The sequence below is a fragment of the Mercenaria mercenaria genome, chromosome 5, assembly GCF_021730395.1.
Source record: "Mercenaria mercenaria strain notata chromosome 5, MADL_Memer_1, whole genome shotgun sequence".
Lineage (NCBI taxonomy): Eukaryota > Metazoa > Mollusca > Bivalvia > Venerida > Veneridae > Mercenaria > Mercenaria mercenaria.
Window position 1 is genome coordinate 24,668,793 of NC_069365.1, and position 72,089 is coordinate 24,740,881.

At 34.5% G+C, this 72,089-nt stretch overlaps 4 protein-coding genes across 4 annotated transcripts; all 4 read right to left on the minus strand.

Annotated features, from left to right (window-relative positions):
- Nucleotides 1–16,782: 16,782 nt before the first annotated feature.
- LOC128557273 (uncharacterized) lies at nt 16,783–18,288 on the minus strand. The gene has a single exon (XM_053544486.1). It carries the CDS (start codon nt 18,286–18,288, stop codon nt 16,783–16,785), a length of 1,506 nt encoding a protein of 501 aa, XP_053400461.1.
- A 523-nt stretch (nt 18,289–18,811) lies between these two features.
- Nucleotides 18,812–20,299, minus strand: LOC123558205 (uncharacterized). Its single transcript, XM_045350082.2, has one exon. It carries the CDS (start codon nt 20,297–20,299, stop codon nt 18,812–18,814), a length of 1,488 nt encoding a protein of 495 aa, XP_045206017.2.
- Nucleotides 20,300–20,381: 82 nt separating this feature from the next.
- On the minus strand, nt 20,382–21,107 carry LOC128557274 (uncharacterized). The gene has a single exon (XM_053544487.1). The coding sequence runs from the start codon at nt 21,105–21,107 to the stop codon at nt 20,382–20,384; it is 726 nt and encodes a 241-aa protein (XP_053400462.1).
- A 35,921-nt stretch (nt 21,108–57,028) lies between these two features.
- Nucleotides 57,029–60,259, minus strand: LOC123558832 (C-C chemokine receptor type 1-like). Its single transcript, XM_053544830.1, has 2 exons — nt 58,745–60,259; nt 57,029–57,894 (listed from the first exon to the last, which is right to left on the minus strand). Exons 1-2 carry the CDS (start codon nt 59,821–59,823, stop codon nt 57,771–57,773), a joined length of 1,203 nt encoding a protein of 400 aa, XP_053400805.1. The 5' UTR covers nt 59,824–60,259; the 3' UTR covers nt 57,029–57,770.
- Nucleotides 60,260–72,089: the final 11,830 nt, after the last annotated feature.

Consider the following 72,089-nt stretch of genomic DNA (forward strand, 5'->3'; position numbering starts at 1 on the left):
TACAGTTTTGCACACTGATCTTAATTCTAACTGACTTTCAGTGACTCTCTTGTTTTTAGCTCACCTGTCACAAAATTGACAAGGTGAGCTTTTGTGAGCGTGCAGTGTCTGTCGTGCGTGTGTGCGTCCGTAAACTTTAGCTTGTGACCACTCTAGAGGTCACATTTTTCATGGGATCTTTATGAAAGTTGGTCAGAATGTTCATCTTGATGATATCTAGGTCAAGTTCGAAACTGGGTCACGTGCCATCAAAAACTAGGTCAGTAGGTCTAAAAATAGAAAAACCTTGTGACCTCTCTAGAGGTAATATATTTCACAAGATCTTTATGAATTTTTTTTTTTTTTTTTTTTTTTTTTTGAGGCCCTAAATGGGTAACCCCGTTTATTTTCCCCGTCATTGGTATAACTAGGGTCGGAGAACCATCCCTAACTAACTTTACACACAACATATTACAACATATACATATTATAATATTGTACTTATTTTAAACATCAATACTTTCATATAACAATACTATCAATACTATTACAAGTATGGTATAAAAGGTCATAAACGGGTACCCAAGGAACATTCTTTTTAGCAAAACCATATCAAAAAGGTGAAAAAAGAAAAAGCGGTTATACATGTATGATATATAATGATGCTGAGCGAGCTTGCACAAACTAAGGATTAGTGTTAATTATGAAGTATAATTGTAATAATATCTAATTACAAAGTTAACATTTATCTGATGAATAATCTTACAATTGACCAGTTTTGTTTTTCTAAATCTGTAATGTTCAAATTCTTATAAATTTCCCATGCTAATGAAAGGCTCTTCTTAACTCCAGTAACAGTTGGTATAATTCCTTTTCTTTTGCACAAATATCGTTTTATCTCCAGAAACAAAATATCATATTCAACATTCCTTGGTTTACAACTGAAGGATCCAAGTAAAAAACATTCTTGTTTCATACATTCCATATTTATATTAACATTTGCACATATGTTTTTTATTCCGCTAAGTAATTCTTGAACAATATGACAATTCCAAAATAAATGTAATAAAGTTTCTTCTTCCATTCTGCAAAATGTACATAAATTATCGTTTCTCATATTCATTTTATATAACAAAGAGTTTGTACCTAGAGTTCTATGTACTATTCTAGTTTGAAACCACTGAATATATGAATCTCTTGTATATTTGAAAGGTAAACTATATATATATTCCCAATCTAAAAGACTAATATTAAACAAAGAGTTCCATTTTAGTTGACTTGTTGGTTTTTCATTATTTTTTATAAATACCGTATTTTCCCGAATAAACACCTCCGGGGGCGTTACATTTTCGAAAGAGTTCATTTGAGATAAAAAAAATAAAAAATAAAAATTTTTACAAAACTTAAAAACATCGTTCAAACCAACTGTAAAGTGTTTCTGTGTTGTTTAATTCCCCCAAAACGTAATTATTTGGCATCCAATTTAATGCAGTGTGTCTTAAAATTATGCATTTAAATACGGTACCTCATGTATTCCGTGACACGCTCGCGACATTACACATTACGTCATCATACCCAAACAGCTGTGTACTTCGATAATATTTTCCTTAGTACATGCGGGTAGCAATACACAATGTCAGTGGTTTGACACGCTGCTTATGTGCCGGCTTTTAAATTAAAAGTTATTAAAACTGCCGAAGAAAAGGTTAACACTTTGCCGCAAATTTGTTTAAAGTCGACAGGAAGCTTGTGCGCGGTTAGTGCAAAAACAAATCAAAAATGGATTTACCGTTTAATTTTCTATTTGATGATTGGATACGTACCGTACTTAGTATAAACGTTTTGGATTTACGGTACATGTACTGTTTAAAAGTGTGTTTAATTCTTAATACATTGGATACTTACTGTAAATTACTTATTATGTGGACTTATAAAAATGAGGTTGGTGATTTTTTTTCGTTCTTGTTGACTTTTTTTCCCCTCCAAAACGGGTGGGGGGCGTTATTAGAGGGGGGGGCCTTAATTCGGGAAAATACGGTATACTATAAATAGTTTTATTGTTTTTCAGAATTACAGGCATTAAATAGCTACTGATACAAGGATGTACCACATTGTAATCAATAACAAAGTTGTTATTTTTACTTAATATAAAACTTTTTACACTTCTTTTTAATATCTCATAATGTAAAAGGTTTATTTTACTTCCAGCAATTGTTTCCAAATACTGCAAACTAAGAAAAGACACAGAATCTGACATATCACTAACAAAGCGAATCCCTCTATCATAGAGTGGTTTTATAAATATATAGAGGATAATTGTTGGTTTCGGTGTTTACTGTAATATCACGTTATAATTTCACCGAGTGGGCACCAAAAGTGATATTTTCACGAGTGGCGCAGCCACGAGTGAAAATAACAACTTTTGGTGTTCACGAGTGAAATTACTGTGATATTACATCAATACCAACAATTTTTCTGTTTATTTTATGTCTAAAACTCTACTTTTGTTGTGTTTATTTCAATAAAATGTCGAAATTTGCGGGAAATTTTATCAGGAAGCATCGCAAAGATGACGTGATTTTAACGCTCGGTAAACTTTTTGACATTAATCCGGGTATCAGGTTTGATAATTTTCACTGAGTGGCCAGTGAGTTTATCAAGATATAATTCACCGTTATATTTCGATAAACCACCGAAAAACATAAAAATAAACCATTTCCACCAGTGAGAATTTCATGATTATAGAATAGTGGCATATTTAACAATTGTTCAGCTGTATCAATTGGTGTACACTCTATTAATTTAATAAAACATTTTAAAACATCAATCCAAAATTTATTTGTGAGTTTTCTTATAGTATATTCTGCATACAGTTTACCAGTATTAAATAATTTATCTATATCAAACAAGGTTCTAACTAATCGAAAGCAATTACTCTCACTTCCATTAACACATTTCTTGAACCATAATACTTCCAAGCTGTATGTATATGAAAATATGTCTATCATTTTCAGGCCTCCTTCTTTATAGTCTTTAATGATAACTGTTTTCTTGAGTTTTACTTTACCTTCCCATACAAAATCATAAAAAAATATTATTAATTTCCTGTAAGACTTGATCACTTGGGTTTGGTAACGATATCAGACAATGTGTCAACAAGGGAAGTAACAATGATTTAACAACTATAATTTTACCAATTGGAGTTAGTTTTCTTCTCTTCCAATATGATATACTTTCTACAATTTTACTGATTTTATCTTGAAAATTAAGATTTTGTTTAAATCAACATCAAATATAATACCCAGTAGTTTAAACCTAGTTGTACCCCCAAAAAGTTTCCATTTTGTTTTTATTGACCTTGTGCTATATTTAAGAGAGCCTATCCAAATAACATTAGTCTTATCAAAATTAACTTTTAATTCTGAGTGAAGAGAAAAATCATGCAATAAGTCAAGTGCTGAGTTCAAAGATTTATCTGAACCATCTAATAATAATGAGGTGTCATCTGCAAATTGAGAAATCTTATATTCTGTTCCGTCAATAACTATACCTTTAATATTTGAACATTTCTAATTTTTATAGCCAGTATTTCAGCACAGAGAATAAAAATATAAGGTGAGATTGGGTCACTCTGTCGGCAACAACGGCCGCAGCTGAAAAAATTTGATAAAAATCCATTTAACTTCATGAAAATTGGTCAGAATGTTCATCTTGATGATATCTAGGTCAAGTTCGAAACTGGGTCATGTGCCATCAAGAACTAGGTCAGTAGGTCTAAAAATAGAAAAACCTTGTGACCTCGCTAGAGGCCATATATTTAACAAGCTCTTCATGAAAATTGGTCAGAACGTTCACTTTGATGATATCTAGGTCAAGTTCGAAACTGGATTAGGTGCCATCAAAAACTAGGTCAGTAGGTCAAATAATAGAAAAACCTTGTGACTTCTCTAAAGGCCATATTTTTCATGGGATCTTCATGAAAGTTGGTCTGAATGTTCATCTTGATGATATCTAGGTCAAGTTCGAAACTGGATCACATGCGGTCAAAAACTAGGTCAGTAGGTCTAAAAATAGAAAAACCTTGTGACCTCTCTAGAGGCCAAATATTTCATGAGATCTTCATGAAAATTGGTCAGAATGTTAATCTTGATGATATCTAGGTCAAGTTCGAAAGTGGGTCACATGCCATAAAAAACTAGGTCAGTAGGTCAAATAATAGAAAAACCTTGTGACCTCTCTAGAGGCCATATTTTTCATGGGATCTGTATGAAAAGTGGTCTGAATGTTTATCTTGATGATATCTAGGTCAAGTTTGAAAGTGGGTCACGTGCTTTCAAAAACTAGGTCAGTAGGTCAAATAATAGAAAAGCCTTGTGACCTCTCTAAAGGCCATATTTTTCATGGGATCTGTATGAAAATTGGTCTGAATGTTCATCTTGATGATATCTAGGTCAGGTTCGAAACAGGGTCATGTGCGATCAAAAACTAGGTCAGTAGGTCTAAAAATAGAAAAACCTTGTGACCTCTCTAGAGGCAATACTTGTGAATGGATCTCCATAAAAATTGGTCAGAATGTTCACCTTGATGATATCTAGGTCAAATTGAAACTGGGTTACGTGCCTTAAAAAACTAGGTCAGTAGGGCAAATAATAAAAAAACCTTGTGACCTCTCTAGAGGCCATACTTTTCATGGGATCTGTATGAAAGTTTGTCTGAATGTTCATCTTGATGATATCTAGGTGAAGTTTGAAACTGGGTCAACGGCAGTCAAAAACTAGGTCAGTAGGTCTAAAATTATTAAAATCTTTTGACCTCTCTAGAGGCCACATTTTTCAATGGATCTTCATGAAAATTGATCTGAATGTTCACCTTGATGATATCTAGGTCAGTTTTGAAACTGGGTCACGTGCGGTCAAAAACTAGGCCAGTAGGTATAAAAATAGAAAAAACCTTGTGACCTCTCTAGAGGCCATATTTTTCACGAGATCTTCATGAAAATTAGTGAGAATGTTCATCTTGATGATATCTTGGTAAAGTTCAAAACAGGGTCACGTACCTTCGAAAACTAGGTCAATAGGTCAGATAATAGAAAAACCTTGTGACCTCTCTAGAGACCATATTTTTCAATGGATCTTCACAAAAATTGGTCAGAATTTTTATCTTGATAATATCTAGGTCAAATTCAAAACTGGGTCACATGAGCTCAAAAACTAGGTCACTTTGTCAGATAATAGAAAAAACGACGTCGTACTCAAAACTGGGTCATGTGGGAAGAGGAGAGCGATTCAGGGCCATCATGGTCCTCTTGTTTTAAGATACAGCCTTGAAATTTGGACGACATGTACAATTTTGCACAACAATCTTAAAACTGATTTTCAATGACCTTGAATGTGACCTACTGACCTACTTTCTTGTTTTTTTGTAAGATACAGCTTTGAAATTTGGATGACATGTATAGTTTTGCATGCCGATCTTTAAACAGACTTTCAGTGACTGTCAATATGACCTACTGACCTACGTTCTCGTTTTCTAAGCTACAGGAAAAGGATCACCTGTAAATTTTTTTTTACAGATTCAAAAATGATTAAACTTGCATAATCTTTATCTTAACCCACTCTCCTAAAAAATAATTAAACTTGCATAATCTTTATCTTGACCCACTATCCTAATTTTCTTGTTTTTAAAGCTTAAGCTAAGAAATTTGTTCAAGCAAACAACTTGATATACCCAGGTAAGCGATCCATCATGGCCCTCTTGTTTCAGTTATGACCCTGTTGAGAACTCCTATAAAGCATTTTCAAGGGGGCATGTGTCATACAATGTTAAGATCATTCATGTTTCTGTTATTCACATTACTATGTTTGGGTAGTTTATGACACCTCAGCCATTGTACAGAAAGGTTCATTGTATCCAACAAGATGTAGTTATTTTTTGTGGACCACTACCTTCGATTTATTTATTGTAATGTTTTAAATTAATATTGTATACATATAGTTTGTGCATTATTTTTAGCTCGACTATTCGAAGAGGAGCCTCCGTGGCCGAGTGGTTAAGGTCGCTGACTTCTAATCACTTGCCCCTCATCGATGTGGGTGCGAGCCTCACTCGGGGCGTTGAATTCTTCATGTGAGGAAGCCATCCAGCTGGCTTACGGAATGTCGGTGGTTCTACCCAGGTGCCCGCTCGTGATGAAATAATGCACGGAGGGGCACCTGGGGTCTTCCTCCACCATTAAAGCTTGACCGTCGCCATATGACCTATCATGTGTCGGTGCGACGTTAAATCAAAAAAAAAAAACAAAAAAAACAAACTATTCGAAGAATAAGAATAGCTATCCTACTCATCACGGCGTCGGCGTCGGCTTCACACCTTGGTTAGGTTTTTCGTACCAGTCCACATTTTGACAAAGTCTTTTGCGATAAAGCTTTGAAACTTTCAACACTTGTAAACCACCATGGCCAGTTATAGGCAAGAGCACATAACTCTATCAAGGATTTTGGCTAAATTATGGCCCCTATTGACTTAGAAATCATGGTTAAGTTTTTCGTACCAGTTCATATTTTGACAAAGTCTTTTAAGATAAAGCTTTGAAACTTTCAACACTTGTTTACCATCACCATGGCCAGTTATAGGCAAGAGAACATAACTCCATCAAGGATTTTGGCTGAATTATGGTCCTTTTTGACTTAGAAATCTGGGTTAATATTTCGTACCAGTTCATATTTTGTCAGTCTTTTGAGATAAAGCTTTGAAACTTCCAACTCCTGTTTACCATCACCATATCCAGTGATAGGCAAGAGTACATAACTCCATCAATGATTTTGGCTGAATTATGGCCCTTTTTGACTTAGAAATCTTGGTTAAGTTTTCTGTACCAGTTCATATTTTTTGTAAAGTGTTTGACATATGGCTTTGAAAGTTTAATCACTTGTTTAGTATAATAGTCTCTATCTGTGGGAAAGAGTACATAACTCTGTCATCTATTTTGGCTGAATTATGGCTGTTTTTGGACTTTGAAATTGGTTCTGTTTTCATACAAGTCCACGTTTTGTCAAAACTATTTGACATATGGCTTTTAAACTTTGAACACTTGTTTATCATTATGATTTCCATCTGTAGGCAAGAGTACATAACTGTTTTGACTGAATTATGGCTCTTTTTGGACTTTGAAATTGGTTATACATTGCCATTTAGTGCAAGACTTATTGAAATCAAAGAAATACAGGAACATTGATTGTCTAATCTATTTATTTTTTTTTTGTCCGAATACCTGTGGAAATATTTTGACCCCATTCTTCAATCAATTCTTCGAATAGTCGAGCGCGCTGTCATCAGACAGCTCTTGTTATATGTTTTAGAACAAACAATTGTACAAAGTTTGAAAGCTGTGTTTCTGTATTTGTCATCATTAGGCCAAGAACCATAACTCTGTTATGCATTTTGTCAAAATTATGGCCCTATTTATTCATAGAAGGTTAAAATGAGTGTTTAGGTCGACCTTTTCTCAAAAACTGTAAGAGCTTAAACAGCTTTGAATCTTTGCACACTTGTTTATCATTATTAGGTGACTATGTAGGCCAAGAACCAGTATTTTCTTGAATGTTGCCTTTTTAACATCATTATGCTAATATTTGTAAATAGTTACTGTCTTTTTCTGATTTTATGTTATCTTCTGAATAGGAATTTATATTAGGGTTGTCGCCTGTTTATTGGCCACAACCTGTGATTCATTTATAAAGATGTTAATTATTACATTATTATTCTGTGAACCTTATTTTATATGCACTTTTAGAAAGAGATCATTTTGTTTAATACTTTCGCATGTTTGTATTAGGTTTGTCATTTTTGGACCATAACCTTTGATTCATTCATTGTAATGATGTTATTTTATTTTGACATACCTTGTACCTTATTTTTATGCCCCCGAAGGGAGGCATATAGTTTTTGAACCGTCTGTCTGTCCGTCGGTCTGTCAGTCTGTCAGTCTGTCGGTCCGTCCGCAATTTTCGTGTCCGGTCCATATCTTTGTCATCGATGGATGGATTTTCAAATAACTTGGCATGAATGTGTACCACAGTAAGACGACGTGCAGTGCGCAAGACCCAGGTCCGTAGCTCAAAGGTCAAGGTCACACTTAGACGTTAAAGGATAGCGCATTGATGGGCGTGTCCGGTCCATATCTTTGTCATCGATGGATGGATTTTCAAATAACTTGGCATGAATGTGTACCACAGTAAGACGACGTGCAGTGCGCAAGACCCAGGTCCGTAGCTCAAAGGTCAAGGTCACACTTAGACGTTAAAGGATAGTGCATTGATGGGCGTGTCCGGTCCATATCTTTGTCATCGATGGATGGATTTTCAAATAACTTGGCATGAATGTGTACCACAGTAAGACGACGTGCAGTGCGCAAGACCCAGGTCCGTAGCTCAAAGGTCAAGGTCACACTTAGACGTTAAAGGATAGTGCATTGATGGGCGTGTCCGGTCCATATCTTTGTCATCGATGGATGGATTTTCAAATAACTATGCATGAATGTGTACCACAGTAAGACGACGTGCAGTGCGCATTACCCAGGTCCGTAGCTCAAAGGTCAAGGTCACACTTAGACGTTAAAGATCATTTTTCATGATAGTGCATTGATGGGCATGTCCGGTCCATATCTTTGTCATTCATGCATGGATTTTAAAATAACTATGCATGAATGTGTGACACAGTAAGACGATGTGTCGCGCGCAAGACCCAGCTCCGTAGGTCAAAGGTCCAAAACTCTTAACATCGGCCATAACTATTCATTCAAAGTGCCATCGGGGGCATGTGTCATCCTACGGAGACAGCTCTTGTTATATCTTTTATAGAATTCAAAAATTTAAAAAGTTGTATACTATATCATATGATTTCAACATTTATTGTTGAATTTATCAAAATTGCAAAAAATTAAAGAAACAGAACATTTTTAAATTTACTCTGCATAATTTTTAGCTAGACTATACGAAGTATAAGGAGAGCTATCCTACTCGCCCCGGCGTCTGCGTCAGCGTCTTTCCGCGTCCCCACCTTGGTTAAAGTTTTTTTACACTTTCTCTTTTTTCAACTTATCTCTGTAATTACTTGATGGATTTGATTCAAACTTAAAATACTTATTCCTCATCATCATTCGCATCATCTGACCTAACAGCCATAACTCTGGCACCAATATTTCATGAATTATCCCCCCCCCCCCCCCACTTTCACTTAGATTTTCAGGTTAAACTTTTGATGCGCTTTCACTCTATCTCTGTTATTACTGAATGGATTTGATTCAAACTTAAAATAGGTGTTCAACATCATTACCCACATCATATGACACAAGGCGCATAACTCTGGTACCATTTTTTCATGAATTATGCCCCTTTTTGCTAGGATATACTTATATAGTGTTTTGATACATTTTATCTTTACCCCTCTTATTACTTTAAGTTGATATTTTTGACATAGACTCAGGCTGTTGTGCAATATCTTCATCCACAATTGGAGTCATTAAACACTCCAGTGACAGCTCTAGTTTCCTCAGATGTGCCCAGTTTCACTATCCAGCATCGAAATAGTCAAGCGCGCTGTCTCCTGTGACAGCTCTTGTTAGATATATATTGACATATCAATATTACCACAATTGCAATTAATTATATTACATTTCAATATTTTGATTGAGTCATAGTTTTACAATATTGATATTAATGCATATTTGTGTTATTAAACTTCAATACTTATCCATTTTGACATTACAGTAATTGCAATTCTCATTTACCTATCAGTATTCTAATAGTTGCATAAACTATAATAATTATATCATTATATTATAAATATTATAAAAGTCATTATGTTGTTTACAATGAGGATCATTATTCAGATTATGAGCATTATAAAATGTCTTTTTTATATTCCGCATAATATTGTATATGAATAAATTTCTTGAAAAAGACTGTTGTAGATAATTGTTTGTCTAATCCCATAATTAGCTTACCTGAGGACGAAATGCCGGAAGTGAGCTATTGTGACTGGTCATCGTCCGATGTCCACCATCATGTGTCCACCATCATCATTATGCCCAGTTCAAAGAAGGAGGGTACATATTGTTTTGCAGATGTCAGTCTGCAGATGGTAACTCAAGAACACTTTGGCCTAGGATCATGAAAGTTGATAGGAAGGTTGGTCATGACCAGCAGATGGCCCCTAATAATTTTGAGATCAGTAGGTCAAAGGTCAAGGTCACAGTTGCCCAGAACAGTTAAATGGTTTCCGGATGACAACTCAATACTGCTTTGGCCTAGGATCATGAAAGTTGATAGGGAGGTTGGCCCTGACCAGCAGATGACTATTGATTTTGAGGTTAGCAGGTTAAAGCTCAAGGTCACACTGACCTGGAATAGTTAAATAGTTTCCGGATGATAACTCAAGAATGCTTGGCCCTAGGGTCATGAAAGTTTATAGGCAAGTTGGTCATGACCAGCAGATGAAGCCTTTGATTTTGAGGCCAGTAGGTCAAAGGTCAAGATCACAGTGACTTGGAATAGTAAAACTGTTTTCAGACGATAACTTATAAGTGCTTGAACCTAGGATCATGAAAGTTGATAGGGAGGTTGGTCATGGCCAACATTGATTTAGAGGTCAGTAGGTCAAAGGTCAAGGTCACATTGACCAAGAATAGTAGAACTTTTGCTACAGTGACCAAATAATTTCTGTTCCATGTGCAATTAATCAAGGGGGTGGGGGCATTTTGTGTTGTACGAGCTCTTGTTTGCCTTGTTAACACAGTTTTGACCCAGTCTTCATGAAACTTATTCAAAATGTTTGTCTCGATGATCTCTAGGTCAAATTTGAAACTGGGTCATGTGGTTTCCAAAACTAGGTATTTGGCCAGATCAAAGGAAAATCTTCTCTGGATATGAAGTGGATGACCCCTGTAGATTTTGGGTTCTGTAGGTCAAAGATCACAGGGGCCTCATGCTTGTAAAAGGTTTCTGCCCAATAACTTCAGCAAACTTCGAACTTGCATTAAGTAGAAGACCCTGTTATTTTGGGGGTAAGTTGATCAAAGGTCAAGGTAACATGTGCTTGGACTTTAAAAACGGTTTCAGCCAAATAACTTGAGATCCATTTGACCAAGAACCTTCAAATCTAGTATCATGATTGGGCGTATGAAGTAGATAAACCCTAAATATTCTTTTGGGGGTCAGCAGGTCAAAGATTGATGTCTTAGAAACCGGCAAATAGCTTTAGAACCGTTTGGCCGGGACCCTTTGAACTCGGTAGCATGATTGGGCTTACGAAGTGGATACACCCAAATGTTCTTGGGGCCAGTTGGTCAATGTCACAGGCGCCTGAATCCACCAGACGTCTTGAGAACTACTGGATCTGGAACCTTCTGACTTGGTAGCATGATTGGGCTTATGAAGAAGAAGACTCCTATTGTTTTTGGTGCCAGTAAGTCAAAGGTAAAGTTCACAGGGGCCTAAACCTTGAAGACGGTTTCTGCTCAATAACTTGAGAACTAATGGATCCAGAACCTTTTAACTTGATAACATAATTGGGCTTATGAAGTGGGTGACCCCTTTTATTCTTGGGGGTCAATAAATCAAAAGTCAATGTCAAAGGGCTAAATCTTGAAAACAGTTTCTGCTCAATACCTTGAGAAACACTCGACGCAGAACATTCAAACTTGAAAGCATGATGAATTTATTAAGTAGATGACCCCTATTATTTTGGAGGTGACGTCAAGGTCACAGGAACCTGAACTTTGAAACAGTTTTCTGGTTTTACTTTAAAACCACTCGGAAATACATTTGTTTTATAGCTCTTTGGTCACAGGGATTAGAACCTTAAAAATCACTTCTTGAGAACCACTTAACCCAGTACCTTACTTGACGGCAGTCGGTTTATGAAGTTGATGACCGCTACAGTTTTTGTGATCATAGTGATCACAGGACTTAAAATGGGACAACCATTAAGAAGAGTGCATACGTGATTTACATACAGCTCTTCTTGTTTCAGAAAAGTCTAACGATCAGGAATCTCGCGTCTTTGTGGATACGATTTCAATGCCTGCAGATTAAGTACTGTCCTGCAATTTGGTACACATGACAGTTGGTCAATGATGATTTGTTGTTGCTGTTTATTGTTTCATACATATTCGAAAAAAAAATCAAACTATACTGGGCACACTGAAGTTCTCAGATGTATAACTACGAGTAGAGTGAGGGTATTATTATTATTGATGTACTGTATACTTGTCTTGAAACGACGCCCAAAGGCTACAGGGGCCTGAACCTTGAAATAGTTTTCTGCAATAACTTGAAAACCACTCGACCAAGAACTTTCAAACTCGATGGCATAATTTGATACAGTAGATGACCCCTATTGGTTTTGGGCCAAAGGTCAAGGTCACAGGAACCTGAATATTAAAAAATAGTATCTGCACACCTTAGAACTAAACTCTTTTGGCTGACACCGTTGATAATGTCATGTATGGCCATATATAATATTGTCACGGATGGACAAAAATGCTCATTTCTAAGTAAAACATCATTCATGTCCAATTTAAGTGCATAACCCGCTCTAAACGGGACATAACACGTGTTTGTCATTTAACTTGGCTGATGCAATTAATTGTATAATACCATAGAGAAGTACGTATATGCGGTTCTGCTAGTATTACCCACCCGTTCTTAATTCGATAACTTGCTAATTGTGGCGGTCAGTGTTCCCGAATCTCGCCCGTGTAGGTTAAAACAGGTACAGACAAACTGTTAAGATATATATCCGAGTTACCTTGATATGGTGCACAAGACTTTGGTAAGTCTATAGGCTCTGGATGGGTCAGCATTAAATCCCCCGCTTTGAGTGTACGTACGCATTGAATGTACACTATTAAACCTACGTTAAACCTAACCCTAACCTAGGGCGTCTTCGGGCGGAATGTTCTTGACATGGTAACATGTTCCAGGTGTTTTGGCGCCTGTTCCGTTAGAAACAAAATCACGCTCGAACGCCGAGAACACTGTCCGCGGGTCAAAACTGTACACCATCTTTTACGGGGAGCACCAGGAATACGGTTCGAGAACACTAAACAAAATGGCGGAGAAAGTACTTTGTGCCCCAGTGAACTTGATTTATTTGTCTTTAAAATGTTAATTATATCTTATTTGTGCAATAACGCATTGCTAGATCTATGTTGTATGCTAATAATTCCTCGGGCCATTTGATGTATTGCTAGTGTTTCTTGCGGCAAAATGATGGGCGCAGCCGTCTTAAATGTTCTCGATTGCACGTTCTTGGCCTTTGTGTGGGTCAAATTAAGAACACGGTCCAATATCTCGCACCGTCACTCGAGTTACCAAGAACTTCCGCCCAAAGACGCCCCTTCAGTCAGTATATATTACACTCAATAAGTGCGTACATCCAACAGGGACGATTTAATGTTAAACAGTCACCAGTCGTTTTGTTACAAAGAGTATCATACACCTGCTTTTATATGATGAGCAAACGCCGGGTCGCTGTATCAAATGTTGTTTTAGAAAATGCATTAAGTGCCAGACCGCCAGTAGCACTATTGTGGGCCCGTAACTGCTTTAGTCTGTAGTATTAAACATGAGTTGTGAGTATCAGAACGAAATCCAAGCAATGAATTATTCATGTTGCTAACCGTACAATAACTGCTGAAAATTAACAGTAACCATGATTGCGTTCTTTGTCTATCACGATAATTATTCCTTTATTGTAAACTGTCGAAACTTATTAAATTCATCCAGCAAGAAATATAGTCGTGCAATACACGGGTAAATCAGTTTAAGTCATATTTTTCAACCTTTGGATGCTACCCTTGTCAGACAAAAGAGGCGGAGGACCCCATGGTAGGTAGTTTTTGAAGCCCACCGGGCCTGGGCTGTTTTGGTATATGGTCAGACACTGCTACTGATTTTCCCGTAGACGATTTTTTACAAATGACACCTTCCAAACTCTTCAAATCTCATGCGTTGGCAAATCAGTAGTCGTTTTCCCTTTCCGATTGGCAAACACAAAAATGCATTTTATATAGGCATAGCCTATCCAATTTATTTCTACTTCAATTAAAAAATACTACCCTCGTTTATTATACATCTTATCTTTAGTGCTCAAATCCCCACTAGCACTTTTACTAAATTGCAAATTTCAGTAATGCCAGGCAGATGTGACATTATTTAAATTGCACGAAAACGTTATATGATCCAAGACCATGCCTTTTTAGCCAATCAGCAGATGCCTCACTGAATTCTATTGGATTCCTACACATTTCTCAGCAATCAAAGGGCTCTTTTGCAGTAGCATCATCAGACTTAAACATAAGAACACTTGATTCCAAGTCCGGGAAGACTTATTACAGCCTCCATTGTCACGTAAAGACTAATAAAATCTGTAAAGATCATATAGAAGCATAGAACGCGACCACGGAAAATACAATATACCCCTATTGGAGGTAACGAAATGGCAGCCTCCTAGCCACGGCGTAAACCGGCATACCATGTATCATTGTCTTTTGACTAAATATTCGAATGCTGTTATCAATAAAAAAAAATAAGAAATAACGGAATATGGATACTTTTGAACAATAATAGATCATTCATTTAAAACACTGCATGATGAATCCCATTGTCCACTACACATGTCGTGTATCATGTTAGTTTTACTTATTGCTATATTTCTTAAGACGTCGTTGAAACATAGTTTATATGTTATGACAGATTATATGTTATGGAAGCACGTGAGAACTACTTGTTTTTGCATTTTTTTTTTCTTTCAAAATTGCAAAAGCGTTTGTAACATGGTACCGAAGGTAAACTGTTTTACTAATATAGCTAATTTTATATTTAATTGTCGTTAAGTGCGAATTCCTTTTAGAAAGTAGGAAAGTTTTTATTACCTAGGTGGCCCACTTGGACATGTTGATTTTTTTTGTTCTTTATTTCAAATTTTTAAGGTAATTTAGAAACAAAAGTTTATAATATGACCAAACTTTATTTTAATATTTTAAAGAAAGATGTGTTAAGGGTTTCGGATAAACAGAACTAGACGAGTAGATGCGCTCTTCTATATATTTATTTTCTATGCTCATAGCATGAAATTCCAACACATGTGAGCGAGCGTTTCTCTGAAACAATGTATGTGACATTATTATTATACGCTCGAAACATAAAAAACATATAAATGTACGAAATTATGATAATGTACAATATCATAAACGCACAATGCAGTGACAATATTGCTTAAAATAATTACTAAATTATTTTAGGAAATAGCACAAAATGTATTTATAACAATTAAAATAAGTTGCATACCGACTATGATGTCTTAAGCGTCGAAACCTTTAATATTATTTTTCATGGCAATGCGCCGCTTCTTAACGGAAGTAATTCGAACGTTGACATACGGTATAAACAACTGACGTAATGGGCGTCGCGCAAAAATGCGCACGATGCGACGTTAACAAAAAGCGCCAAAAATGACGTCTGCTGGATTAACTATTAACTTTACTAGTTTTAACAAGCGATGTTAAATAACAAATCAATTTAAGAATCAACATTTAAATGATTCTTACAGTGCCCTCCATGAAATATCTTAATTTCATCACTTTTCACGTGTATTAAAGATACTTGTATACCCTTCAACAATGTGTTCATAATACTCAATATTTTAAAGCTTAACAGCTTGTATAAATTACAAACAATAATTAAAGTACCTGTATAATGTTCATTCAATGAATTAAAATTCACGTTTATACATATATACATTAATCACTCTGAGCTTCTAACAGACATAACTTCGTAATTGGTCTCACGCAGCTCGAGTTCTTAGATTGAACCTTACATTTACGTATATGCCCATCCCTACCCTCAATGATTTTGGTAACTCTGCCAAGCGGCCACTGCCCTCTCGGTACGTTGTCTTCCACCAGGAGCACCACGTCATTGACTTGTACGTCACGTGTTTCTGTCTGCCACTTCTGTCGAGTTTGCAGTGTACGCAAATACTCTTTAATCCACCTCTTCCAGAATGTGTCTGCTAGGTATTGGATCTGTCTCCACCACCTCTGCTGTAACCGTCTTCCTTCTTGAAAATTCCAATCGGAATACTAGTATTAGACTTCATTAAAAGAAGCAAATTTGGTGTCAATGCAGGCGGATCTCTTAGGTCGCTGCTTACAGGAGTTATCGGTCTGTCGTTGAGTATTCTTTCTGTCTCAGCTATCAGGGTCAATAATTTCTCGTCTGTAAGTAGTTGTTCTCTCGCAAGAGCTTTGACTATGGTGCGCGTAGACCTAATTATTCTTTCCCAAACACTCCCAGTGTGACTGGCATGCGGTGGGTTGAAGTGCCATTCTACAGCATGCTGCACCATGATTCGTCCAATCTTGGACTGATTCCACTCATCTATAGACTTCTTTAGTTCTTTGTCTCCGCTCACTAAATGTGTCCCATTGTCGCTATAGATCTTTTCAGGATATCCTCGCCGGCTTGAGAATCTTTGATAGGCCGCCATAAATGAATCTGTTGTCAGACTGTGTGTCACCTCGATGTGGACTGCTCTGGTGTTTAAACAAGTAAACAGACAACCATATCTCTTCGAGCATGATCGTCCATACTTCACCATCAAGGGACCGAAGTAATCTACACCCACAAACGTAAATGGCGGCTTGTCAGGTGTCGTCTTCTTTGATCAATGGCGCCATCTGCTGGGTAAGTGGAGGACTGTGTTGTCGTTTACAGACGAAACATCTTCCAATAACTTTCTTTACAGCGCTGGGACCACGTAATATCCAGTAATATGCCCTTGTTTCTGCAAGTACTTGCTGACTTCCTTACTTCCCACATGACCATTGTTCTGATGGAAATAACGGATAATAAGCTGTGTCACGTGATCATCGTGCGGGAGGATAACTGGGCACGTGTTATAATCGGTGTTGTTCTGTCTTCCATACATTCGGATGAGTCCGTTTACTAATACGGGGTTTAACGTTACTAATCGACTGTCCTTCTTAACAGGCTGTCCTTTACGTATATCTTCTATTTCCTGTTTAAAATAGGTATTCTGTATATGTCGCAGTATGGCATGAGAGGCGTTTAGTAACTCGGATGCACTTAGATCGCGTTGTTCTTGTTGTTCGTCTGGAGTCAGGTGATGTCGTCTGCAGTACTTCATGAACCTCAGTAACAACGCAACCGCTCTCCGTAGTCTAGTCCAATCATAGTAGTGCCTGATGAAATTATTTACATGTAAATCATGTTCTGTATTCAAAGCCGTCACGTTAACTGCAACATCATTCTTGATTTCAGAATCGCCGTATACTAATTCTGGCTCATTAGGTAATCGAGGCCAACTCGATTCGTCGTGAAGAATGAATTCTGGTCCGTTTAGCCAAATGCTGATGCCATCCATATCACTCGGGTCAATTCCCCTAGAAGCTATATCGGCCGGGTTCGAACCTGAGTCTACATACCGCCACTGCTCTGGACGTGTCGTTTTGTGAATGTAACTTATTCTGTTACCAACAAATGTCTTGAACCTTCGAGTAGTGTTGTTAATGTATCCAAAAAGTATCATGGAATCCGTCCAAAAGATGGTTTGATCGACCTTTAGGTCCAGTTCCACTAACAACATGGCATAAAGACGGCAGGCCACAACAGCGCCACATAACTCTAACCGTGGAATAGATGCTTGCTTTATCGGTGCTAATCTTGACTTCCCAACTGCCAGCTTGCAAGCAATTTTATTGTGTTGATCAGTCAATCGTAAGTATGCGCATGCGCCGTAGCCTGTCTCAGAACCATCACTAAACACGTGCAGCTGTACGTTCTTCAATTCGCCGAAGTGACTAGGACGGAAACAACGATTAATACTCAAGTGTTCCAAATGAGGTAGGTTGGCTATCCATCGTTGCCACTCGTCGCGTTCTTTCTGTGGAACTTCTTCATCCCAGCCTATCTTCTGTCTGCACAGGTTTTGCACAATCGCCTTCGCGCCTAATGTTACTGGTGATACAAATCCTAGTGGATCAAATATCGCACTAACTATGGAAAGTATACCACGTCTCGTCAAGGGTTTATCTGCAACTTTGATTTTAAATGTAATAGTATCGTCGTTAACATTCCAGTTGACGCCTAATGCACGGTCACAGGGTAGTACGTCCCCAGGGTCGAGACTTACAACCGTCGGTGCACGTTCGGAATCCGGAATCGTGTTGAGTACCGTCCGACTGTTACTTATCCATTTTGTGAGTCGGAAACCACCCAAACGCATCAGAGACTGTAAATCTGCTGCAAGGTTCACTGCTTCCTTCTCAGATGGGACAGACTTCAAACAATCTCAACGTAGAAGTTCTGTCAACTGTCGATAAACCTCGGCTTCAAAATTAATCTGCGTTATCACTGACTGTTTCTTCAGTGCATACGCCGCACAGCTAGGGAGGAAGTAGCGCCAAACAAATGAACCGCATACAGTACGTCTTAGTGTCTTGGACATGTTCCCGCCAGGCCACCATAGAAAGCGAAGTGCGTCACATGTCCTTCTCACACACACGAAACCTGGTGAAACATCGTCCTTATATCAGCGGAGATAGCTATTTGTTCCTGTCGAAATCGGGGTAAGTACGCCTACGAGGCTGTTCATCATATCGGGACCTTGTAGAAGCTGGCTATTAAGTGAAATACCCTTATATTTCGCGGCACAATCAAATACAACACGTACCTTTCCGGTTTATTCACGTTCGCACAGGATGGTGAGGCAAGTACCATATTCTTTTCGAGTTTGAGCCTTCGTTAGTCTACTTCTTTGCATAGCCTTTGTCTATGTAGTCTGTTACTGTCTTAGTGTACATCTCATGTAGCACGTTGCCACGAGAGAGTTTCCTTTTTAGTTGATGAAGGCGCGCATGCGCAAGTGTTAAATTATTCGGCAAACTAGCGTCATCCTGCCGCCACGGAAGTCCCATCTCGTAGTGACCGTTAACAAATGATAGAGTAGAATCCATTAGACCCAGTGCCCTCTTGTCTTCTACTGACATTGAATCTTTCTGGTAATGGGATGTGTCGCTGAAGTCGGACGTCCACATACGCTCAAGTTGTTGTTGTAGTATTACGTCACTGGACTGGCCAAAATGAATGTTCACCGGTTCTCTTACATTTGCTGCTTTTTTCTGTTCAGTGCTGGTCCGAGGGATTGGTCCACGCACTGCCAATCCAAGTCGCGTTCTCACTGCGTACGGCTCACAATCACTTCCGGTGCGCACCTCCAATGGAATATGGGCTTCCGGTGTATCCGTACCAATCAGTAACATGACTGCATTGATGTTAACGTCTGGAATCTTTATGTCCGACAAGTAGGGTATGTGTCGAATATCGCTAGCGGTGCCAGCAGAACGCGTTGATATAGCCAACTGCTTCATCTTCCAAACATTGTTGAGCTTAACTTCGTCGTCGCCGGGAATAGGACTCACGGTTAAATCAACTTCCTGTCCCTGTGTAGTACTATCACCGGAGTTGACAGTCGATATCTTGAATGTGACGGGTTTGCTAGGTACATTCAACTTCCGGATTAGTCTTTCATCACACAGAGTCTTGTCAGCACCATCATCGAGCAGGGCGTAGGTATGACAGAAGTTACCGTCCCCACCCTTAACAGACACTGGTATAATCCCCAGACATGTTTTAAGAAAGGAGCCATTTGTGGCTGCGCAATTTACTGATTGTTGCGTAACAGGTGTTTCATTACTTACTGGAACCCAGCTATGTAACAATGTATGATGTTTCTTTGTACAACCAGATACAGTACATTTGCTAGACATATGATTGCGTTTAAGGCAATTAAAACACAGTTTATACCTCAGAACATGTTTCTTTCTATCCAATAAAGACATATTTATAAACTTATGACATGATGCTAGGTCTATACATGAACCAAAACAGCCAGAACATTTTCTTTCGAACTTTGGCTTTTCATTTTCAGTACATGTGGACAAAGTAGTCACTCTATCTTTTACAACATTTCCAGGCAGAATATGTGGCTGCTTAGTACCTTTATATTGCACATTTTCTTTAACAATATCAATACCGTACACTGAACTAGCCACACGTGACCTCTCGTCAATGAACCTTGTCAAATCCGAGAAATTTGGTTCTCTCCCAGACTCATAGATGGAGTGAGCGATATCAGCCCATTTGGTTCTCAAATGCATAGGCAGACAACGGACAAGTCGCCTCAAATTTTCTGAGTTATCTATATCAGAGACAAAACCTATTTGGGATAGAGTCATTTGACATCTTTGCATATCTAACGCTAACATAGACAGTGCGTCAACATCAGAGGCCCTTACCTGTGGCCCGTATAATAGTTTATCAATGTAATTTTTTTGCGATTACCTGCGGCCTACCATAACGAGATTGTAAAATTTCTTTAGCTCGTTTGTATCCATCATCAGAACTTAACAATACACAATCCTCAATACAGGATTTAGCCTCACCAGAACAATATTGTATCAAGTAACTCAATTTAAGTCTATTGTCACTTACTTTTGACTCCACATTTGTCTCGAAATTCTTTATAAACTTTGTATAATCTATTACCGAACCATTAAATGCTAGTAACTCAGGCTTAGGTAAGTTAAACCCTTCTTGTAAAATGGATGCCAGTCTCTCAAACTCTGAACCATTGCTGTGACTGGAACCTGATTGTATAGGAATGCCCGTCTTACCATTTACTCTGGAAGAATTTCCTTGAACCGTCGCCATAACAATCGGATCAAAACCTGAACCGGTAGTAGAATTTTCGCCATCCAAGATATTCTCATTTGATTCCGTTGCGCCGCCGGAAGTCGGAATATTCGTGTCACATCCGCTCATTATATACGTCTGTTCAGTAGCAAGCGCATTTCCGGAAGTTTCAATCAGAACGTCCGTAAATACTGACTCCTCGATTTTAGCCTCTTCCAACTCGCTCTCCTGTTCTAACAGTTCGCGTTGGTTCTCAAGTTCCTTTTGTTTATGTTCTAAATTCTGTTTTTCTCTTAAAGTTTTTAAACGATGTTCTGCAACAAGCCTCTTAGCTCTAGCACTTAGTAACATTGAACGTGCCGACCGTACAGAACTGGCATTAGAGCGCAAAGATCTGTTGTCGTCTGCAACTGTTTAAGCCATTCCGTATAATGTTCCTTGCATTCAATAAAATTATTCTGTTGGCTTGTGAAAGTACTTTCTAAAGTACCCACTGTATCTGTATCTTCACACAGATCTAGACACTGGATTTGTGCCGATTTAAATAGTTCGTATCTTTCACATAAACGGTCGTAGATTTCTATCACCTTTTCTGCATTTTCATAAGATACCATTTGTTTTTCAAGTTCTTTGTAAAGTGGTTAACTGTGAAAGATGCGCAGTACGCGACTTTCTAGCTGCTGTGAAATTTGTCTGTTCCATTGTAATTTCAATATTGCTATAATGCAGTTCTATAATACACTCACTAACCTCTTAATATAACTTCCCGAGACTCTAATCTGCACAGACACGAATATGTAACTTCACAGTGACGAATCTGTAACTTCACAGTGACGAATCTGTAACTTCTAGTCCATCCACCATTATGACAAGAGTCGAGAATTATTAGGGTTTCGGATAAACAGAGCTAGACGAGTAGATGCGCTCTTCTATATATTTATTTTCTATGCTCATAGCATGAAATTCCAACACATGTAAGCGAGCGTTTCTCTGAAACAATGTATGTGACATTATTTATTATACGCTCGAAACATAAAAAAACATATACACGTACGAAATTATGATAATGTACAATATCATAAACGCACAATGCAATGACAACATTGCTTAAAATAATTACTAAATTATTTTAGGAAATAGCACAAAATGTATTTATAACAATTAAAATAAGTTGCATACCGACTATGATGTCGAAACCTTTAATATTATTTTTCATGGCAATGCGCCGCTCATACGGTATAAACAACTGACGTAACGGGAGTCGCGCAAAAATGCGCACGATGCGACGTTAACAAAAAACGCCAAAAATGACGTCTGCTGGATTAACTATTAACTTTACTAGTTTTAACAAGCGATGTTAAATAACAAATCAATTTAAGAATCAACATTTAAATGATTCTTACAAGATGCTTTACCCAAAATCTGGAGTCCAGTTCCTTTAAGGAAAGATTTATAACAATTTGCACAACGTAAAGTGTTGAACAATACCGTTCGAAAGTGGGTCACGTGCCATCAAAAGCTTGGTCAGTAGGTCAAATAATAGAAAAGCCATGTGACCTCTCTAAAGGCCATATTTTTCATGGGATCTGTATGAAAGTTGGTCTAAATGTTCATCTTGATGTCAAATTCGAAACAGGGTCATGTGCGGTTAAAAACTAGGTAAGTAGGTCTAACAATAGAAAAACCTTGTGACCTCTCTAGAGGTCATACTTGTGAATGAATCTCCATAAAAACTGGTCAGAATGTTTATCTTGATGATATCTAAGTCAAGTTTGAAAGTGGGTCACGTGCCTTTAAAAAGTAGGTCAGTAGGTCAAATGATGAAAAAACGTTGTGACCTCTCTAGAGGCCATATTTTTCATGGGATCTGTATGAAAGTTGGTCTGAATGTTTATCTTGATGATATATAGGTCACGTTTGAAATTGGGTCAACTGCGATCGAAAACTAGGTCAGTAGGTCTTGAAATAGAAAAAACCTTGTGACCTCTCTAGAGGCCATACCCTTGAATGGATCTTCATGAAAATTGGTCAGAATGTTCACCTTGATGATATCTAGGTCAAATTTGAAACTTGGTTACGTGCCTTAAAAAACTATGTCAGTAGATCAAATAATAAAAAAAAACTTGTGACCTCTCTAGAGGCCATACTTTTCATGGGATCTGTATGAAAGTTGGTCTGAATGTTCATCTTGATGATATCTAGGTCAAGTTTGAAACTGGGTCAACTGCGGTCAAAAACTAGGTCAGTAGGTCTAAAATTATTAAAATCTTTCGACCTCTCTAGAGGCCATATTTTTCAATGGATCTTCATGAAAATTGATCTGAATGTTTGCCTTGATGATATCTAGGTCAGTTACGAAACTGGGTCACGTGCGGTCAAAAACTAGGCCGGTAGGTATGAAAATAGAAAAACCTTGTGACCTCTCTAGAGGTCATATTTTTCATGAGATCTTCATGAAAATTAGTGAGAATGTTCACCTTGATGATGTCTAGGCAAAGTTCAAAACAGGGTCACATACCTTCGAAAACTAGGTCAATAGGTCAAATAATGGAAAAAACTTGTGACCTCTCTAGAGACCATATTTTTCAATGGATCTTCATTAAAATTGGTCAGAATTTTTATCTTTATAATATCTAGGTCAAGTTCAAAACTGGGTCACATGAGCTCAAAAACTAGGTCACTATGTCAAATAATAGAAAAAACGACGTCATACTCAAAACTTGGTCATGTGGGAAGAGGTGAGCGATTCAGGACCATCATGGTCCTCTTGTTATTTAAAAAGTCTGCTGCCCCTTGAGTCCTTTCGAAAAAATAGTAGTCAGTTCTTGAAACATAAAAAAAGATTTTTTGTTGTTACTGTAATGGTTAACAGTAAAATTGGTTTGGTTGTTAGGTAAACGAATGCTAGTATAATTAAAATGGTTATCGTACAGTATGCTTTGCCTGCGTTCAGTTCGACTTTAAGCTTCATGAAATGGTCACTTTACATCCAATACTAACGTGGCGTTTTGTCTCCGCATTATAAACTCACAGGTTTAAGTAGGAACTGTAAAATGGTTCCTTAAAACGCAGATATCCCTTAAACAGTAAACACTCATTTCAAAGAGAAATAAAAAGAAAACGGGAGAAAATCATATGCTGAAATAAATTAGCAAATACAAAAGATACAGTTCTAATTTTATAGCTTACTTCTATTTTGCGATTGGTTAATAGTAAATATCTTTATATCCAGGAAGTCACTATGTTTACATAGACATGATAAATGTTAATGGCCAACTACTTCAGCTCGGCATTGCAGCTAAAACACAGGTGTAATTTCACTTCACTTTCATAGATACCCGGTGCAATTTACGGCTCACTTTGGATATCCCGGAAGAAAGAAAGAAAAAACACAACGTGCAATAAATTGATGAACTTTGAATGATTTAATATTACACTGATAAGAATGTTATGTAAATAAACCATGCAACTTTGTCGTCTCAAATATATCCGTACACAACACTACAGTTCTAAAACTAATATTTGCAGTCAAAACGCAACATGCAATCTAAACGGTTTGAATACTGGCATTCTCAAAATCATAATTTGAAAGCACATGTAAGAGAATGCCGGCGGTCCACAAGAACGTTTAACACTCACAGCTTTGATGAAGCCGCTCTAGTACTTATATTTCGTTATTATAGAATGTATTATGATACTTTTGGTAGTTCAATGCATTATTTATAGTATCAATATGGAATAATGATATAAATTACTTCTAATATTTTTATATGAGAGGACAGAAGTTACATGTAACTTATATTTCGGATATAGAAGTGGGCTCCAGAGGAAATAAGTGTCAAATTATTATACGTTCTGTAACAATATACAAATTGTAGAAGTTGCGACTGCTTTTAAATAGTTTTCTATAAACATTTATATGTAAACAGATCTCTTTCATTTTCTCCGCGCATGCTTTGTATGGACCGTCTTGGTGTTTATTTTTCATCTGGTCAAAATATACACGTTCATCGATTTGTCGAAATATTTAGTTAAGAGAAAAGACCACTGGTCTGTAATTGGAATAATGGTTGCTAAACTTAAATGTTTTACTTTGTGGTCTTCAGTCAATTGCTACTCCGTCGAAGGGATTCACTACCATAATATTAACACCATATAGCTAATCGAAGACGTTATTATCTTAAACCTTATGGCTTACTACTTAATGCAGCTAAGGTTTTACTTAATTCCGCTAAGCCAGTATTGGTGAGAATTATCCCACTTCTCCCGGTAGGAGGTCAAAAGCTTCCGTTATTAAGCCTATTTTACTGATAAAACAATAAAAAAAAGACTTTAAAACATTTGTCAAGATTGTAATTGTACCAGTGACAGAGAACTCTATTTCTTAACAATGTAAGAAAAGTAACACAAATGAACCAAATCTTCGTTAATAAAAGATGCAACTGAAAATTAAAACATTTTAACAAATAAGTCGCAGTTAGCGTAAATCTGTTATAAATGAATAGATTATGATTTCTGATATGATTTATGATATGACATATTCAATAAATCGTTGATAAAAGTACATTGTATTGTAGGTTTTAAAGAAAAATGTTTCTGATATAATTTGTCAGATTGTAATCATCTTCCAGAGTATTCAAGTTTAACAATTATGTTGTACAAGAAGCAAGACAGCATTTCAATAGATAAGTTATTTATTTATTTTACAACAAACACATTACAAACTATTATAGCTAACATTTAAAAATCATTTAATAGGATTTAAGTTATACATGGCTATTTTTAACAAATTCCTCCTATTTGAACAAGATCACAAGAGTACATACAATAAGCTTAATTCAATTCTAATGTGTTTTCCTTGCAAAAAAAATGTGAGGTTTGAACTATCTTCATTTTCTTAAATGATCTTGTATCCTTCAAATGCATTTGATGTCAGATGATGTTTGAGGTCGCTTTTTATGATTTTTTTTAATGAGTCAAAATATGTAAGAAGTTGAACAACTAGCTCTATATTCGTCTATTATTCCTTTAACAAGCCATTGGTGTTGGACTTCTTAATTGCGATGTTTTACACACAGGTCTACGGTATTTCAATGGTTTGAATTATAGCAAAATATAAACAATCTGAATGAAAACCTAAACTGAAATATAGACACAACACAAGTGAATACAGAAGGAAATACATTGCAACATAAACTAGTATATGTATGTATCAATGCAGGATAACAAATTTAAATATAACAAAAATATCTTTAAAAAAGATGGTCGTCGTGATGTAACTGAAGCACAAGTTATATATGGGCAGAAACCTGTATTTTAAATCTTTTGGCAATGTTGAAAGGGGCCTCTGTGAAGTTTTGTATAAATAAGGACAGTAGTTCTGAAGAAGACTGTGTTTAGACATTGTGGAGGGACACACGACGGACACCAAACAATCACAAAAGCTCACTTTGAGCTTTTGGTGCTTAAAATTTGTAACAGTAAGCAAACAATATTGAAATAGAATCTACGTTCTATACTTTATTTCTGGAATTGTTGGAAGCAACATGAACCCTTACCCTACTTCAGCTTATTACCAAATTTGTCTATCATTCAGAATATGTACAGTACTGTTTTCACCGGAAAGATTAATTTATAATTTAGAGTCTAAAATTTAACAGTATCGGACATGTTGTTGCAGGTTAGTAATGATTTGCACTGGTTAAAAATTGTTGCTGTAATGCAGGGTAAGAGTTAATGACTGTATAAAACAAATAACCTTTTTGTAAAAACAAAACTTAAGGAAAGGAAACTTAACAAAACAGAATTAACTTAACAAGAAAACTTAACAAAACAGAAATATGCCCGGATGAGCAGATGAATATTTGGTTACGCACACCTGTTCAAGTGGTACGCATACAACCCGATGGTGCTGTACTTATAGAGGTTATAGATGACGAACGCGTTGTCATTTCACTCGGTGTCACACATGACTCAGAGTGAAGCATTTTCAGCCTTTCCTCCAGTCAGCGTCACTCTTACAAAATCTCTCATTATGGCTGAAAATACCGAGAATACCTTACCAAGCAATCCGATTGGTACATTATTCATGCGGCATAAGGTCATACGAGGTAATAAAATCGTGTTTTATACGGCACGCCGAAAAAAGATAAAGTAAGCTTGTTCCTGAATAAACATGCACAACTGAGGTCATGGTGTTTCCAAATGTAGAGTGCCAATGCCAAAGGTAGAATAATGAACACACCGGAATTCCGATTCAGCCAATCTGTGTGTTTCTGCCCGTTTGTTGATTGGTTATGACCTGCTTAATCTGTCAATTTGCTGACAGGAAATTATCATGATCAGCCGGTTTACCGATACTATATCATTCTATACATAGAGCATGACGTCACACATTCCGTCAGTGCGACAGTATGAAAGCGCTACCGTAGTGTACACAATGATACTATATAGCCTACTGTATCAGCCGATTTGCTGATAGGTAATGTCCTACTTGATTTGTCGGTTTGTTTCAATTTACTTGTGTTGACGCACAATGTTGCGATAATTGGTGTTATTATCCCCCGACGAAAGTCGGAGGGATATAGTTTTGGCGTTGTCTGTCCGTCCGTCCGTCCGTCCGTCCTTCCGTCCGTCTTTCCGTCCGTCCATCCGTCCGTCCGTCCGGAGCCATATCTAGGAAATGGTTGGGAATATTTATTTAAAACTTCATATACATGTTCACCACAATGAGTTCTTGCGGCCCGTCAAGTTTCAGTCAGATTGCCCAAGTAACACCAGAGTTATGGCCCTTAGAAGTTTCTAGTGTTAACTTTATAGAGTACTATAAATATGGCAATTTCTGCATCATAACTTTTGATTTATTTGACCTAGAACTATGAAACTTAAACAGAATTTAGATCACCATAATGTGGTTGTGTACACACAATTTCATTTGGATTTATTTGTAAATTAAGAGTTATTGCCCTTTAATTGTATAAAAATCCACATATTTGTACATAACAAACTTACCATTTGGTAGAATTTCATTAAATTTCTTTCATTCTTTTCCATGAACATTTATTGTAAACATGTGAAGTTGTGTACCCACACCTGGTCACCCCCTTACCTTGATCACACACCTCCCCCCCCCCCCTATCCCCCGACACCCCCACTCCCACCACCAAAAAAAAAAAAAAAATCATTCATTATTTTAGATTTTTTTCAAACAAACTTCATATACATGTTCACCACTATGAGGTTATGGGGCCCATCGATTTTAAGACAGATTGCCCAAGTAACACCAGAGTTATGGCCCTTAGATGTTTCTAGTGTTAACTATATAGGGTACTATATATCTATAGATATGCCAATTTCTGCATCATAACTTTTGATATATTTGACCTAGAACTATGAAACTTTAACAGAATTTAGAGCACTGTAATGTGGTTGTGCACAGACAATTTTGTACGGATTTCTTTTTGTAACTTCAGAGTTATTGCCCTTTAATTGTCTAAAAATCCACATATTTGTACATAACAAACTTACCATTTGGCAGAATTTCATTAAATTTCTTTCATTCTTTTCTGTTAACATTTATTATAAACATGTGAAGTTGTGCACCCACACCTGGTCACCCACTTGCCTTGGTCACACCCTTCCCCCCCCCACCCCCCCCCCCCACCTCCCCAAAAAATTTTTTTTTTTCATTTCTTATTTTAGATTTTTTTCTAACCTTCCAAGTTGTACCATTCCCCCACCTCACTTCTCCACCCAGTCAAGCCACCACTGATCATGCATCCCCTCCCCCCCCCCCCCCCCCCCGCCCTTCCAACTTCACCCTTTTACCTTTTTTTTTTTTTTTTTTCATTTTTAATTTTCTAATTTTCAATCACTATTTATAATCAACATGTGAAATTTTGTTTCCTCTCCCGTTCCCCTGCACCCCCACCCCCATAAAAAAATAAATATATACATATATCTATATATAGATATATATATTTCCATTCCTTTTTTTTTTTTAAATGTTCAAACCTTCAACATGTTAAGTTGTGACTGCACAAACCTTGCCCTCAGCCATGTTCAAGATATCTTACCTGTGTTCTCTTAAGGACATCTGATCTTTTAAGTTCAAATGTACATGTAAAACAGCAACACCTGGTGCCAAACCACTCAAAGACAATATTTCATTCCAGTTAAACTTCAAGCTCACATTTTAATTAACTGCATTTAATTTTAAAAGCTAAGCTTATTACAGTAAGCATATCCCATTCAAAATAAATTCTTTAGTCAGGATCAAAGTATCATACATTTATTATGTACTCTTTAATTAAACATTTGTTTTCTGTTAAATTGATTTTGACTAATGAAATTATTTGCTTCTTATTAACATCCTTAACTTTTTGCCGGATATATCTTTTTGCCATTCCTCACCACAAACCCTTTCGGCGGGGGATACCAATTCATCGAATTTGCTTGTTTGTATACAATTCAGCATATTACATACGTATATTATCAATACGTGCGCACAACATAAATTTATTTTGACTTTGATAACCCGTTGAAAATACGTAGTACTACTAATTCTTTACACCTGATATGATCATAAGACCAGCCTATTTATAAATAAACTTTAGGACGGAAATTAAGTTAAATTAAGTTAAAGAATCAGTAAATGATCTGGCCGATGTTCGTTATCTAATCAGCAGTATTTCTTTTAGATAAAACGGGACTTTCCTACTTCAAACTTTGAAATACTGTCTTCTGACAAATAGTTATTTTTGCAACCGGTCTTGATTTCGAAAAGGGAACTGTACTCTGTTTAAACTAGCATTCCTTTTGACAGATTTCCATAAACAATTCAAATACGGTTAAAAGGTACAAGAAATTAAAAAAATACCTACATTTTATATAGTCTCTCAAAATTTGAAACCTGTACTATTCCATGTTTTATACTGTCATTAAGAAATTTCTGTACTTATATTTGAACCTTAAGAAATGGTTTAAAAGAACGAAAATGTCACGTTCAAGGTTTATTCATTAAAGACGCGCCACAGAATAACTGTATTCTTTTGTATTTCTATGAAGGTAATTATATATTTTTGCATGGTGAGAAAAATGAGAAAAACAATTATTATACATGCAAATGCCAAGACAATGTGTTTAATGTCTAAACATTTTATTAAATACATGTAGAAGTATGCATTGCTTTGTCCTCATTTGTTTGTTTTGTCTTTGGTCGTGTGTCTGTCTATGTGTGCTAGTCTTGTGTACGTGCTCCTTCTGTGGGTTGCGCTTTGGGTGGCTGCGTTTCTGGAACGTGGATTTTTCTTTTGGATATCCATCTTAAAGGTTTGTTGTTTTTAGCTCACCTGTCACATAGTGACAAGGTGAGCTTTTGTGATCACCCTTCGTCCGTTGTCCGTCGTCCGTCGTCAGTCCGTCCGTCCGTGCGTGCGTCAACGATTTCTTGTCTGCACGATAGTGGTTTCATTTATGATTTTATTTCAACCAAACTTGCACACAACTTGCATCACCATAAGATCTCGGTTTCTTTCTTGAACTGGCCAGATCCCATTATGGGTTCCAGAGTTATGGCCCCTGAAAGGGCCAAAATTAGCTATTTTGACCTTGTCTGCACAATAGCAGCTTTATTTATAACTTGATTTTTACCAAACTGGCACACAACTTGTATCACCATAAGATCTTGGTTCCTCTCTTGAACTGGCGAAATTCCATTATGGGTTCCAGAGTTATGGCCCCTGAAAGGGCCAGAATTAGCTATTTTGACATTGTCTGCACAATAGCAGCTTCATTTATGATTTGAATTTAATCAAACTTGCACAAAACTTGTGTCACCATAAGATCTCGGTTCCTTTTTTAAACCGGCCAGATCCCTTAATGGGTTCCAGAGTTATGGCCCCTGAAAGGGCCAAAATTAGCTATTTTGACCTTGTCTGCACAATAGCAGCTTCATTTATGATTTGATTTTAACCAAACTTGCACACAACTTGTATCACCACAAGATCTTGGTTCCTTTCTTGAACTGGCCTGATTCCATCATGGGTTCCAGAGTTATGGCCCCTTAAAAGTCCAAAATTGGCTATTTTGGCTTTTGCAGCCATGTAGATTCTTCATTTATGGTTTGATTTGATACAAACTTCCAAAATATCTTCAACAACAATAAATCTTGGATTCCATGACAAACAGATCCAATCGTAGGTTCCGGAGTTATTTTATATCTGATTACCTCCCCTGATTATAATCAAATGGATTTATATCAGTAAGTACTTATAGGACTTATTTGAAATTTCATTATTGTCATTAGTTGGACTGAGCCAATCAGGGTAGAAAACTATGGACTGATTTTATGTCAGATTACCTCCCTTTGTTTCAAATTAAAATGGGTATATCTCCGTAACTAATGAAGATACTGATCTGAAATTTCATTTATGTCAACAGATTTATTTGGCAGATCCTTCTTTTGTTCACTTACAATAATTTTTTTTTTAATTACTTCCTTTTACGTTACTATAAATAGCTTATTTTTAGTAACTTTTTTATTATTGGCCGTAGGGAAAAACCGAGACCACTTTTCTGTGGTACAACATGGATGGTACCTCCAATTTTTAGGTGTATTTTGGCATATCTTGTTATATATAACATTGTGGCGTCCTTTAGAAATAATTCTTTTGGGAGGTACTTTGGAAGCAGCATATCACAGGCAATATCGCCACATATGAAACTGATATGATTATCATATGATTCTCATATGAGACCTTTCAAATGCTTATCATAAAAAAGAGCCGGATATGATAAGCATATGATCGTATAATGATATGAGTATCATAAGAAATTCATATGAATTTCATATGGTAATCATTTCATATGAGAATCATATGTGGCGAAATTGGCTATGTGGAACACAACCAAAGAAAACAAGTGCAAGGTCTGTTCGTGTGAGGTAACGAAAAAATATCAACACCACTTACACCAGCCTAGCACCGACTTTAGCGAAACTCTAACGTACATTTAATACACATCGTGATCCCAACGGACTTGAAGATACTACAACACAGAATCTAAGGACATATTACGTCCTGTTTTGCATTTCACTCAGACAGACCAGAGTCATGGTCGTTGACTTAGTGAAAATGCACATAAAGGTCTTAAAAGTTTGTGTTGCATATACTAGTACCTGACAAAATCACCTAGAGTCATCATCCATTTTGGAATATTATTCAGCATGTGAATTTGTGCGCCTGAGCTTTTTTATTTAACTGATCAAGATCATAGTTCTGGCCCTTGACATAGTCAAAAATATTCATTAAGGGCATAAAATTTTGTGTTCCATGTGTCTCTAAATGTATTTGACCCAGAGTTATAAAACATTGGAGGATTGTGAACTATTATGTGAGGTTGTGCGCATCTGATGTTCTGTTTGGGATATCACTCAGCGAAACCATAGTTATGGTCCTTGACTTAGTGAAAAAATACATATAAAGTTCTTAAAAAGTTGTGTTGCATATAACTCAAAAATAGTTCACATAGTGTCAGGAAGTGAGAGCAATCAGTGTTCTATGGACACACAGCTAGTTGTTTACATACCTTTGATTCCCAGGCGCTTCGTCTACACATGAGATTCATTGACCGAAAAGCGTAGAAATGTTCAAAATGAAAAGAAAATAATGATAACAGTGGTTAGCAATGTTATGTTTGAATGTTCGTGACGGATAATCTATAAGGCTTGTCTGTCGTTTTTTTTGTGTTTGAACCATTTATAGAATTGGGTCCTGTTTATCAATGAAAGAAGTCCAGATACACGACAGACACGAGACTGAATTTCAAAACAGTACGGAATTTTTTTCTGCCTGTTCGTGTTTACTTTTAAAATACAAACCGTATTTTTTACAACATTTCTACAGGTATATACATACATTGCTTTTCGTTGAAATCAAGACCAAGATTGAACCACCGTAACGTAAGATTTATGACACGTGATAAATGAAAAAAGTAAAGTATTGTTATTTCTGAACATGAATAACACGCACGACGGAATCATGGATACACTATAAGTAATGCGCCCGCCCGCTTAGCTCAATATAGGAGTCCAGAATGTACGAATCGTGGGGTCGTGAATTCGATCACCGGGCGGGGCATATGCTCACCGTGACGATTTGGTCTGAAATTATTCGTCCTCGACCTCTGATTCATGTGGAGAAATTGGCAGTTACTTGCGGTTAACAGGTTTGCACTGGTACAGAATACAGGAACACTGGTTAAGTGAATTGTCCACCGTTACATAACTGATATACTGTTGAAAAATGGAGTTAAACCCAAAATAAACAAACTGTAAAAATGAACAACGAGGTTAAGTTGGTTTGTGACCCAACGTTTCCTGTGTATATACATATATTTTATGTATACCATCAACGTTTCCTACGACATTCCAAATATATCACAAAGCATGTATTAATACCTAAATTTTTCATCAAATATTGTATAAAACTAGTTCCTATATAAATAGATAAATATATTATTAATATTGTTATTGTTACTTGTTGTTATTCACAACATGTCAGAAGGTTCATAATGCTGGCAACAAAATGATATGAGTTATTCCCCCCCCCCCCCCCCCCTCTACACACACACACACCTCTTACAAGAATTTCAGGTTCAAGTTGTGATGCACTTTTGCTCTATCTCAGTTCACAGTTTATATTGAGTTTTACCAAACTACAGTCAAATATTAATTAAGGCTATACGAATGATATATAAAGCGTAGTTATCAACGCCTGCGTTTGTTTTTATTATAAACCATACTATTTCGAAATAAATTGAAGTCCGGTCATTTTCTATAAGCAATTTTCTAAGAACAATCAATTTATAACACTAAAATACATTATTTTACAATTAGCCAAGTAGTAAGTGTAGAATATTATTCTTAATAACTGATCGCTGTTTGTTTACAGATTTGTTTATCCGACTAGAGGTGCCAAACTTAAATAATCGTTTTATTAAGGTTAACAGACACAAGCCGTTGATTTTGACTAGCTTAAAGCTTAAATGTTATATCAAAATACAGTGTAGTATAACAAATAGATGATATATTCCTTTGTACTTCAGAGACAATCCATTTTCCCATTGTTAAATTATCGCATTTAGAAAATGTCGATTTTTTTTTCGAAATATTTCAGAGGTATGTTAAAAGAGAACCACAGCTGCATATCCATACTTACTGTCATAACACTCAAATATGCATTTTGATATCAGATACAAAACTGAGAAATTAGGAAGGAAATTTGTTTCGCACCATTATCTTAGTCTCTGCAAATGCACATCCTTTTTATCATAGCTTCTTACATACCAAACTGGGATTTCTGGTGACTTCCCAGGTGCTGTAAGATGACTCTCGTGCTCTAAAAGACGTATAACGGACTACACCTTTATAGCCAGTTCGTGTAGTAATTATGATTATTTTATGTAAAATCGGATAAAAATCAAATACCTTGATAGTTCCTCTTTATATTTCCCGATTCAAAAACATTATTTTACGGAAAAAACACAACGTTTCACTGTAGATGATAAAACAAAAGCTTTATTATTCCTTCTCTTGAGAAGGAATATTATAGTTCAGTAAGTCACACTTAACTGAGCTACTGATACCGAAAGCTGTTGTCATTACAAGCTGGCCAATAAAACTCCGTGACCTTAGAAATAACCTCTGACGTAAGACTATTCTTTCCTAATTGAGGCGACTCTCTGACTGAACGCGTTCCGTGGATTACATATTACTAAACCCGAGGATGTTATTTCCTCCATTCTTGAAGAACATAACATACATTCAGTCTACCAGATAGACATATATCAGCAAATTTAAATGTAAACAACTAAATATTATCGTTACCTTGAAATGCATAGATAATATATGAAAACAAACCCCATTGCGACCCTCTAATTATGCGCAACAAATTCACGCATCGAATCGTCAATCGGGTCACTTATTGCCGTATTTACTTTACTGAAAGTGGTAACAGATTTAATTTGTTGTTGGATTTAACAATTTATGTTAAATAACTAGCGTAAATACTTACTTGAAATTTTTTGGCAGTATAAAACAGACATTGCAACCAAAATTTTACAAGATGGTCATTTTATATTTATATAGCTATGCCCTAGAAGGAACTTTTGCTATGCTTTAACTTGTAAATGTAAACATCGATAAATATAGAACGAGAAGCGACTGTATTTTTAGACACTATCGTCACGTGGACAGCGAACCAAAACTGCGCATGGCAAAATATGGCGTAATGAGGCGTAATGCTGTATAATGAATGGGGTATTGGGCATAATGTATATATATCTTAGATATTGATATTTATAATTGAAGGAAAAAGATTATATTTCATTAAATGATACATATGTAGCCTAAACATCAGGCATAGATATATTCAAAACTATTTCTGACTGCTCCCTTTATATATTAGGCCCGGCTTTACCCTTTTTAGGTCAATTAGTGAGTAGGTTATAGGAAAAAGATGTTTCCTTTTGTAAAGAAAGCACCAAACTTTGTATGTAACTATTTTGAAGTATGCTGAATCCAAAAATAGGAGGAAACACGCAGTTCGTTAACCTCAATAAGCTTAAAATGAGGCCCCAAAAAGGGACCTAGATTTTATTTATTTTAATCATATATTTTTGAAAGCAATGTCCAAAAGGTTAATTTATAACTTAAATAAGTAACTACTATTGACATAATATTTATCTAGTTACATATTATACACATTTAATATATATGACACTGACAAATGACATAGATGAGGCCCCTAAAAGGGAGAAAATTGTTTAAAAATTTCATTTTCAGGATGACTTCATTTTTAAGTGTGAATATTATATCACTCAGGTAAACAAAACTAATTTTAGTATTAAATTATATCAAAATATTATTAAACATTCTTTACATTCTGAGGTTCGTTAAGGGTATTTTACAAAACAAATTCATACTGGTTGTAGGACATTTGCCCCCCAATGAAAAAATGTACTACCGGACATTTACTCCCCAGTTGAAATGGCAGATAGGACATTTGCCCCCACTTCTTATTTTTAGAATGGACATTTGTCCCCCAATATTTTGTCCTATGTGCCAGTAGATATACTGTGTTTTACGTTGTTTTATTATCAAAATTACTCTAAAAGGCAATTTTCAGCAAAACAAAAACTATTTTATTGATAGAAATTTGATGAATATGTTAATTACATCATGTGTTAAGATAAATAATAGCCTATTATTGAGTTATCAAAGTGCTCATAACAGTGTTATAATTTTTTTATTTTGCAATGTTTTTAACACTCAAACTTGTTAATTTGGCAATTATCTTCTAGAAAGATGTAAGAAACAAAGACATTGTTATCTGCAATATGATAATTATCTTCTACCAAGTTCCTAAACAATCGATAGGGGACAAACATATTGGGGAGTGGGGGGGGGGGGGGCAAATGTCCGTTTCAGAAATAAGCACTGGGGAGGGGGGGGGGACAAATGTCCTATCTACCATATCAACCGGGGGGGGGGGGGGGGGGGCAAATGTCGAGCAGTCCACTTTTTCATTGGGGGGTAAATGTCCTGGGGGGTGGGGGTTGGCAAATGTCTGGATCCCGTACATACTTTAATTCATACAATCGATTTTACAGTACTTATACTGTACATGGGGTACCGTTAGTTCGATTTCCTTATTAGCAGTCAAAAGAGCATCTAAAGAAGGGGTTATTTGTGTTTTTCTCCTTAAAATATACTGAGCTCCAGTTATCGTGCATATTAATTAAGCCTGTTGACAAATAACGAAATAGTGTGTTTTCTGTCTTAGGTTCCAAATCGGCCTATATAATGATATCATGTATCTGATAAAGAAATGATCATTCAGAACATTGTACATGTGGGTCAGAGTTCAGTATACTCTGCATTCCAGTATAGCCGATGGAGCTCATTCAGCATGGGTAAAATCATAGCTGATATATGCACTTTGTTCAATACAGTGTTAGGAATACCTCTCAGTACCGCAATTATAAGTCCTAGCATAACTACTTGTTTAGGGTAATGTCCCAAGCATTTTTTCGTGAACTTACAAAAGTTGAAAGAAAAGTAACAATCAAGATACCCTAAACAAACAACTTTTAATTTTAGGCCTAACAGTCCTTTCAATATCTAACTAAAACTGTAATAGATTTGCCAGTATTTCACTCTCTAGTACACAGGATTGGCTTGATACATTTATATCTGCCTTTGTATGTATTCTTGTAGTTACATTGATGAGTTTCCTCCAACTTATAGCAGCTAATTATGAAGTGTATTACATAATTAAAGCCAAGAACCAGTTTTCTTGACCATTTCCAGTTGTCAGGATTAGCAATGTCAATGTATGCTATAGATTCCTGTCTACAACCTGCTTGATACAATGTTTTTTGCTACATACATGAACATCTCTCAGGGGGTTGCTTTCAATACGTCTAATTGCTTAAGAAAATGTATTCTCTGTCTTCATTTTTATATTTCTTTGCATGATAGAACAACATATCCTTCCAGTTGTCATGTGCGCTTCTTGAATCTTTTAACGGCCTAACCATAAGTAAAGATATCCCTTGCCTTGCAAACGTATTGAGACAGTATCACAACCAGATAATTTTAGCTTCAAGTCTACGTTCTTTGATGTGTCTTTTCCTGTTAAAATTTTGTTCTTGTTTTTATGCAAAAAGACTGCTTACTACGGAATTAGTCAGCATGTACCAGAACTGTTTGGAACGGCCAAATGAAGCTACAGCTAACAACTAGCAAACTATTTTACTATAAAGGAAATAACAGTGTTCCTCGTAACATTATCTCTTTGTGGTTTTGTTTTTACGCATCTGCGGCAAACATATGTATACCATGTCGCATACCAGTTAGTGCACCACATGTTGTGACTTCAAACTTTTGGAACAATGCATGGTCATGTTATAAACAAAGGTATCAAGCTGTAAAATGGTGCCAGATAAAATTGCAGTTCCTTAAGGAAATAGGCAGCATGAAAACATGTTAATTACCTGATGTTCACGTTTCTAATATTTATGTATGAAGCCATGTTTAGGTAGAGACATTAAGGTATGAACATACTTAATAGCTGACCTTCTTTATTCTAGATAAAATTGACAATTTCAAATAGCTTCAGCACAGAGCAGGACCCATTTTAAATGTACGTAGCTTACATTTTTACATTTTCTTAAAGAATATTGTCTGTGCTGAAAAAAAAACATCAAAAGAAAATTGGGGGCCATGTACTTCAGTCAAACACACCAACTACACTATCAACTAAAAATGATAACCCAAATTGTTATGACCTACATTTCCATAACAAATCTGTCAAGCCATCATATTATTGCTAAAAAGCTTCCTATATGTCAAGGATTGATCTGTTGTGCAAGTTCACAAGCTTACAAGTTATGTGATTTCAGCAAAAAAATTTAAAAAGGAAGGAAAAAAGCAAAGACTGAGCAAAGAAGGAGGACTCTTTGAATGCGCCATTTTGCGACTACCATGAATTTTTTTTTATTTCAAGTTTAGTCGTGCTTCCTAAATTATTCTCCGCTGATCTTATACCAAGGATAACCCATGAAAGTAGCTTGAAGAGCACTTATTTTCAATGGGGTCCTTGACTCATTACGGCACCGATTTAGTTATATGTTATGTAAAAAGAAAAAAAACATCAGTGAAAAACTAATACGCGAAAGAAGAATAAAATAAAAAGGAAGTACTAAAGAGAATTATTTTATTGAGTACCTCAGTAATAACAACTAAAGTTTAAATAACAACTGAATGTAAAAACTAAATATTAATATCTTATAGCTTGGCTTTCCTCAAGTAATTTACCTTCTTTAAACAGATGTGTTTTTAAAGCAGATTTAAATCTTGACTTATTTCTTATATCTTTTATGCTACTTGGCAGAGTATTCCAATCTGAAATTGCTTGACAAAAGAATGTCTTTGACTCAAAGGATGAAATTTTAGGAACTACTAAATTGTTTTTACTAAATCTTGTCTTTGTATGTATCTCAGATACTTTAGTAAAGTTTTGTTTCAAATAGTTTGGACATTTATCGTGAAAAATATTGAATGCATGATTCAGACGGAGTTGCTTCGCTCTGTCACATACTTTGAGGATATTGATATTTTCTAAAACATCATAATTAATACTGGTTCTAGTAGGTAAGTTTAAAACAAATCTAGTTATTCTGTTTTGTGAAGTTTGTAGTTTTGATTTCAGTTCCTTATTTAGACCGGAATACCAAGATGAACAAGAATAATCTAAATAGCATTGGACAAGGGCAGACGCTAAGGTCATTTTTGTTTTTTGACTAAAGTACTGGCAATTTCTGTACAAAAATTTTACTCGAGAGTTGACCTTTTTAATAATGCTTTTAACAAATGCCTCACCTGTTAAGAACTTATCAATAGTAAAACCAAGATAAGTAACAGATTCTCTTGCGGGTATGACATGTTTGTTACAAGTTACATCAAATGATTTAATCTTGCGTAATTTTTTTGATGATCCGAATAGCATACATTCTGTTTTGCCTAAATGTAATGATAATTTATTATCAATTAACCATGATGAACAAGATTCCATAACATGTCCTAATTGTTTTGAAATAACATCGGGATTTTTATGAGCAAAAAGTATTGCACTGTCATTCGCATACAATATGAGTTTACAAGATGGATCAATGCAGGTCGGCATATCATTCACATAACAAAAAAAAAGGAGGGGACCTAAAATACTACCCTGGGGATCTCCACAAGAAATATTCATAGGTTCTGATAAACAATTGTTGATTTTAACAATTTGTTGTCGATTTGCCAAGTATGATTTAAACCAACCAGTACATAAAACGCCCATTTCTGATAACTTTTCACATAAAATTTTGTGATCTACGGTATCATGATATTTCAACGATTGAAATAAATTAATTTGCCCTTAAAATGTGATTTTTAACAATTCCCTTTTAAGGACCTCATATTATTTTCCTGAGTTCTGTATATTGAATGTGTATAAAATGTAATTGAATAAATTTTGTGTCAATGGTTATAGTTGGTAAAGGTAATGAATTATCATTTTTGAAATTGTTACAGATATATTTAATTGAAATAAATTAAAGGCAGTTCCCCTTTGGGGCCTCATGTTTTGGTCTATTCAAGCCAACATATCGTATATGTAGTCCATTTCTGATCCAGAATACTTTATAATACTTTAATACAAACTTTCATGCTTTTTTCTTAAGAAACATCTGTTCACACGCAGTTTTGAAATTAAACATACAGTAAAATCTGATTACCTCCCTTTGAAGTATGTATCTTGAGAAATAAGAGTATTTTTTAGTAAACTTTGTATATTTGTCAATACCAAATGGTTGTTTGTCTATGCTAGTAATATGTTATCCATGTTAAATCATATGAAACATTACTTTATAGATAAAGTTCAATTTAAAGGAAAAAATATTTTTTTCAAGACATTTTTACCTCACTTTTTTAAATTGATGTAAAAGGAGGTTCCAGGGCAAATATAGCGTGTCTCCTCCTCTAGTAGGATTTGGGATACCTTAAAGTAATTTCGTGCAAAATTTGGTGCTTTCTTCACAAAGGGGAACATCTTTGCCATTTTTTGTTCCGATAAGGAACTCGCTAAATCTTTCTTTCATGCATCAATTAATTTGCACCAATTCGATAAAGGGAACGTCAATGTTTTTCTTATATTTAGACATTTGTTTTACTAATATTTATATCAATTATTCTCCTTGATTTTTTCAGTTATAATTGTATTATGAAAGAATACAAAGGCATTCAAGATCAATTAAAAACAAATCTCAATTTTATTGTAAGTATTCAGTCAAATGCCATTTACTGACTATATTTTTATATGATATCCCGCGGTTCCAACTTTTATTAACAAAATTGTTATTACATTTGATCAAATCAAAATGATATTGCAATCCATGATTGTTTATTGATCAAGATGCTACTACCGTGTATATCACACGCGTCTTCTTTAGTCAACTACCGTGTAATGTCACATGTGTCGCCTTTAATCGTAGAATTTGCGTCTGCTTAAAACAACACTAAAATTATTAAAGGACCAATTTCAGTTTCAATTGCAATAAAGCTCGCATAGCGCTGCTCAACACGAAAGGTATCTTTAATCCAACAATGTCACAGGTCAAAGAAAATACTCAGATTTTAAAAAGTGTTTAATTGGTTGCTTCTGCGTTAACATTATCAATATAAATGCCTTTTTTACAATTTATTTAGGTATATATTCTTTATTCTAAATAAATGTACGTAGCTTTGCATTTGCTTAAACATCGTGCATTGTGATTACTTGTTTTATTGGAATATATAAACTATTTATATTTGAACAATATAGAATATTGTGACCTGTGATTATGGGTTGAGGAGAATGCCACGCCGAATGCCTAGCGTGTGAGCTAATCAATGTTTAAAAGTATTAAATATTTGGATCCTTACACAACTTACAAAATAAGTTTCAAATCATAAACTATGTAAGGCAGTTATAATATACACTTGGTGACTTTCCCAAACAAAACGATATATACATGGAATCATGAAAATATATGAAAACACTTCGATTTCTCACTCCCATTGCGTAAAAAAATATTTTTTAACAAATTTAGCAGTCTGCTATATAACTGATAAGGCTACTGCGGTAAATTGTAACAAAATATTTGTTAGAATCATAGGATTTAATGAAAAATTAAATCAAATAACTGTTGAACCTACCATAAGAAAACACATGATGAAATCCCTCGAAGATTCTTCTCATTTTGCATCATTACGCATCTACTTTCAAGATATCTTGATTTCTATGAATTTTTATATTCTGTTTGAAAAATTGCATGGGATTTTAAACGAGAGAAAACACTGCATTATTTAAGATATCTTAAAATGAAAAGATTTCATAAAACCATCCCTGGAGATGCTTATGATTATGAAAAGCTCATACTTGAATCTTGCGAACAATACCCAACACACCTCGATACGGAAAGGGCTGAATCAAACATTCCCTCTGCTAACCCAAGGAATAAATGAGGATTAAAGCTACTTTCCATAGAATCGCAAGCAATCTTATCATTTGTCTATATTTTCTTTATGGTTTCAGACTATGCAAATAGCAATTATTTTATCTAAATTCCATTTTGTTACTTTGTAATCGCTTATTTTCCTTGGAGTACCGAAACCTATTTTTAGAATGTGAAATTGAAAGTAGACTATGATAATCAAAAGAGCGCACACTTAGCTGGCAAACAGTAACAAAATGGCTGCCCTAGCGCACAGTAAGGCTTCCGGGTAAAGGAATTCGGTATTTAACGGCGAATATTCTAATACACGACCTTATAAGCAATGTAAATGTTCGTTGGGGGTATATTCATCAGCTTAAAGACAAACTGTCAGGAAATGTGACACAATTTATTATACAACGCGCATACTTTGAGAATGAATAGGGTGCATTAATCAATTTTGTATGTAGCTGTCAAGGGAGAAACGCCGTTAGTGAACATAATGAAGAGCAAACAATTACTATGCCAGGGAATATAACACCACTTACTGTACACCATTTTAAAGGTATTTATATTGTCTTTCAAATGCTTGAACATGCAATGTTCTATCTTGGGGAAAGCACTTCTAACGGCGTTCTCATAGAAGACATAAGGTAGAAGATTGAATGAACCACCTAAATCATACCAGAGATAAAAACCTGGGCCATAATGAATTTGAAAGACAATAAATATCTTTAAATATCTGTAAAATGATGTATAATGAATTGTTTTATACATTCCATGAAAAAAGGAACCCGTGCCGCACATTTTTAAGCTCCGTCGACCAATAAACTTTAGTGTTTGCAAACGATGTTACTGCTGTTTCTGCTATCTTATAACTGCTAAGTGTCGTCGACGACAGTTAGTAGTTTGCCATTGAAATCTTTGAAAGTTCGCCGAATTTAACAATTATCAATGTTTCACTATTGAAACCAGAATTATTTGACCACGTACAAGTAGAATTATTTTTTTCTATAACGAAATTTAATTAGAGTGGGGAAAGCAGCTTTAATTTGCAAGTTAGTTAATTATTTCGTATTCCATAAAATCGTTACTCATTATTCCATTCCAATAAAATGTTTATTCATCAGATTCATTTTGAAAATGTTTGTATCATTTTAAAAGTGTTTGTATCTTAACAAAGTCTTTATTAACAATCAATATTACGCCTATATATACTAGGCTTTCATCATCAATACGCCAGACTTTGCTATGAGTGCTTTCTATATAATGCGGTTTACCATAGATAAAAATAAAATTTCTCATCAATTTATGAGAGAAAATGTTTTTTTATGCAATACACCATGTCACTCTGCAAGTATTTTAGCTCTGGTATAAATTTCATACATACATTACGCCTCTACTAGCCTTACTGATCGGCATTACGCTTAGATTGCTGTGCAGGGCATCAGTACTTAGCATTGAGTGCTACCTAGATAATGTGTTTTACCATATATAAAATAATAATTAGCATAATTTATGAGATAAAATGTTTTATAAGCAACAAAACATGTCATTGCGCAAGTATTTTAGCTCTAGTATTAAATTCATTTATGCATTGCTTCCCATTTTGCTACATTACGCGTCATTGTGCCACATTACTCTATATAACCGTATTTTTTCTCACTGACACGTAATGTTTGCAAGGTGCTCGCTAAAGGAATCCCGTTTTTTTTTATAAACTGGGAAACCCTTATTAGAAATCGTAGACGAATGTTTTTGTTTTAGATTTATTAGAAAAACAATGGTTTTTAACAGAATTCGATGAAGAATACATTGTTTTAACATCAAATATGCGAATAAGGGTGAATATAGGAAAAGATCTCACACAGTGTTGTGTGTGTTAGTCGCTTTAAAGAAGATAAACCACAAGAGAAAAGCGAAACCATGCGATATTCATATTTAGCTTTTAAATCCAGTTGCTGTTATTACTGAAATACTTAATAAAATACACTCTTAGTACTTCTGTATGTTGTTTCGCCTGCATTAGTTTTTTGTTTTTTTACTTAACATATATCTTTGCATTTGTACGAGTCAAGGACCCTATTGAAAATAAGTGCTTTTTAAGCTACTTTATGGTTTATCCTTGGTATAACATCAGCAAACACAGCCAAACTTGAAATAGTTGTATTTTTAATTCTTATCTTATTAAATCGTTTTCAATTTTTAGCACTTATATGAAAACTACCTATTCATCGTTTTAAACTATGTTATGCATACTATGTAAATGTAAATCAAATATTAGTTTCAGGAAATGTTTGCATTTATTTATTTATCTTACTTAATGTAATACTTGTATTTTCAAATTGTGCATATGATCTTATACCTGAATAAATTTGTCTTTATCTATCTAGGTCTACACACATAATATAAGAGACCACCGTTTTCTTTACATGGTGATATACTGCGCTTTTAGCAGTAAAATGAATCTCGAAATCTCGAATAACAGTCATTTTTTATATTTACCATTATATGTTCTTTCAATGTGTTAACACGGTATTTTTATAACCTGCGCATACGTTTTTACATTAGAATATATTTCCCGCTCATTCCATTCACCAGTCAGAACAACTGTGACGTATTCCATGGGAAGTTCTACCTAACTTTATGCAGGCATCATCAAAACATCGGCACTATATCACTGACTGGCGTTATCTTTGGCACGTTTTTATGCCGCTCTCACAAAATGACCATCATAATTTTCAGCTGAACAAAAAGAGGGAATGTAAATAATCATTGGCTGGCCAGAAGATATTGTTTTGATGGTCCATGTTATTATATACATAACTTGATTGTGATGCACAGTATCAATACCCCAACCAAGACCGAGCAAGCAGGCTTTAGAGTGAATGCCGGTAGGCAAGTTTTGTCATGAATGTTAAGATAATCAAAATAAACATTCTAAAGGCTGATTATCTTTGAGCATTTGTGTCTCGGAGTAATACGAGACAGATAACCTTTTGCACGATGAGGTGGATTTTGTTTTAATCATATCAAGTGGTAAGATGGTTGTTTTTTTTTTTTTTGAAAGACACCTGTACCCTTTTGAAAAATAACAATTATGTAAGATATTTTCGTTTAGTTGTTGAGAAAATCATTGTTCTTTACAGGAACACTTCATAAAAAGTTTTATTTTCTTTTGAATCTTAAATATCCGTTCAAAATAACACGTTCCCAGGAAATAAAGATAATTCTATTTCCTCAAAAATTTTTTACTTTTATTCAAACTGTGATTTAACTGACAACATACATAATAGCGAATTTCCATATCTTCAAATATTGATCACATGAAAATTGTGTCTTTAGAAAAATGTCAGCGCATCAATAATTAATATTTCAATAATGTAATTAGAGCGTGCACTATATTTATTTATGATTTATGCTCTTTAGTTCTGCTTATCATTACTATTATTATTATAATAATTGTGACCATGACTGAGAAAATGGGTCCAGATGAGGAAATTTGACATTTTCAGGTTTTTGCATATTTAGAAAGTATACTCATTCAGAAATAAATCCTGAAAATTTCAGATGAAAATCTTCAAAATTGTCAGTTTTATGACAGATTTTGTAACATAGATATTAAAAATAAAAACAGAACATTTCAGTTATTCTTTCTTTCTAGTTTATTTCTCACTTACTGGTAATGGCTAACAATTCTGAAATAAATTTATCTTCTGTTACAATTGCATGATATATATTAGATCCCTTCTTATTACACAAAATGATAATAAACTAAAATCTACAACAATTTCTATAAAAATATTTCTCAAATTGTGTTACCATGGCAACAAATATATTAAATTCCCTTTCTATGATAAAACTTTAAAAAAAACTTGTTCACTTAAAGTAAGGACTTTAAAAAGTAAAATATTAGAAGGCCTATGTATTTATAAAAATATTCTGAAAATTTCACATGAAAATATTAAGAATGTTTGGTTTTATGACAAGTTTTTGTAGCATGGGTAATAACCATAAGAATAAGTTAGATTTGTCATTGTTTCTTTATAACTTGTCTTTTAGATACTGGTAATAAATGACTATTTTGGGAAAAATGAACCTTCTTTTACTATGAAATTTTATTCTTGTGATGCTTACTTAAAACACAAAAATACAGCTAATTAAAATCTTTCATATTTTCTATGAAAACATTATTCAAATTGTGTTACCATGGCAACATATGCATTAAATTCCTTTTTCTACAATAGAACTTAAAAATAAAAGCTTAATTTGAAATAATGTTTCTTATGAGTTGAATATTCCGAAGTATATGTATTCGTAAGTAAAATTTGAAAATTTTATGTGAAAAGATATAAAATGTTTGGTTTTATGACAGATTTCGTAACACGGGTAATAACCACAAGAATAAACTATTTCAGTCCTTGTTTCTTCAGTTTGTGTTTTCACTTATTGGTAATCACTGGCTATTTTTAAATAAATGAATCTTCTTTTACAAAGAATATTTAGATATTCACTTAAAGTGCAAACATCTAGCTGGCTAAAGTCCTTCACATTTTCTATAAAAACATTATTAAATTATGTTACCATGGCAACATATGCATTCGATTCTATTTTCTATAATAAAACTTTAAAAAAGAGCTAAATTTGGAAAAGTGTTTCAGATAACTTAAATATTATCAAGTGGTGTGTATTCAAAAATATTATCTCAAAATTCCATGTTAAAAAATTAAAATGTTTTGTTTTATGACAGCGTTTGTAACATGAGTAATAACTATAAGAATAAGACATTTCTGTCATTGTTTCTTCATAACTTGCCTTTTACCTGCTGGTAATAAATGACTATTTTGAAATAAATGAAACATATATTACTATTGATTTTTTTATTGTTTATGCTTATTTTAAAGCAGAATACTAGAAAGTACAGCTAATTAAAAAATTTCCATATTTTCTAAGAAAATTGTGTTACCATGGCGACATATGTTTTAAATTCCCTTTTCCTACAATAATACCTAAAAACAAGAGCTTATTTTAAAAAAGTATTTCTAATAAGTTAAATATTTTAAAGTATAAGTATTCAGGAAAGAAATCTGAAATTTCACATAAAAACTTTAAAATACAAAACAAAAAAAGTAACAAAAGTAGTTAACGTAAGAATAAACATTTCAGTCATCCCTTTCCTCATAATCTGTTTTTTTCACTGGCTAGTTATAACTGACAATACTGAAGAAAGTGAACATTCTTTTACCATTACATTATATACTGTAGATCCCTTATTGAAATACAAATCCATAATTTCAATGAAATATAATTTGAATTATGTTACCATGGCAACATACATACTAAATTCCTTTTTTCTAAAAATACTTTAATAATTAACACAATAGCTTAACTTTTGATGAAGGTTACACTGCTACAAGCTCTGGTGAAAAGTAAATATTTATTTCCAGCCAATACTTTAATGTAGGTATCTGAAACTACAACCTTTACTTGATGTTTAACCTTAACAGCTAAACACATCTATATGAACAGCAAAACAGGCTAAAGTGTTGTGTATTAAAACGTTTGAATTCAACAACAACTTCTATCTTTTATATTCACTTCCTTTTTTCAGTTCTCAGAAAAATCCTCGTCAATCACAATTTCAGTTTTCAGTTCAAGTGGTCTGGGACAAACAGAATCTTTGACTTTTCAGACAAATACTATTCTCTTAGGAGTTTCATACAGGTACCATTGTCAGGCTTGTGTCATTCCATGTCAGTAATATTCGTTTGGCAAGGGGGAGTATATTTTAGTAAGTTAACTGTCTCAAACTGGACTGTCACTTTTAACACTAACAATCCAGGTGTTTCTGCAGACATGGTAAAGTGGTAATACTTAGTTATCTTCTTCAAAAGTTTAAAATATTGTGATAAGATATTTCTCCACTGGTAGAATGTGACAGGATTTAAATCATTGTTGACCAACTGTGCAATGTTATGACCTTTCTTTGATGACTGACACACTGTGTCAGCAATATCATGTATTATTAAAGGTCTCAGCATTCACCCTCCTCCACAGATTCTTCTAAATTCAAAAGTGCAAGTCAGATTCAAACTTTGCATGGTCTGTGATCATTGTTGAATATTCAATCGATCTGTGATATCCTGTAACAAATAAGTAAAACATTTTATTTTAAAAAATTAACCTGGGAGTCGCTTTATTTAATAAAAGCAGAGTTATCACTATTTGATAATAGATGATTCTTACAACCAATGCTCTAAAATACTGACAGACTGACAACAGCGTGCTGTCAGTATATAAAATGTACTTTGTTTGTAAATTTTGATTACTGCGAATAGGATGTTCTAAAAACACATTTTTTGCATTTACTGTGTTAACCCTTAACTGCTAAATTTGCAAAATGGACTACTCCATCTTAAATAGAGACAGTACCATTATAGCTTATAGGGGGTTCTCATAGAAAATTTGCTGACTAAATATCAAACACTGCAGATCATGATCAGACTGCACAGATGTGCAGGTTGATCTTGATCTGCACTGGTTGCAAAGGCAGACATAGCTTCCTCATTTAGCCTAAGGGTTAAAAGTATACACTGTTTTAACAGCTATAAAAAATGGTTGTTACCAGTAAAAACTCTCCACAGACCATACCACAGCAAGATGTTATTTCTATTCTAGCTAGCAGCATTGTCAAAATGGAATACCAATACAGGTAGTGATGTACCATGCTCACAAGTTGTCTGCCCCTTAACCAACTGAGTTTCTTTCATAAACAAGAGGAAAACACTTGCCTTCTGAAAAAAGATTTAAAAGTCTTTGGTAAAAGTATCTGTTATCTTCATGTATCTCAGGAACCTTTACAGCCTTCATTCTAATCCATATTCTTGGTGCAATAAAACTGGTAAAAAAATTCAATCACATCACAATTTCTAAGTCAGAATGGGTTAATTAAATTTGAAAATAATCACATTACAATTAAACTAAATTACAATTAACTGATCTACTTCAAATAATTAATTAAAATTCCTATTATTTAGAACTCTTCTACAATTTAATGAGATATCAATTTATACACATGTACATGTAGTGTTAAGCATTCAAATTATCCATGTACTTATTGAGTGCCACAGACTTTTCTCAGGCTAATAGCCAATGTAATGAAGACTTTTCACAAACTGATCCTCCTCAAAACCGGATTGTTGAAATGAAATTTCAATAATGCCAGTTTTGTCAGTTTAAGCCATTCAATAGTCATAGTACATGTACATACATTGTACAAATCATTAGTGTAGAAGTAGACTTATTTTGTATAAGCTCCAACAAAACCTAGACAGAGGTATAATTAAATAATATATTGCATTAAAATTATAATAGGAGCCATTAGCTGCATGTTACTTACCTGATTCCTCAAAGCACATCCAAAATATGTTACATTTTCTTCTGATCTTAAGTAAACAGACCAATTTCCTGGCTGTTGTAGGGTATATGAACCAGCTGTAGTGGAATGAACCATCAAAGGAACAAGGAATATTATCTGAAAGAAGATATAATACATGTACTGTAAACATCACTAAAAATCAAAAAACTGAATACTTAATTAATAATGTGATTGTGAAAGGTTTCATTAACTTACCACAAAATACTATAAAAGTTATTATTTCTATGAATCTATTTTTTAAAGGATCATAAATTGTTTTACACACAGCAAGGCTCAAAAATTAAAAAATAAAAAGATTTTCATTAGATAGCATAAATTCCCACTATCCATATTACAATCATCCTGTTACAAAACATTCTGAATCAACAATAATGGAAAGAGAGTAGTCACCAGGTCACCAGACAGAAATAACATGGCTTATGAGACCCACAGCAGAAACAGTTACCATTTTATAAATGGAAGCGTCTAGACATCCAGTAACCAGAAACCTATATATAGCCAGTGTTTTAGCCAACCGGTAACAGGACGCCTAGCTATCTTATCCTATAGGGGTTTTCTAGGCGTCTGGTAATCAATTTTAAAATATTGTCTGAATAAGCCTTACATGTGAATATTCAAACCTTAGTATGCAAAAAAAATATGATACAATAAATTTATTCATTACAGTATTCATATATAAAATGATCGCCGAACAGCTAGAAAAACATTCGCGGAGAGGCTAGTCGTCTTGTTGCCGGACAGCTAGAATGCAGGGTAGGCGTCCGGTTACCGGACATCTACATATTTCCTTTTAAAATACCTTTGCTACTACTGTGAGCGGGGACTTTTCGAGAAATGATGTGAAATAGGCAGGCATCTATAAGTCTGCATCAAATTTATTAATTATCATAGCTACATGTATTTTGTATTTTTCCATACTAATGCTTACTATGGACAATGAAATAATTTGTTGAATCCTGGTCACCTTGAGTAAGAAGCTGCCTGCCTTCAATAATCTTTGTGACAACCCAACTGGCCATTTTATATTAAATACACAGGCATAATTAAATCATCTGTGTTTAGTGGCCAGCCACAAGATAAATTTCATAAATTTCTCTCGGTATGTTTTGGATTCACTTCCGGGTAAAAAGACAGACTTATTTCAGTGAAAGTTTCAAATATTTTAGAGAATCTACATTAACAACTGTTTTATAAACAGTACTTACCAAATCAGTAAACAGTATTACAAGTCTCAGATCCCCTTCATCGTTGAACAAAAGGTAGTTAAACAAAAGTAAACTTCACATGCTTCCCTGATAAAATCCGAAACCGGAAACATACAGTAGCGAAGGGGAAACAACTGATTTTGAACGAAGTATTTTGTCTCAGGCGTAATACCACTATTTATTTACAGGTCTGATGTCTAAATATTCTTTCTGTAGTAGGCTGTCATCAATCATGTAACAAGCAGTCGTACTTTAACGGTCAAACTTTTGCTAATTAAAACATGTGTAAGAAAGTTGCGCGCGTAAACTTGGCGCAACTTTAAACGTCGTTTCTCGATATTACGTCATGCCGCATCTGGACCGGTTTTCAAAGACGACGTCACAATTATAAAGTTTTTAGCACCCTTTCCATTATTTAAATGTAGGGATAATACACGTTTTTTTGTGTATTAACGTCTGCAGAAGCCCGCGGGATTGTTTGTGACCGAGACCGAAGGTCGAGGTCACAAACATATCCCAAGGGCTTCTGCAGATGTTAATACACTAAATAAACGTGTATTGTCGCTATTCTTGCATAAAAATATATTTCACGGCGATTTATGTATTGTTTTCATACGTGATGACTTGACGATTCCGGTACATTTTTTATTTACCATTCCAGTTGTTCTTGGAAACGGTAAACATGTTTTAAATATCCGTATCCAGGGCCCGGAAATAAACAACGCTATCAAAAGCACCTCCTGAAGATTTTTAAGCGATTTTTTTATCTCTCATTATTACAAACATAAAATTACCAGTAATTGTTCATATCATTTCACAATTTGGTGGACTCGATCACAATTTCAAGAATAATAACTTTGCATTCGAGTTATATTGAGTACGGACACGCAGTTGGAGTACGGATAAGTACGAACGTAGTGTCAAGTTTCCAAGCTGTTTATATAAATTCTTCGAGAAATTAGATAAAAACATACCGACTGATACTTACCAAAATCATAAATATAATACCTAAAAACGAACAATAGCACAAGTTACACGCGATACTTATTTATTCACAGTTATTTACAATAACTGAACAGACGTTTGTAAAGGGATTGAACTCTAAGAGAAGCTAGGGCGTACATTGATGGGGGCAGTACGTTTGGGGTTGGAAACAGATACAGCTAAACATACTATGGATTACATTGTATTTATAATGCTACAAGATGTGGTTGTTAAGGAAGAAACAAGACGCAGATACCAAATATCAGTGTGCGTAAAAATACATACATATATCCCTGGCAAAGCATTTCAAAAATAAAAATCGGGTATTAACAGCACGTGAATTGCCTTGTTTGCACACGATTTTTCTCCCGTTAATACATGGGCGGATCCAGTGAAAAAAGTAGTTTTTATGCAAGAATACATAAAAACATGCATTCAAAGGTAGCCACTCAGGGCGCCAATTTCATCCTATATCAATACAGATACAGAATGATGTGACTAGATGGGGTAAACGAGACGAAGCCCCTACCCCTACCCCCTCCAAAAATGATAAAACGACGGCACAGGTATTCTTAGCTAACTTAGCCTTTACAGTCTGGTTCTTTCTCGTGACAAATTAATGCACCGACACATGCAGAGCGCTCTCTCTCCACTGGCCTTTTTGTTTGGTGGGAGACACTCAAGAGCATCTCAGAATGAACCGAGACCTCATAAATAACAGCCAAGCGTGTTGTCACGAGACCTTCTAAAAATTTCTTATATATCTAAAGCAAAATTAATATTCTTAAAGAATATTGGTGATAACTATAAATCTCTTTGGCAATGTGCTCCGATACTAATTTGAAATAGTTTGAAAATCATATACTGCAGAAAAATATATTTAGGTTCTGTCATCTCGAGATAACTGAGTATAAAATCTAAAACTGAATTGCTTATGCATGTCATAGTGGTCATGTATAGGGAATTGAATATATATTCACTAGAATATCATTATTGTACCCACCGAACAACAAAGTTGTAAGGGGGGTGGGGGTGGTATACTGGTTTCAGGTTGCCTGTCTGTCCGTTTGTCTGTCAGTAGACACAATCTTGTGCGCATCATCTCTCCTCATCCCCTGACATGACAATTTAATGAAACTTCACACAAGTGATCAGTAACAACAGTAGTTGTGCATGGGGCATGTTAGGTTCTTTCAGAAAAAACATTGCAGAGTAACGGGACTTTGTTTTTTGTTACTATACTATATACATAGACACAATCTTTTGCGCACCATCTCTCCTCATCCCCTTGACACAGTTTAATGAAACTTCACACAAGTGTTGAGTGACAACAGTAGTTGTACATGGGGCATGTACATTCATCACCTTTAGTGATAGCTCTAGTTGATTCAACCAATAACTACGTCAGTGAAACATTAAAGTGACTAGTTCATTTTTACGATCACTTATCACGTTATTCTAGGGAATCTAGAATAATTAAGAACTACATCAAATTTACAGCATACAGGTTTTCAAACCTCGCAAAAGACCTAAACGTAATGACGAAACCGAACATTCAGATATTTATCTGTGTTCTATTACTACATATAAAATGTTATGATTGGAGAGTGCAGGTAAATGTGATAGCGTCAAAGTACCATTAATATAAAAATCAATCGTGTCTACCAATACATATGAACAGTAAAGACCCCCGTACACACATAGGATGATTTCAAAAGGAGATGCATAGTATGATTGTGCTCCTGTCACGTAGAAGTTCATGTTTACTACGTCGAAACATATCGCAGTAGTATTTCATATTTTATTGAGAGTACATACATTTCTAATGCCAATTACGATAATCGAATTCCATCCCCCTACCCAAAATATTTACTGCATTTTATACATTATTTCTTACTTTGCTAATATGTAAGTTTATGACAATGTTTGGGAGTATAAGTTTAACAATGAAATGTAGTTACCGTCTTAGATATTTGATGAAGCAGGATCTACATTTCACGACGTTATGAAAAGAAAAAAATAAGGTTAGACCATTTATATTTCATGTCGATGTAGTCATGGAAGAAATGACAGCCGTTCAATATTGCTTAAGTACACAACTACAATTTTGTTGCTGCTCTAACATATTTAACAGAAGCCTCGATATACCGACTAATTCCCTCCTACTTCAAACAATAACCAGGTCATTGTGTGCATCCAGACATCAATAGCAATTACTTGCAGTATATTAAAAACAGGGGCCACAATACACAAATGCTCTCATCATGACAGAGTGAATTAATTTGATTATTTGCATGCATACGTATAAATTTCTTTAGGTTTTGATTTTTATTATATTTTGCACGAGCATTTTTGTGTTCTGCATACAGTGCCTTTGGTTACCATTGCTTGTGTTATAATTTGGCAGAGATAACTATTATTTACAGTTTCCTATGACTGTGAGGCACTGTGGTTATAAAGAGTGACGTTTGGTGCGCAGGTAACCAGGTAAACCTTTCATTGGCGTTTATGCCGCTGATCGTTTTAAGGCGTTGCCCTTCTGTGTTCCTTTATTTTTTGTCAAACTTTTTACTTTATCTATGCGAGGTTTCGTTTCGGGGATAAACATATTGTTTTACTTTGTCTATGTATGTTTTATGTAAATACAAGTAAGTCACACTTTTATACATACACTACTGTAGTGGAAAGATGTATTTGATCTTATCCATTCTTTTTATCATCATCTTCGCTCCTTTAAAGAAGACATTTTGATGTACGTTTTGCATTCTTTTGTATTTATTTTTATCGAAACTGATCCTTTTTGAAGAAGTGAATATAAACATATTAAGGTATTGGAACCCTAATAGTAATGTTTAAAAATAGCATTTGCTTGGTATATTCTTAAAGTTGCCCGTGTTTCCCACTGTGTTGCAAATTTTAAATAACATTTACCGTGCCGTTTTTTGTAAACTTTGTATAATTTATGGCATTTCCTCAAGCTCAAGTAAAGACAAATTTCAATGTGATTGCCACTATCTAAAACGTTTGCAGAAAATTCATGACAGCATTAATTTTGATAAAAGAAACATCAAAGTATTGTTAAACAATTATAAAACACAAAATAAAACTGTAAATATCATTGCCTCAAGTAAACTGATTTTATGAGGCAGATTTCTAACTCCATCATTGAAAAATTAGGTCGAATGCTGTGGGTCTGTTTTGAATTTTGCTCACTTCATTCAAAAACAACATTGGGGCAGAAGTAAAACCTACCTGCATTTCTTCCACAATATGTTATCTAAAGAAAGAAGGCAAAATAGAGAACTTTTACCGCATGTAACTCAGTATTTTTAAAGATGTCTAACTCTACCCCTCCCGATTCAGAGGTAAATTCACTTTCAACATAAAGAAATCGCTTATAAAATGAAAATTTTCCACTTTTGTACAAAACATCCATAATAAGTCTTAAAAGAAATAAAAACTTACCAGAAAAAATGGAAAATATGAGAAAAAACAATTTGGTCCCACTGTCCCAGTGGGGCTTGAACCTACGCCCTCTGAAAATTGCAGTCAAAGAAGGTTTATGGTAGGAATTGAATACTCTTCAAAAAGGAGGTACTCTATTACGGGTCCAATACCTTTTTAAGTATTTAGCAAAATAAAAACTGGCATTGGAAAATTAAACTTGCATTATAGTGTTCACTCGGTGAAATATATTTCGATCTTACACTAAAACAAACAAATATCCTCTATATATCACTTCACACTGCTTCGAATGTCTGAAACACTAAAATCTAAAATAAAATCATAAAGATAGACAGGTTGTGATTCTTATTTGACAATTGACAATACAATCAGACATCGTTTGTAGTTCAAAAGTTAAGACATTATAGAATATACTTTTATATCAAATCACTTTTGTAGAACCAATCAATTTCTAACATATGCTATTTCCCATTGTAAAATTATAACTCGTAGAAAGTGGCTGTGTAATTTATTTCTAATTATTGAAGGGGTATATTAATACGCTAGCACAATTGTGCACGCGTGAGAGAATGCGATGATTGAGACTACCAGATAATTTAATTAAAATAACGATAGCTTATTATCTTTTGCGTTTAACTGATACCTATTTGGCCTGAGTCAATTCGTCTCTGGGAAAATGGTTTACTACGTCTTTATTCATAGTACTGATACGGTTTAAGCTAATTCCTTTTTACTTGTATTGGTGTGAATTGCCCAGCGACTCCTACATGAGGTTAAAAGCTTTTGTCCTGTCTAAAGACTTCATTTTCGGCAAAAATCATATCAAAAAGTATGTAATTTTAGATTGAATGATAGGTGGATGCAAAATGATCAATTTGTGACACAATCAAAATTAAATGTTGGCATGTCAATGTAATATTTTTCTCCTTTGAATTTTAATATGATAATATATTGACAAAATAAATTCAAATTTCTCATACGATTTTAGTATCTTTCCCCTGGCATCGAAATGATAGCACAAAATTCTAAATAACATATTTATATCTTACATTTTACCATGAACAACATCAAGTTAGAATAGTTTTTCGTTTCGAAGTAAATTTCTCAACTTTTTAAGTATTTAGCAAAATAAAAACTGGCATTGGAAAATTGAACTTAAAGTCTATTATTTATTTGACTGTGATTAAAATTAGAGCTTGCTGATAATTAAAAAGAAAGGACAAGTGATTTTATGGATATTTTGTCAGCTTAGTGCATATGTTTAAATGTAAATTTCACTTTTGACTTATCAAAAGACATATCGTTAAAAGGGCATTTAATAAGTATTTATATTATTTGGTGTAAAATAGATTAAAAGATGGCATCTTTCCCCCTGTAAAAAGACAAAAAAAGTAAGAAATTTGTACCAGGAAAAAAGGGGACCTAATTTGTCAGAATGTCAGAAAGTCAAGTGCTGAAGTAGTACACACAACTCGCTACACTTCAGTTATGTATGACTATCTGTTATCATAAAATAAACATAATTATGTTGATAATCAGTACCGTGCGTAAGTTTACTTTGACTCGGTGTTGTTATAGTTTATCATGGAGTCCATTCTCTTTATATGGATGATAGAGTTTCGCTTATGTCGGTGTTAAGAGGCGAGACAGAGTGCAGGGTTTTGCACATTTCATTACGTATCATGAACAGACGCGATCAAACCTGATCAAGCTGGGTCTGCTATTATTTTAGCTTGGTTGCGTTCTATGCTTCCAAAGGATCTTCCTACAGATTTTATTAAGATGCTAAAAAATGTGTGAGCTTGAATTGGCAATTTCACTGAAACCTGTGAGTTATTTTTAAGATTGCTGTTATAGCATTTATTTTGTGATTGCAGCTCTGCATACATAGTTTATTATATAGGCAAAATTCGAGGATTTTACAGATCTAGATCAACATCTGGTGATAAGATATCCTAGTGAAAGATGAAAAAGTACACTTTTAAATGAGCTAAAATAATATCATATAACCCATTGTGTTTCATATTTCTGTATATCATTTGGCCATCTTACTGGTAATAGTGATGATGTAGGATTTTAAATTTTTTATACATAAGTCTATGACATTTTAATGACTTAATTTATTGCACAATATCGACAACGAACACTTAAAATATGACATAACACGAATCAAAATAACTGTAATACATTACAATGCAAAGTAACACACATTTTAAGTGAATGGAACAACAAACTGCACAATAACGTCTTAAATTATGTGCTTATCAGAAGGTGTGGAAGATGAGATTTTCTGGTAGATAATGGTAGATAATGTTCTTCTTAGAACCTTCTTATTTTTGTTAAATGATTTTACATCATTCTTAAAAGACCAAAAACAGGTTTTACGTTCGAGTCCTGTTTCTTTGACAATAGTGTTTATTAACTGTTGTAAAAGATGCAGAAATCTAATGTGTGTTTCTGTAAAGAGGTGCGTCTTTAGGCTACCCATACTGACTATCCATACAAAAATTGAACCTGCAAACGATATGAATTAAAAAAGTACATGTGTTAAAGACATGTCGGTGAAAAGTGAACAGAAATACAATTGAAACTTATAGGTGATACATATTATATATTACCGAACATCATGTTATACAACGAGTGGTGGCTTTCTGTTGTAATACTGGAGGCTTCTTATCCGCACTCTGCCAAACAGTTGATAGAAACTGTCACAGAATTTGTGGACAATTGTTATAAAACAATTAGAAATCCGTCCAAAGGCACCATTATCTCTTCAAAATACTATCAAGCTCTAGAATGTCGCGTGTACGTTTGAATGTATTTGGACTGTCTGTCCGTATATATTCAAACACGATTTTCATCAGAGACGGAGTTATCCAAACCATCACTTGTAGACCTCGCTGATGACGCTAGCTTTCGACCGCTGCTACCTTGACGCTGTGTAGTGTATACTCTCGTCATACGTAAACTGTAACAAACAATATATATCATTAAGGATACGTAAAAATAAACTTGCATAATATCAAATGAATGAACTTAGTGTATGTATTTGCCTAGTCTTAACTAAGGTAAATCCTTAACTCTAAAATCGATGTGCAACTGGATTATAGAAAACGTGTACATAGGAACAAAAAACTGGTTACATATAAGGTATGAAAGAACATTTTCGCTGCAGTAAAATAGTTTCTGTTGTTTCTATTGCTAATGTTCATGCATGAACTACATTTTATTAATTTCAATATTTTCGACGATGAGAAAACCCACAGGTAAGCAGGGGAAATCTTGTATCAGTTTACAATATACAGTACAAAATTCAACATCTATTATAAGGTTAACACTTTCAATATCATATCCTATGATCTGAAACAAGTTAATAAAAATCTATATGTAACTCTACCAAATGGTGCAGGAAGGTTTATGCAAGTTTGTTTTTATCTGACTTGACATGAAATCAAAAGCTTTATGGAATTTTAGACTGTATAGCTGCATCAATGTATTGATGCATTCTCACTTGTTCCAATAGAATACCAATATTGTAAACAAGTGCCCAGCGTCTTTGCATAAAATGACCAGGCCGCTTTGAGCTTCGTTAGTCCATTTAAATACACAGATGAATAAGAAATTCTGTCAGCTTCATAAATATTTACCTTGTCTGTTATAACTAACTGTTTCCTGTGTTTTTGGTTATCAATTTAGAGTAAAAGTCTGTTAAAAGCATGAAGAAATATCCCGTAGCCTTGAATTTTACTTTCTTAAATACCATGCAGAAATGATTGGATCACATGATTAAAAGATGTAAGATAAAAACCTCTAAATACCTCCGACGGCAGCATAGCACAGCTTTTAGTTCTTTATAAAATCTGTCGTTCATAGCAGTATATAGGTAGAAATTTACACAAGAGTTAGAATACTGAAGTAGGTAGTTGATACTCCATGCCAGATCCATTCTCGATATTGCCGTACAGTTGTTGTTGCTTTCATACTCGAGTAACAGGTATGTGTCCAATATGAAGTATATAGAAATCGGTACTGTGGCAATTAAGAAATAGAATGTGCATACGACCAACATTTTCGTCATTTTGACACTAAAACGGTTGGTTCGCACATAAACGGATTCATGCATCATAGAGACTCGGTCCCGTTGTATTTGTTTGAGGACTTTCACGAGTAGAATGTTACATCCCAGCATTATAATGAAAGGAACAGCACTGAGAACAGAAAAGTCAATGAACGTAAACACGTTCTCGTCAAAGTAAAATAAGTCAGGATTGAGAGAGCTACAGTCACCTTCTGTGTAATCATTAATACCGTTTGTAAAAAAGAAATGTCCATTGACTAGAATTAAAGCAATCAAGGTTATGAAAAGTTCAATTATAACTTTCCTGTAACTATATAAACTTCTATACTTCATTGGAAAATAAACTTTTATTAGTCTTTCCACTGTAACACCAACAAGAATCCATGAAGAGAATTGCATCGTCATATACAGAAAGAAATAATACAGTTTGCAGGTGGCATTACTCGCCGTTTTGAGATCATAGTCGAATACGTAGAGTATCCAGTACCGAGGTAGCCCCGTACATAAGACAACAATATCACTTATTGCCAGACACAGAAGAAACGTCAATGTGGGTTGATTTCTAAACCCAAGTCTTTTGATTTCTATTATTGTCAAAGTGTTTCCCGTCAATCCGGCAAAAAATAAAATCGGCGGAATTATTTTCCAGAGATATTCCGACACGACGACCTCCGTTTCGTTACCACACTCTCCATCTTTGACAGTACCCGTGGTTACATTTTCCGTTGTATTCCAGAGCATTTGTGACGCTGTTATAATTTTGGTTGTATTGTCATACATTGTTGTGTTTATTTGTTCAATTTCAGTACAATTTAGCATGTCGCAGTGTAAATTTTGATACTTGCGGGAAAAATAAATTTCTGTTGGCTTTAGTAAGACGTTTACAAAACGTACGTATTCCGTATGTCTGACAAAATTGTAAGATCAATCTTTTTATACATTTTACGGCAGATATTAAATTCTTCATTGAAAAAATACTACTCTACAGAACTTATCATATTTATATTTTTAATCAAGTGATTTCTTTACATTAATTTATAGTCATTATTAATTTGAGTTATTCACTAGCTTCAATTTTATTTGTAGTAATTTTCTTATTTCCTGTATCTTTGTCTTTCCATGAATCACACAATTAGTCCAGGAACAATTATAGATATATTATAAATGATATGAAGTATACGGTCTCTCTCTCTACTTGCGTTACGCTATCATAAGCGATCAGATATATCCATATTGAATAAAGCTTCGTTATTAATCAAACGAATCAGGAAATGATCTAACCAATGTTCGTTATCTAATCACCACTTATTACAATGAACGGGACTATCCTACTCCAAAGTTTGAAATACTCTCTTTGATAAATCACCCTTTTATCAAATTAGTTATTTTTTTACATTAATTATAAAATACTCTTAATACAGTACATGGTCAACGAAGTTTTGCTTTTCTAAGAGGAAAATGTATCAAAGCTTTAGAAATTTGTGAAAAATTCAAATTTGATAAAAAATCAGAATTTTCTAAAAGAAATAAGTACGATATGAAATTTTTATGTAGTTTCAAAAATTTTAAAACATTTCAAATACGTCTGAAATTATTTACATTCATAGATACTATTTTATATTAAAGATTTTAAATATCATAATGAGTTCAAGAAATAGAGTAAACACATAAAAAATATCAAACAGAAATAGACCAGTTCATTGTTTCTTTTTTAGAGGTTTTGTTCGAATAATTTATATTTTATTGAAACTGCAAACTAACAGACATTTTGCAATAAAGACCATGTTATTACACTTCTTTCAGATTTAAAAATAATGATATTTATGTATTGCTTCAATAAGTGGATGAAACTAAATACATAAATAGACAGCAGTACTTTCTTTCCAATTTACAGGAAAAGATGTATGTATATAAAGATAAACTACAAGTTAGTTACGAGTCGCTTTTGTAATGGGGACAATTACTGGGTACAACAGTAATAGGTTGTTAGATTGATACTCTTTGTCCTCCAATATCTTAACACACACACAAAAAAAAGAAAAAACAAAGAAATGAAAAAAATCATTAGTTTGAAAACTGTGTAATATTTAAAATTTGTTTTGGTTTTTGTCATCTGGTCTGTTGAACTGGACGCTTATGGTGTTTCTGTTGTTGCTCTTCCTATATGTATATTATTAGTTAGTTTGTAATGTTTATAATTAGTTACTTCAACAAAATTAAAGTTTCTGTGCGCATCATCTAACCGATTAAATACATACACTGCAGTTATTATTTATTATTTATTATTATACCAGATTTATAAAGCGCCCTTTTCACGATAAACAAGTTCAAAGGCGCTATACATAGCACAAACGCAGCCACACAGGGCGCGAAATTCATCCACAGAGCGATCTCATCAGAGGGACAGTGAGATAAAGCCCCCCAGAACAGATAGAGAGAACAGATTTAGATACAGGCCTGTTGGAAATGCTGCAATCTCGGAACGTAGTTCTCCTTTTATAGGACCTTTATCCCTGTTTTATTCCTTCATGCAACACGAGAAAGGCTATTAGTACACGGAGATTTGTGGGGATATGGGCCGCCGTGAGAAAAATATTGAGAAATATAGAGACCTATACCACATTGTAGATTGAGGTGAGTTTTCCTAACTTCCCATGTATCTCTTTCCGGGCACGCGACTGGAAAAAGTTATGACGTCATAAATATGGCGGCTAAAGCGAAAATAAGAAAGGCAGATAATGTCTGACTGCTGATTAGTTACAGGTGACAACGACCTTGAAAACTATGTTATAATTGTAAAAATGATATATTTAGTGAAGGTAATGTTAAATTCTAGCAGATAAAACACTTTTATGAAAAAGATGGAATTTATTGTGCTAAAATGAAAAAATATCCATGAATGTCAGAAACTAACTAAATGACGATATTAAGTGAGCAAATTTCTGTTTAGTGACGCAGTATGTTCGATTAAAAATAGAAAAAAATTGTTTATCAGTCACTTCCATAGTCAAATAGCATGATTATATATATCTATAAACCCTTGTTATCTGTATGAGTGTGTCAGATCAGGTTAAATCCAATTTCCCGACACTGTGGTCAGAACGCAAAATCAATAGAAAAAAAATGTTACATGGTGCAATTTTGAGAATGTTGTTTCTAATGCAGAAACAGCTTTAAAACGTGAACTTTTTTTTATAGTGCCGAGTCTCCTACTAAAATTGTTAAATCCAGTAAATACATACTTCCTCGTAAACCTAAGTTAAAGACATCTCCGAAAGGAATCATCAGAAGTTTTCTTTATGTAAGTTTTAGTCCAGCATTCTAGGTGGTCTATGATGTCATCATCGTTTAACGCCTACAGTAAAATTTACGCTTTACATAAATTGATAGTAATAAAACCTACTCATTGAGTCCTTCAAATGAACAGGATTTGGTCACTCATCACACCCCTGAAGTTCGCATAGATGATCAACATCCTTAATTGCATATACAATAACATTTAGCTCGTTTCATTACTAATTTATTTAATCGTATAGGTTCATGTGAAACTGTTATTTTACCACATGTGAAAAGATACTGCAATAAAATATATGCAAACTCTAGTAAAAACATTCGCAGACAGTATCAAATCTTGCAAAATCCTAGAAAATTCAAAATCAAACAATAACAAGGTTTGCTGTTCAGTCGTTTCATATGATTTCTTTACTCTTTATACCTATATTTACCAAATAATCTAATGGATGACAAAGGAACTGCTTTAATTAAATGCACTTTTTGTGCATTTAATTTCAGTTAAGCCTTTTCTGCTTGTAAAATTACTTAACATTATTTTCCATGTCAATCTGTGAGACAGTTTGTAAAACTCTCTCCTTTTTTATTGCACAACATTGATATCCTGTAAGGGAATGCAATTTTACGAGAGGTAATTAGTATTCCTAGAGAACTGCTTCTGCATAGCTTGTCGCAGATTGTTTCGTATGATTAAGAAACGTTATAAATAGTTAGGTGTGGTTACTATATTAACGATAATTCACGCATTCTTGATGGTGTTTTCAAATACTGACAATCAGTTGTTGCTCGAATAGTTGATATATTTTATGCTGGGGAGATGCAGTTATTTAATGAAAAACTAACAATTCAAAGACTACAATACTGCATCGCTTGGGATTGACATATTTCCATATTTCAAATTGATTTAAATACACAGGTTTACTCAAGTTTTTTTCTCTAATTAGATGGGGATATTCCCCATACAATCTTTTGAAATATATTATCTCAGATAAGTTACTAGATACCTGGATTGTCGCACAATAGCTTTTTAGGTTATGTTGTCTGTCGGTTTACGCGATGTTCAAGAAATCCCTTTTCGTTCACCTTTATATAATCGTCAATACATCTTTGAAAGAGCGGCTTTCAAGAATTCAGTGAACGTTATCAATATGTTCTTTGGCAATACTACCGCTATTATCAACTGCAAGAATATTCTACTAACTGTCACTATCGCAGCTCAGACTCGTGTGTGTGTTTTTAAGTTTAATAGCAATTTAAAAACACTTCTGTTAGAAGATGTATCAAAACAGTAGTTATTTATCAAATTTAATGGAAATTTTCCCAAACGTATTTAGTAAAATGATCAAATGTTTTATTACATGCGGTTCTGACCCGCTTTTTTGAGATACTGTGCATATTTAGGTTTCCGTCCTTTGTCTACTGAGCTGGATGCTACACTTTCCACTTTTATCGTGTCTAACGAAATAGGTGGACGACGCCATGATAGGTAGTTCTTAAAGCATACTGATACTGAGCTGCTTTGATATATTTCTGCTTTTCTGATTCGTCGGATATATCTTTAGTAATGTTCTGCTGTTGTACTGTACTGCTATCTGCAGCGGCATGGAGAACATGCGTAAATGGTTAGTTAAAATTTTTAAGAAGATCCCCTGACAGTATAGAACTCAACTATTCAGAATAATAGAAGACGTTGTTTGACTAAGGTTTAGACAGGTGAAATACCTCTCACGCCCTCTAACACCAGCTTAAGCGGAATTCTATTATGATAATATTAAATAACTCCATAATAATAAAGGACCACATGTTTTTTATATAATTATTTACCCCATCACTTTTGTGTTTCACATAACGTGCCTTTTGTTTCCTTTGCGTCAATAAAACTTTCAGCTGTTGGAGTCTGTTGCCGGACTACGTTCCTTAATTTTTACGTTTAGAAAATGCTGTCTACTATGTGCTTTACTTTGTTTATGTATTTATTATGTTCTGAACTATACCTGCATTTCTGCAGTGTTATGGTTTAAAGAGGCCGGTTTGTTGGAACGTTGCATTACCATGAATCAGAGTATATCACATATCGAATCTGTTGAGAACTAATATCATTGCAGAGAAGAAAGGAAACGAAATGAATGCTTTGTTTTATGACAACATTACAACCTGCCATGTTATGCCCTTCCTTCTGCAATTAGCTGAACGTAATTGCGGAAAGCCCATGTTAAACTCGGAACGTTTTAAATGCAGGAGTTATAAATAAGACTGTGTGTAGATAGCTTTGTCATCGCGGGGCTGAAGTCGCATTAAGTAAAACACTCTCAGTGTTGATGTCAAGTTTGAATGAATATAATAAAAGATAAAGATCAAGATAAAATTGCAAACAAAACATGTAATTTGTACATAATCTTATAATTAGAGCATAGACAACTGCTTGTACCGACATTGCTTTGTACTGAATTTTCGTTAAATTCCCTTCCTTCTAGGTACTTATCAAAAGCAGATATTGGTAACTTATATTCCCTTATTGTATGTTATATTTCTCGTAACTTTCGGGAATAATCATATTTCAATTTGACACCATAAGGAAAGTCGAAAAAAATTAATATCAAGAGATAGAAGCGGCGTGTAAAAATGCACTGTAAAGTAAGTGGGTGGGGTACAAATTAAACTGTTAAAATAAATTGAATATATTTTTCTGAGAAAGTGTAAGTGTAAACATTTTGAAATATCACATTGGCTTGCTTAATGACATGAAATCCGATATTATAAGCAATTTTACTGATTTTGGGGTCAGAAACTAGGTCACAAGGTCAAGTCAAATGAAAAGTTTGTTAACATTGTAGAGGTCACAATTTTGGCCTAATTTTAATGAAACTTGGTCTGAATGTCACCCTCAATTAAGTCTTGGATGATATTGATATTGGGTCATCTTGGATCAAAAACTAGGTCACCAGGTCAAATCAAAGGAAAAAATTGTTAACAATGTAGAGGCTACATTTATGACTGTATCTTCATGAAACTTGGTCAGAATGTTAATCTTGATGATCTCTGGGTCCAGTTTGAGTCTGGGTGATCTAGAGTAAAAAACTAGGTCACCAGCTGAAATTAAAGGAAAAGCTAGTTAACACTCTAGAGGCCACATTTATGACAGTATCTTAATGAAACTTGGTTAGAATGTTAATCTTGATGATCTTTAGGTCAAAAGGTCAGGTGAGCGATACAGGGCCTTCATGACCCTCTTGCTTATTTGAAGTACTTTGAAATAAATGTCTAGATTTTATTTAATGTCTTAAGTTTTATCTTTGAAAGTTTTAGGTTCTTTCTGAACACTATCGTTTTGTTTACGCTGTACCTCGCTTCTTATGACTTTACAGTTACGTTCACGTCATGGGAGGTGTTTTAAAGTTAATTGACGCTTAATACAGTTTTGTTTTATTTCTAAAGAATACTTGACAATGATAAACCAATCAAAAACTGCATATATGAATTATGAAACATACATGTTTCACCATATTATCTTGAAAGTGAAACAAACGAATTTGATATACAATCCATGTAGCAATTTTGCATATTTTTAAGAAATCTAATTAAACTGAATTTCAATTAAAGTAAACAGAAAATCTATCACTTTCATGTATTGACTATCTGAAGTCTCTAAATAGCGATAATGATTAAAATGAAAACTGCAACAAAAAGTATCATCTAAGAGACTGAAACATAATTTGACCATACAAAAGATAGACATAGAAGTCATAAGGAATTCATATTATACAGTAGAAGCGCATTTTGCATTACATAAATACGTTTTTTTTCACGACTAGCATGATTCTATTTCGCACTACGCGTTGTATAACCACATATGACTAATTTCATAATGTACCATTCGCATAAAGCTCACCGTGACCTATGTGCAAATTACTTGAACGCACCTTTTGTTTGCATAAGCTCTATAGCTGTACTGATGATATCACAACAAAGTAATTGGTTTCACTTGCATACTAAGTAGTATCAGTAAGTTTCGTCACACGTGGACTTTCAAATTAAAAATAAAAGTTAAACTAGTCTTTTGTCTGTTCTTGTTTTATTTCTTAGTCGACAACCACGATCATAAAAATTGAAACAGCGATGATGAAAGCCGAAGCCGCATGTTGCAGCGTAAAGCACGATCGCGAAAACGAGAATTATTTGTAACGTCGCCATCTTGGTTTTATGACTTCGTGATTTCGTTAGTACGGTTAACTAATTTGCCATTTCGGTTTCAACTTGCAACTTCTGTCACCGAAGTTTCGTGTTTTCAGCGTTGCAGTTTTGACCTATTCGCTGTGTTTTAAGTTTTGTTTGTTTTTCTTTGTTTGGGTTTAATGCCGTTTTTCAACAGTATCTCAGTTATGTATCGGCGGGCAGTTAACCTAACCAGTGTTCCTGGATTCTGTACCAGTACAAACCTGTTCTCCGCAAGTAACTGCCAACTTCTCCACATGAATCAGAGGTGGAGGACGAATGATTTAAGACACAATGTCTTTTATCAAATCGTCACGGAGAACATACGCCTCGCCCAGGGCTCGAACTCACGACCCCGTGACCCGTAGATCTGCGCTCTCCCAATTGAGATAAGCGGTCGGACTGTGTTTTAAGAGAAAATAAAACAGTCGCGATGACATAAGAGGGACGTCGTAGAAATCATGTAGGCTGAGAAGATATATCCAAAATATTGAGATTTCCTTCAGAACATCGGTGGAGTGCGCACGAGTACAATCAATGAAAACCCAAATAAAACTTCAGTAAAAGTCTAAAGTCATAAAGTAAAAATGTTACGTCTGTAATGTATTCACCTGACAGGTAGTAATTTTATTGACTGTATTATAATACAGGGACACACTGGATGTGGTTACAGAGTGAGGTTTGTCGCAAGTAAATTAATTTATGCTACAAAGTGGTGTTTTTGCCACCAGCCTTCACAGACGGTGCTTGCTGTGGTTCTTCATGTATGTGTGTGTCTGTTTGTTACTACTATGTTTGTATTATTACATTCATTAGTTTTTATGTATACATGTACTGAGCCGATGTGCACATAAATGAATTTGAATGTACCCTTATTTCTATGTTGAGTGCTGTAAAAGGTGGCTGCGTTCTTTGATGGTTGAACTTATGCTCTTGTTTTTGTTACATACCCAGTTGAGCTCTGTAGTACCAGTTCCCAAACTATTTTGACATCTAAATGTATGTCTTCGTGGTAACTCCAAATCTCAGTCCAACAATTTAAAATTAGAGGTACTAGTCAATGAAATGATTAAATCTATAATGCTTATTTGTAGTTAAATTAACGTAGATCCTAATTATAACAGAAAATGACCCATTATTTGTGAACCTTTTGTGAGTGCGCGATTTAAGCAGCTAACTGTACAGGAACGAAATCTGATATACTTTAAATATTTAAATTCACTGATGTTTTTATAAAAGAAAACTAACGTTCACCTCGTATAAGCAATATTGGTGCAATAATATTAAGAGTGGCCTTTTCCGCGAGGTGCGTACATCCAATAGGGGCGATTGATGTTAGCGTTAAATGTACAACTCTCAATGACATATAGACATGTGAATTAAATTTTTTCTAAATTCGTTCTTGTATTCTAATTTTCCGAAATATCACATAATTGCCCTGGATTTCTCTGATATATCATTTATTGATAGTCCCATGAATGTACAGTATAGATAGAATGAAACATGTTCAAACATTAAAACATGCTGAACTTAAAAAATACATATAACTAAAGTACATAGCCATTTATCAATGATTTAATTTATTGGTGGGTGCTAGGGTAATTATATATATATACAGTCAAACCCGGCTGCAGAACCTCCCTTGGGTCTGAAAATGCTGGAATTTGTGAAAACATATTTTTTTTTAAGACAGGTGAGGTGTGACCATAGTAAGCAGGTTATATGTATTTGGAGGCTGTCTACAGTACGGGACTGACTGCATAAGGGCGTTCATCGGTTCTAAGACAAAGGTGAATGTACCAAGTAATATAGCAAAAACAAAACAAGATTATGTGGGATAAGGCCGTGACTTTATTGTAAATTTTCAAATGAAAATTATGGCATATTGTAAATATATAGCATGGTATATATGAAAATGATGTGAAAATATGAAAGACGAAGCTCCATCTCAAATGCCTGGAAGCAACATAGCAGCGCGAAGGTGCAGAAAACTATGAAAATAAGCGCAGAACATACCAGACCTAATAGGAAATTGTAGGTTCTAGTACTTCGCACTAATGAGAAACGAGGCAAAGATGCTGTCAGAGATCTCTATGACATGAGATGATATATCAACAAAAATATTCTTCCTAGGTTAAGTAAATACGAAATGAAACATAACACCAAGATCAAAATAAAATCTGATGTAAGTCAAGAAAGTCTTCAGCAAACAAACGCACAAAAATATTAAAATATTGAAAAATTGGTTTTAATGTAATATATGAACAAACGGACCGGTGCGAGGGAATGGTTATAGCAAACTGTGCTACAATAATAATAAAATCCATCCAAGCGATTGATTGAGCTAACCGGCAGACTGGAAACGTAAGAAAACAGGGGGGGGGGGGGGGGGGGGGGATTTACCTGTATGTTTCAACATAACCCATCTGTTAGAGGTTTGAAGCAAAGTGATCCACAAATTATAATAATATGTACGGACCTACACGTACATATGATAAATGCAACTTTCTAAAGATCACTAATAATCGTATGGCCGATAAGTTGAATAATCCTGTTTATATAAGACACAGTCAATCCATGGACCTGGTGAACCACATGGTCAAGGCACCCTCTTACGGTTAAAGGGCGCCCGCCCAATAACACCAATAATAAGTGATGACCAACCGAGCGCGAGGTTTCAGATACGAGAAGGTCAACCCAGACAAGTGATCTTTTATATTGATACTGCCGTAGTATTCAAGAATAAAATATGTTGTGGATAACTAAATATTGCTCACAACACGGACAAAAATTAAAATGAAATTAGAATTGACTTGAGGCAAACATTTTAATAAAGAAGACTTTCTATACTGTACCCCGAATAAAGATTACAATTTGTAAGCGCCATTTAAGTCACGACAATAAAATAATTCTAAATTGATGAAATCAGATCAATGCAAGTAATGTATGTTTACTAATAAAATCAAGTTTATATACACATACACGCCTTATTTTCGACCTCACTTCTTTCGACCGAAAATAAATTTCTTTCCTTTACTATATAACTAATACCAAACAACTTCAACTGGTTTCAAATATGGTGGTTAACTACTGTTCATATAACAAATAAATATCCCAATAACACAATGCATCAATAGAACGCCTTCAAAATATATATAGACAGAAATACAATAATTTTGGCTCTGACCAGCGAAAAGGCTCTCTCCACCCCCTGCTTTCCGAGTATTTACTATCATCAATGTTTCTAGTAGATAAAATAAATGTGCCAAACAGAACAAAAACAACACGAAAAAAAACTGGGTAATGTTCATGAGCTGTCATCGAATTATAAATCGATGTACAAAACGATGATCCTACAAAAATATTCAATTATGTTTGTTTTTTTTAACAGAATACATGACATTAAGACCATTTTCTCATATTTCTGCGAATAATATGCCAGAATTTGGCGAACCTGCATGCTATCGCTTTGTGTAGTAAACCCGCGCTAATTTATGATATCTTCGTGCTTAAATTCAAACCAAATTTAACAAAAAAACAAGAAAGAAACAAAGTACTAAAAAGAAAAAGATAGTAACATTGGGAATGTTTATAAATGAATACAAGTAGTTTAAAATCAAGTCGGTTTCATTCAACCGTATTGTTCCATGATGATTAAATGTACCAACAGAAGCATACTAGCAAATTCGAGTTTATACACACACACACACACTGTAAAGAGTTTGTTCTCTGATATACCACAGATTACCGAAGCGGCGTGACATGTTTGGTGCAGCAGTACATTTTGTGGCAGGGTTCAGCAGTATGGTGCACCATTGTGACCCTGAAATAGATTAAACTTGACGGCAGAAATATGTTAAAAACAACAAAATTACTGAAATGGGAAGGGTGGGAGGGAATTTTTGTAAACAATCTGTCCTCTACGGATTTCCGATAAAGAATGTACTTGTCACTGCACTAAATTTGTCCATGAAAAACCCGTGGGATTAAAACTTGTCAGACTAGTTTTTGAACTGATACGACTATAAATACAAATACAGGTGCGGATTAGCAGTGAGGCGTTATGTTAGGCAAGACGATACCCACCAAAATTAAAATAACTTATTTCACAAGAGAACATAAATTTACTTAAAACAACCAGTTAACACCTAAATTACTGTGTGATAAAAAGTCACATTTTATAGCAACTGCCTGATATTACATATACCCTAAACCTAGATTGTTACTGCTTATCTAAGGTTAAATACTGCATTGAAATACTTAGAATAGGACACTGAGAACTGAAAAAGGGCGCAAACGCGCACTTTAAAAAAAGTGGTGTAGAAAAATCAATTAACCCCTATGATCAGATAATAAAGGAACTGATTAGCAATAACGTTATAGGATCTTCCTAAAAACTTACATACCAAAAAGACATAATAGGATGAAGGCACATTATCTACATAGATCTTTTTATCATGTCAAAGAGAGAAAAAGATGAGTGTACGTTATTAACATAGTTTAAAAAATCTTTAAAACAGAAGTACTTTCTCTAATCAGAAATTGGTTGGAACATATTTTACTTGTCCGATCTTGGTTCGACATAATATCAAAATGTGGCGATATAAAGCAGGCTTTGTTAAATAAGTCAACTCTAACATAATAGTACATGCGACATTTCAAAAGTACATGACTTTCATTTTCTATACAGTCTCAAAAATGACATTTTCTGTTTTCAATAAATATACCTTCTTGACGTCCCGTTTGAGTTTTTAACGGAATTACACTAACAGCTGAATTTACTAAAAGGTGCGTGATGGCTGTTTGGAATTTTAATCTTACAATGCTTTTCTACAACATATTTGGATTTAAACAATGCATAGGTGACTCATTTCTACCTCTTCCTCTGTACTATTTACCCTATTCAGTTTCGACTTTCACTCGTAAACATACATACGCACAGACCAGGCTTTAATTGTTGCTAGAAATGTATGGTTAAATATTGAAATATAAATATTTCAAAAATCACTCAGATCTTGACTAAACAAGTATGACCTATTATAATGAAACCAAGTTTTACAGATATTTCTTGACTTAAGGTCTGACCCACATAATGGTGAATATTTCAGATGTTCAAAACAATGTTACAGCAATATACTGTATCCAGTGAGAGACTTGTATGCAAAATTTAAACAGCTTTCATCGTGCCGTTTTTTATAAATTATGTATAATTCATGATATTTCCTCAAGCTCAAGTAGAGACAACGTTTGCAGAGAATTTGTTATACCATTAATTTTGATAAAAGAAACGTCAAACTATTGGTAAACAATTATAAACACAAAACTATGAATATCATTTTTTTCTAGGGTGCTTCAAGTAAAAGGATTTAATGAGAAAGAATTCTAACTCCAACATTGAAAATTTAAAGTCGTGTCCTGTGGGACTGTTTTAAATTTTGCTCACTTTATTCAAAATTAACCTTGGGGCAGAAGTAAAACCTACCTACATTTCTTCCACAATATGTAATCTAAAGAGTAAAGGCAAAATAGAGACATTTTATCGCATGTAACTCGGTATTTTTAAAGATGTCTAACTCTGCCCC

Bases quoted from the DNA above. Each gene is read 5' to 3' on its own strand.
- LOC123558205 (XM_045350082.2), bottom strand. From the start codon at position 20,299: ATGACTCTATCCCAAATAGGTTTTGTCTCTGATATAGATAACTCAGAA.
- LOC123558832 (XM_053544830.1), bottom strand. From the start codon at position 59,823: ATGCTAAATTGTACTGAAATTGAACAAATAAACACAACAATGTATGAC. The intron at 57,895-58,744 runs GTATTTAGAGGT...TGTTTGTTACAG, and splicing joins GTGCTATGCTGCCGTCGGAG to TTTACGTATGACGAGAGTAT.
- LOC128557274 (XM_053544487.1), bottom strand. From the start codon at position 21,107: ATGTTACTAAGTGCTAGAGCTAAGAGGCTTGTTGCAGAACATCGTTTA.
- LOC128557273 (XM_053544486.1), bottom strand. From the start codon at position 18,288: ATGCGTTTGGGTGGTTTCCGACTCACAAAATGGATAAGTAACAGTCGG.